Raw genomic sequence first — 72,089 nt, 5'->3', positions numbered from 1 at the left:
TATTTGTGAAAGCACTTCATTGTTTTGTTTTGGAAAAAAATCACCACAACGACCATACATAAAGAAATTCCAAAAATTTGCTACAACTTGACAATTTTTTATTCACAAGTATGTCTGAAAAAGAGCTCAATTTCACCACTCATGTCTTTCGATGTAAATTGGAGGTGGATGTAATATGAAAGTTCATTATTTAAAATTTTATATTAAATAAATAGATAACCTTGAACAGATGGGAATTTTAAAAAATACATTGGAGAAATCGAAGATTCACGAGGTAAAATTTATCGCCAAATTTCTTCCATGTATGAATTTTAATGTTTCATCTTCATCTATTGTTTGATTTTATTTTTTCATGATTTATTGCCTATTTATGTTCTATTTATTTTTTTCAGGTATTCATTGTTTTGATTTTGGAGTATTGAAACAAGCAGGAAAATATTTTAAATCTGCAACATGCTCAGGGAAGTATTATTTGTTTTCTCAGAATTTGAGGATTCATTAATTTTGCTTATATATTTCATTAAAATTCCATTTAGAATTTTAAATACATTCTTGGATTATTCATGTTGGATCATTGTAATATCATAACTCTTCTCATGAGAAATTTGTAATAACATTTTCGTCCAATGGAATAATTTTACAGTTAATCAAATTATTAAATGGAGTTTTATAGAGAGGAAAAGTTGAGTTGAGAACTTCTATTTTCGATACTTTAAAACATCCTAATCTCAAGGTATTGTTGCATATCATTATCAGAGCATCCTAATGTTGGGACATTTTATATAAAGCATCAATTGAATTATTTCGATATCCACCAAATTCCAGACTCCAATCCACATTTCATTCTAGTTCTAAAAGATATCACATTCGTTTATAAATTAGAATTTAAATTGTGACGTACGTTTAAATGATCCGATGTCCTCGACCCAATATTCCATTTAAATTCAGTTTTAAAAGATATCGCATGCGCTCATAAAATCACAAGTTAGATTGGGGCATACATTTAAAAGTGTTGATATCCCAGATCTGATAAGAAATTGAATCCATTTAATAAAATTATCGTGTCCATTCTTTATCTCACATCAACGAATCAATGATATCACATCTCGTATTCAAAATATTCTGATTGTTGATTTCTTATAAACTTCAAAGTCAGTCCCACAAGGATGCCACGTCTCATATCGCATTTCACGTATCGGAAGTTTTCATTTGAGCATATCCCCAATATCTCGAATCACCAATCGCCAATAGTTGATTTTGCCAATATTTTGATAACCATATAACATCGGACCCGATATGAAATTTATATCCAATTGTAAAATATATCGTGTCCATCACAATTTCGGTTGGGGCATAAGTTTAAAAGTTCTGATGTCCTAGATTCGATATGAAATTAAATCCAGATCATTAAATATTCAAGTCCATTCCATATCACATATCAGTATATCAATGATATTACATCCTGCATTCAAAATATTATGATCGCTGATTTCTTATAAAAATCAAAGCAAGTCCAAAAAATTAGCCACATGATCTATCACAATCCTATTATCGCAAGAATCATATCAACATTTCATTTTGTTAACAATTCTAATTGCTGATATGACTATCATTCGATATAACAATCGCTCCATCGCAATTTCACATAACAAATGCCCATATCGCAAATTTGTTATCGCAACAAATATATCGCATCACAAAACTCAAATGAACCGTTGCCTTAAGATTCATCGATGCGGTAAACGTTTATTTGTGCCTCTCTGCCTTTATATTTTAATTGTTATATTCAATCACATATAAACAAAGGTGAGTCTTGTAGTAATATTCAAGAAACTAATAAGAAATTTGAAACATGGTTAAATAATTTTTATTTCTCTTATATTTGAGTTTTAGATATATCACTTTATATTTAACATATGAATTCAGGACCTTCCCATCTACACATATGCACTTGATTATCTTGGATTTGGTCTTAATTATGAAATATATTTGAAAATCATGGAGTTGATATGAAACTTGTAATATTATGACAACATTCATCGTTAAAATTTATTAAAAAGCATCATTTCATTCTCATATCTGATGAATTCAATTCACTTCAGATTCCTAGAACATGAAACATTGTTTTCCTCTAGTTTGTTGCTTCTTTTAGTTTAGATTTAATAAGTGATGATTGTGGGTCAATAATATTTCAGTCAATTTAACTTCTCCATCCTTTCATTTCTAATTAAAAAAAGAAGTTATATTTTGTTGGAGAAAATGATACCTCTTAGGTACGATTGAACGCAATTCTCCAAATGGTAAGTTTCGTGTGCCCACTTTCATCTATCTACTTTTGGTTTCAATTTTGTTTTTAATTTTGCTGATATAAAAACTCTATTTTGCAACTCCTCGTAAAAATTCTCATGCTTCCATCAGATCATATTTGGAATTCACTCTCCTTTGTTCAGTAATGACCCTCATCGAATGAGTTACACTAGGGAGCTTCTGAACCTTTAGTTTGTTTCTTTAAAAAAATTATTTTGTTAGAAAATGGTTAAGATGATGCTTTGAAACAAAATAGTTGACACTAGATAGAAATTTTTTTCTGTTGTCGCTAAATTTTATCATCACTATTATCGGAAGCCAAAACGCTTATAACTCTTCAAGATAAAATCTATCTAAATCTCAACAAAAGAAGGAACATTCACATGATTCTTTTCTTTTACTTTGTCTCGTTGAGAAATTGGTATAAACTATCTTTTGGACTTTACCTTTTAAAAATTTGGATTTGTCTTTCTCCTTTCACCTTCTTCATTTTTAGTTTTGATTGCTGATTTCTTTTCTTACTTTTGCAAGGGAATTCTTTCTCTTTTCTTTTCAGTTTTATTTTTTTTTTGGTGACTCTGCCATGATATATGTCAAATAACCTTTTTTGTTGAACAATGGTTGACATAAAAGGGGAAATCTTAACTTCAAACTTCAAAGTAATGTAAACCAACTAAATCATACCAAGGATGAAAACACATTTCAGGATCTTGGTAATTTACTCCAATTTATTATTTTAAAGCAAATTGCCAAGACCATATTCTCAAAATTAAAAAGTGACTACAGTTCAATTTGTAAGATTATTAATTCACATAGGCCCGACTCATCTTCATTATTTTAATAGCCTCCGAGACCAAAATCATAAAAAAAACTTATAAAAGAAAACTTATCGCAAAGATCATATCAAAAAGCAATTTTTTCGCCCGAAAAAAAAAAAAAAAAAAAACTCACAAAAATCTTATCGTAAATTTTAAAACTTAACATTTTGAAAAGAAAACAAACAATGCGATATGTCCGATGCGATATCGTAACTTCATATTTGAGTTTTGTTTTCAATTCATTGAGGTAGTTAATATATATGTTAATATTGTAATATAACTAAATATATATATTAAATATTAATAACTTCATATTTTTAAATTATTTTAATATAATTAAAATTAATTAATATTTAATATATAATTAATTTAATTTAATTTAAATAATTATGTATATTTGGTTCCTAAATAATTAATTTAGTTTATAGTTAGATTAAGATTAATTATTAGATAGTTAAAATCTAATTCAAGATTATAATTTAATTAAAAAATTATGATTTTTTAGCCAAGCTACAGAAACTCCAGAATCTTCGTTGTTTTGACTCATCAAATTTGGAGGTTCATAGAATGAGTTTACTTGGCCAAATGAGACCCATAATGGCTCATTGAAATGACAAAAGTATGGAGAACATTTTCAAGGAGGTTTCATTAACAGATTTAATCATTTAGTGGGTCTAAAATTAGGTAGAATATCAAGCTCTGAATTTTTAAACAAAATCCATTTTCTGAGTTTTATTTTCTGCATTTTCATTTGCCCAAGCCCCTTCTGAATGCAAATCCATTCGCCAATGATATCTCTAGCCAATTAAATCATTACAGGAATCAATAGAAGGCTCAAATTTCCTTTTCAATTATTTATTTAATTGAATTTGATTGGATTTGTTTTAATTCTAGATTTAGCATTTTAATTTTATTTTTTGCATTTTAATTTTGTTTTGATTTGAATTTGTAGGAAAACAGTTGAAGAGACGAAGAGAAAAGAAACTCAATCAATGAGAAGGCTCCAACAATAGAAGAATGGAATTTTGAGTCAATGAAAATTGATTAAACAAATTTATTCATCAACAAATTTCCTATTCTAATATTTTCTTTAAATATTATAAATACTAGGTTCTAGAATGTAATAGGGGCTTCTCTCGTACGCAATCTTGGAATTCTAAAAGTACTTCTGTAATAGGAATTTAGAGTTGTAGGTGGGAGGAGCGAAAATCTCAGATCTGTGGATTAGTGAGGATTTTTCTTTTATATTCTAAATTATGCATGATGGGCAAAGTTTGCACTATTGCACCTCTTGTTGTAACAATAGAAGTTCAAGAAATGTAAAGGGTTGTTGGAGACTAGAGCTAGAGAAATGGATTCAATAAACTAGTATTTCTGATACTACTATTTTAAACACTAGTTTCATTTTATGATGACAGGAATGTGTCATTTTATTCTTATTTGTGCACTTTTGTTGGTATAAGTAATTTGTCTAAATCATATGTTGTTATTTATCTCTACTCTGATGGGTTGCATTATGATTTCTGAGTAACTATTTACTCAAAAGTATTTCTTTTAATGTTGGTTTAACAAACAATAATATGTTGTGAACTTTTTCGTCATATTATTGTTTAATTATTCGAATTAGTAATTAAACAATCAATATCATTTTTGTGAACTTATTCCTAAATGTTGTTTGTTTATTATTTTAGTTAAGAGGTCTCTGTATAGAATATGTGTTGGTACTCATAATGTCATTTAATTGAACTATTTCTTTAGCTTGATATTCACTATAAGCTAGACATATTTAAATCCCAATACTTTAAATATCTTTCTCTCAGTTGGATTAGATCTATATCTTCCTAATTGAGATAGGATTAGGATTTAGTTCCTTTTGATTGCATTATAGAATAAGTTTGCATTTATATTAATTTCTACATTCTTTTATGTCCTCTTCCTAAAGAGGAAAACTTTAGTTGTGGCTTGGTTAAGCCTTGGATCAACATAAGGATCACTTCCTTGCTTGATCAATAAGAGGATTGATCTGATGTATCTTCTCCATTGGTGGATGAAAGTCATATTGTAAGCCATTTTGGAGATTGAGAGTAGGCACCTAGACCTAGTTGAACCAGTTGGGAACACCATTCCAAAAGAAAAAAGGAGCTGCTTTAAGGTCCGGGCCAGATGGTCTTCCCCCATGTTGTCACAATGATATTCGAGGCTTCAACAGAACCCAACATAGTTTCTCTATCGTTTTATGTACAATTTTATTATGCATTTATTTTCCAAGAAAGTATATTATCAAAGTTGTCATACATTTATTTTCAAAAAAGTATCATATCAAAGTTCTCATGCATTTGTTGTCAAGAAAATATCAAAATCAACCTTTCTTTTGCGAATAAGAACTAAAATAATAATAATGTTAACCTTTTATGCATTATATCATGCAATTAAAATCAAACTATCCAATATACACAACACAAATTATTTATCTTTTACACACCAAAACATATAACTTCTAAAAACTCTTACAAAGGAATTAACAAAATTGACTTATCCTTCATGAACAAGAAAAACATATTCTTTCCAAAGAAGATTTCTATGACTTATATTATCTTTGTGCCTTTCATCTACTCATAGGTTATTATATTTTCTCATAATGAAGTATTCATTTTTCAAAAGAACTCTCTTATGCATGAGAAAATTTTCCATGGATTTATTAAATACTAATCTTTTCCAAAGCTATGGAAATATTGTACCATGACTAAGCCCAAAACCATTGTATTGTCTTCAAGAACACCACAAGATTTATTTATTCTAATTAACCAAAAGGCTATGTTTAGTTATTTTATTAAAACTACACATTTCAAAAAGGAAATCAAACTTTCCAAGAAAAATAATCTAATTAACTTTTTATTTTTCACCACCCATGAAAATCTTTCACAAATTACCCTCTTTAATCAATATTCACTTCCAACAAAATAACTTGGATTTGTTATCATTTCATACTTCACTACGAAATACCTTTTTAAGAAAAGAGAATTCATCCAATCTTATCTTACATAAAATGCATATGCAATGTTATATAAAAACAAGCAAAGTTACCTATCTTGTAATGCTGCAAATATATAATAATTTTTTTTTTCGATATGTAGTAATAGCAATCTTTGTCTACATGTAGTAATATATTTTCTTTACCAATAAAAATATATAATAAAAATATTCATCTACATGTAGTAATATGTTTTCTTTAGCAAGGAAAATATATAATAACAATCTTGATCTACATGTAGTAATATATTTTCTATACTAAGAGAAATATATAATAACAATCTATATCTACATGTAGTAATATATATTTTTTTACTAAGAACAATATATAGTAACAATCTCCTCAGGAACTTTATATGTCTCATTCATATTTCCTCAAGAGTATATATTGGATACTTAGCAAGAATATTGTGTGATTTATCGCAAGGAAATGACAAAGCTACTTAGCGTTTCACACACAATATCCACATGTAATCTTTCTAAGAGAAACTACATATTTACTTAACTTTTTATGTCCAGGAATTACAGTAATTTATTTCAAGAAAATGAAAAAGATACTTAGCTCTTAGTATGCATAAACTAAGCAGCCAATATTTTCAAGAAGACATATATCCCTACAATAGTTTAGTACAGAGGAACTTTACAATACTTTGCAAGGAAATTAACATAACCGAACTAAACTTTTGCGCACCAAATTAAAGAATTTACTTTAAAGAACATGAACAATATTGGCCATATCTTTCTGTGAACATAAAAAGAGAAAGTTTCAAGGAGATTAACTTATCTTTTTCACTTGTACTTCCCACGGGCCATCTGAGTTATGTTACAAGAAATCTGAGTTATTCCATAAGCATCCTTGTAACATAACTCAGTTTTCTTCACACATTTTCAATGAAGCCCCAATGCAGTCGTCACAATGAAAGCCCAAATACATTATAGTAAACCTCTTTTCCTTGAATCCTCTCGAGACAAAATGTATGATTCCCTCAGCTGCATTTTTCCTGCTTCACAAATTCTCAATAAAAACAAAAAAGCTAGAACTAAATAGCCAGGCATCCTTGAGATGAAGTAATATCTCTTTCCGAGTTTCTTTAAGGAAAATATACATTGACACACAAGATAAACACCCTATTTTCATTCACTTCATGCAATATATTCCTTTGATTCATGTCTTCCCATTGCATTTAGGTTTCGAAGTCGAAATTACTTCGGCAACCAAATCTAAAGTATCCTCCCCTCAATAATCACAATTAAGATATTATGGTTTTAAATACATGAAAACCTCTTATGCCTGTCTTCCCTTATTCTTTTTATCCTCATTAAGTTTTCACGAATATCAAGAATTAGTTTTTGTAACTAATTTGTAACTCGTATCAATAAAATAAATCGACATTTAAAAAATAATATTTTCATAAATGTTTGATTTTACATTGAGTGTTTTTTGGGATATGACATACTTCGTCCCTTCAATTAAACATCATCCTGGGTGTTTATCATTAGCTATTACTAATGATATAAAAATACAAACCACCCAGAAGGGAATTCTTCCCCTTTAAAACGAAGAATGTTATTTCCAATATAAACTCATAAGAAAAAATAATAAAGTTTTATCAATACGCATAAGTATTTATAACTACAAAGTAAGCAGTTTCTAATTTCCATCACTTAGCCATTATTCAATTTTCAAAGCTAAATCATAACATCCATACCAAATTACCATCACTTACCAATTACTCTTGTATATCAAGGTGACATTTACGCAGGTCCTCTAAGAATTGTTTTACAACACATCCACACTCCATGGAAAGCACCCTATAATATATGACTAAAAATCCAACATAATCATATTAGTCACAAAATTTTCATTCAAATAAAATACTTTTAACTATCAATCAATTATGCAATGTTAGGTGATATTTCAATCACAGTACTTCTAAAAGTACTCATAGAGCACCTAACACTCTCTGATCATCAAAATGACCAATAAATGCACCAAATGCATACTTTCCTAGCCCATGCTAAGGCATTGAAAAGATTAGCAATATAATAAAAAAACATACAATTCTAGTAATTCCTTTCCGAAAAGTAGGTTCATTTTATGTCCAAAATGTACATAAAATATTTACATAATTATATATAAAATTCGTTTTTAACATAACAAGTTGTTGATTAGTTAATCTATTTAGGTATGAGAACCACAATAGGCTAAAGAATGCTCCTCCCAACCCATGGGAATTGGTTTCCACAACCAGATTGAGTGATTTTCACATCTTAACCACACACGGTCAAACACAATATTCCTCTTGGTAATGTCCTGCCTATTCCTTTGATAATGTCCCATATATGAGGAATTTTGGGCCTCCTCCAACATGCTCCAAATCAGCAGAGTTGCCTCAAGATTTTTACCCTCTTCACCATCTTGGCTAACTTGTTTCCCTTACTGAGATCATTTATCTTTGGGGAGAGGAAATCCTGGCAGGAAAGTGCCATCAAACCCTCTGTGTAGGCAACCACCATCAACCCAAGGCCTTCTGGCCTTTCACAGATGTCCACAACTATCTGGCATGTTGAATTTATCTTCTAGCACTCTTTCCCACAATAATTTACATAATCAACGATATGGACATTATCATTAACAAAAGAAAAATTCATGTACACCATGCATTTATACTTAACCCTCAACATGAGTCCACTATATCTAGATTAACATGAAATATTATTGGCATACATTTTGTATGCATTATAATTTTTCGAGTAACACAATCATGCATATCATATAAAATTATAGTTTCTCATTTACGATTTCAATTCACATTTCAATGTTTTACCTTGAGAGGTTTTCTTGTTTCCATTAAACTACCACTACCTAAACCCATCAGCAACGTTAGTCATAAATATGCATCATTAAACAAGTATTCACTTTCCAAATAATTTTAGTTTCATGCATACAATACTGTCATGCATAAAAATATATACAAATATTCATTAATGTGTAAATGTTAATAATAGTTGAGGTAACAATCTAAACATTTCCAATTTCCCTAGTGTATTGTCATCAAGATACTGATACATGAAGTAACTACCATAATCACTTGTTTACGAATTGGAATAAGCTTAAATCAAATTCAATTCATTCATAGAAGTTTTATTAGTTAGTCATGCAACACTAACCAATCAAAACTACCAACCATTTTAATGTAGCAATGACAAGACTCAATCAACAATTAGTTATTACAATCAAGTCCAACTACTTGAATCATTGTTTATTTTCAATATCTAAAGGGTTTCTTCCAATTTCATATTAAAAAAATCTGTTGTCCTAGTCAAGGATGTTCCCCATATTTTGCATTCATGCATTCACTCATTAAAAGTAGTGCATTGTAACTTTAGTCATGTTCATTAAATGTCTCATTATTTCCATATTTGCAAAAGTTAGTAGTTTATTATCACTTTCCTTAGTGAGTGTTCAAGATTGTTCATAAGTGTGACAAAGGTTTTAATGTCTTTTATCCTCATCAGAATTCAAATGTCATGAACATAGTTTTGCAACATACTTTATTACTTACTACTCATTACAGTTATAAACATGAATCACACATATCATGTCAAAAGAAGTCTACTGCATATATCAATATGCAGGTTGTTATACTTATACCTGAGTTGATGCTCACTAGTAGCATACCTCTATTTCATTTCTACTTAAAAATTCCCAAAGGCGCGAGTGCTACAACCTGGCTTTGATACCACTTGTAACATCCCCAGTGACCTCACATTGAAATGTAGGGAGCTAGAAATTTTTTACATAAATTACCCATGGGTAATTAACCAAATCACTATTCTATATCTTCATTAAGCATTAGATAGAATGTTCATCAGTACATAGAGTAACTTTGATTAGAGGAATAGTAAGTTGTGTAACAATTAACAACGATTGTTGTAGTATATTAACATAAACTGTATGATGAACCTTGCCTCCATTTCATGACTCCCTTAATGAGATTACTTAATAACATATTGGACATTATGAACATCACATCAAGCAAGGAATCAACATCATCAAACTGACATAGTAATCAATCACATCATTGAATGCCAATATACCATGGAAACCCCATAGGGTGAAAACCAAAAAACGTTTCGTTTTATTATTAAATGCTCGTGAGGGTGTTCACTCCTCACTCAATGGCTCATATTGGAGCCCATCTCTTAGACATTGTTATAAAATATTACAATGAAATATCATTAAAATACAACATACCTAGTTGAAAGATATTACAATTGTCATGAAACCATTTACCCACAAATCACCACTCTCTATATCCTTCTGGCATGATCTTTCCTTTAGTGGACCATTCTACAACTCGTACTCATGAGCATGGACCATTAGTTATCATTTGACACAATGTTAAACATAATTTGTGTTTTGCACAAATCATTATCATTTCCTCTCATTGTTGTCGTCAACAAGATTTGGTAACATGATTAGATAAAGTATTAATCATTCAATAATCCTTTTTTAGAAGTGATCTTTTAACATATATTCATTTTCATACATGAGATGTAAATATAATATCACAACAAGGTTCTTTTAACAACATTGTGCATGTATAAAGAAATAATTATCAACAATGTCAAGATAATTACCACGTTACTATGATCATTCTCACACTAGCACATGTTCATACCTAAAGGAAACCATTGTAACCATTCATTTCATTTAAAGGATACTAGGAACTTATATTTGTTTTTTGTGCATGTAATTAGATAAAAACATATTCTAATAGAGCTAGCCCCTTAGCTTCTTCTTTGTGCATGTAACTAAGTGATCTTTCCATTACAATAGCTATTATTATAATACATAAAAATGCATGCCCCTTCTAAGGGAAAGGTAACATGATAAACATCATTATCGTGCATGCAAATGCAAGTCCCTTTTCAAAAAACATATCTCCCAAGATAGAGCTACTTAAAAAATCTATTGTATGTGCAAAGGTATGCATTACTCTAAAACAAAACTAATCTATTAGTCATTATTTCTTTCATGTGAATATATGTATTTTACAAAGTAAAGCTAATGCATTCATAGCAACTACTTGTTTTACTTTCTAAGATCTAACAAAATACCTATTCTTTTCTACACCCAAATCCATGTTTCTCTTTAAAATACCTAACACAATAGTTTTATTTTCATGCATGTAATCAACTATTTTTTCAATTCTTCTGCATATGTGTTCTTTTCACATTGTTATTTTTCAGGAACCCAACATAGTTTCTCTATCTTTTTATGTACAAAGTTCTTATGCATTTGTTTTCCAAGAAAGTATATTAACAAAGTTCTCATGCATTGGTTTCAAGAAAGTATCATAAAAAATCTCTCATACATTTTTTTTCAAGAAGGTATCAAAATCCACCTTTCTTTTGGGCATAAGAACTAAAATAATAAAAATGTAAACCTTTTATGGATTAGATCATGCAATTAAAATCAAACTATCCAATATAAAATACACAAATCATTTATCCTTTTAGCCACCAAAACATATAACTTTTGCAAACTCTTGCAAATGAATTAACACAATTGACTTATCTTTCATGTACAAGAAAAACATATTCTTTCCAAAGAAGATTCCTATGACTCATATTATCTCTGTGCCTTTGATCTATGCATAGGTTATTATATTTTCTCATAACTAAGTATTATTTTTTCAAAACAAAATCCATTTGAATTTTTTCCATGGATTTTTTAAATAACTAATCTTTTCTAAATCTATGGAAATATTGTACCATGACTAAGCACAAAACCATTGTGCTCATTTCCAGGACACTATGAAAGTTATTTATTCTAATTAACGAAAAGGTCATAGTTGCTTATTTTTTCTTCAACCAAGACTTATGTGTTATAAACACATCAAGTTGTTATCAAAACTACACATTTCAAAATGGAAATCACACTTTCCAAGAAAATTAATATAATTAAGTTTTCTGTTTTATTTTTCAACACCCATGAAAATATTTCACAAATTACTCTATTTAATCTATATTCACTTCCAAGAAAATAACTTGGATTTGTTATCATTTCATACATCACTACGAAACCACCTTTTAAGAAAATAGCATGCATCCTATATTTTCTTACATAAAAGGAATATGCAATATTATATAAAGACAAGAAAGGTTACTTATCTCTTAGCATTGCAAATATATAATAACAATATTTTTCTCTATGTAGTAATAATAATTTCTTTCTCTATGTAGTAATATATTTTCTTTACCAAGGAAAATATATAATATCAATCTCTATCTACATAGAGTAATATATTTTCTTTGCTAAGGAAAAATATATAATAACAATCTCCTCAAGAACTTTAGATGTCTCATGCATCTTTCTTCAAGAGGATATCTTGGATACTTAGCAAGAATCTTGTGTAATTTATCCCAAGGAAATGACAAAGCTACTTAGCTTTTCACATAGAAGATTCACATATAATCTTTTAAGAGAAACTACATATTTACTTAAAATTTTATGTGCAAAAATTAGTGTAATTTCTTTCAACAAAATGACAAAGCTACTTAGCCCTTACTGTGCATAAACTAAGCAGCAAGGATTTTTAAGAAGACATATATCCTTGCAATATTTTAATGCATAGCAACTTTGTAATACTTTGCAAAGAAATTAACATAACCAAAAAATATGTTTGCGCACCAAAATAAAGAATTTACTTGAAAGAACATGAGTGTTATTGGCCATATATTTTTGTGCAAATAAAGAAAGAAACTTCCAAAGAGATTAACTTATATTTTTTAGTTGTACCGCACAAAAGCCATCCAAAATGGACTCTTTTTTAATTAGGTACGGATGCATCATTGTAACATAAGTGAGATTTCTTGATACCTTTTGTAATGAAGCCCTGATGCAGTTGTCACAACAAAAGCCCCAATACATTATAGTATGCATCTTCTCTTCAACTCATATAGAGAAATAATGTTTGGTTCCCTCACTTGCATTGCGTCTGCTCTACACATTTTTAATAAAAACCAAAAAACTAGAGTTAAATAGTGAAACGTCCTTCAAGTGAAGCAATCTCTTTTAAAATTTCTTCAATGGCAATATCCATTGATAAGCAGGAGAAATGCCATATTTTCATTCATTTCATGCGATAAATTCCTTTGATTTTTGTCTTCCCATTGCATTTATGTTTTGAAGTCAAAATTACTTCGCTAACTAGATCCAAATAATCCTCCCCGCAGAAATCACAATTCATACATTAAGGTTTTAAAGGCATCCGAACCTTTTGTGGCTTCCTTCCTTTCTTATTTTCATCCTCTGATGCAGGAGCATCTAGCTTGCCATGACCAGGTGAAGTCTCGCCAGGTTGGAAGGTTGACAAGTATCTGGAATGTTTTCTTTTAATTTCGAGTTTAGGAAGTCATAAGACATATAGTCTGTTTATTTTATTTGAATTACTAAGAGACAAAGTTAAGTGTCGGTTAGGGTCATTATAAGCTTAATATAAATAAATGTCAGTTAGAAATTGATCTGTTAAATTAGGAAAGACAAAAAGAAACAAAATTGTCTACAAGCAGAACTTGTAAATAATAACTGAATAGTTACTTAACAAACTATTTTCCCATTCCATTGACCATGAGGGACAATTCGAATTAACTGTAATCCCAACATATAAAAGAAGAGATGTAATACCAAAGCGGGGTTCTGCAATTTCACAAAAATGAAATAAGAGAAATAGATCTATTATTTTTAATCGTTTTATTTGTATACAAATATTGTCTGTCTGCTGAATAACAAAACTTTATTTCCTGCATAACGAATCAAAACTAACAGTATTGACAACCAGAGGGAAGCCACGGTGAGGTTACAGTGTTTTTTTATTCTCAACAAATGAACAGACTATCAAGAAGTTAACTGACTGTATAATTGCAAACGGAATACGACGTGAAGGGACTCAAATAATAGGAGTGTCACCATCAGAGGCTCGGGAACGAACAGAACCACACACCAAATCAAAGAAGCAATCTCCAGAGAAAGGTAATGCTCTCAGGACCAAGAACTCATAATTTCTTAGTAATGAAACCATAGCACAACCAGTTCTCATTTAAGTCGACTCATATTTAATTACGATATATAATTGTTGACAAAACCGAAGTGCCATGTCCAAGAATTGGACAAACCCTGGCCTAGGGTTTGGGAATAGAAACCCCAACATCCCAATCGACAAACGACTGACGAAACAGGTGACCGAGACCAAGAAAATACAGGGGACAACAACAGCTCACGGCTACAACAACCGACCAGACAAAACTACAGAAAGTTTAGGAAATCGGCGTGTGTTGACAAGCATTGGAGAGCCAGAGCCTACCAGAGATTACGCTATCCTTTTGAGCATTAAAACCCGGAGAACCCACAAACCCAGGTCAAACCATGACCTGCAAGAGCAATAGCACAATGTCAATATCTTAGCATTACCATTAACTCATCGAAACAGTTGCAAATCAAAAGAGTTTGGGTGCTAGTTACCTACGCAAGTGGACCGAGAAGCCGAGAAGTAGAGCCTAGTCGAACAACTGAAACAGAGACCAGAGGAGCAACCCTGGTTAATACGAGTATCAATAGGGAAACTTAAATTGAAGCAAGGAGGAAGAGGATACCTGTTGGAAGTCGTTGAAACCTGGTGATTTGTTACCGAACAACCGAGCGCGATGAAAAGCAACACAACCGAGCATAAAATAGTTATTACAGGCACCCATTAACCACAGCAGAGTGACCAAACCAGAATAGAATTAACAACACGACAACGGTGATAGCACGAAAAGAGTTGAATACATGACCTGGTAAAGAACTCAAACTTCTTGACAATCTGAAGGTAAAGAACAGTCGAATGAAACCCGGAGACTTACCGTGGGCGTTAACCAGCAAGAAAGCTAGTAGAAGTGAGAAGGTATTACTCCATTAAAGTTGGGCGAACCCATAACCAGTTGCAAAGAATTTACAGACATAGAATAGGCAATACCACATTCAAACCCTCACAATAGTTGAGCACCTGAACTGAACCCTCTCGAATGAGCACAGGACTGGGATATTTTTCCTAAGAACATGCGAAGGAGCCAGCCCCGAGGCACAATGGTTGGATTTAAATGCGGCAATAATTGCCCACAGCTACAAACCAATACACATCACTAACTTAGCACGTGATCACCAGAAAAGAACCACTGTATTGTGAGTCCAGCGACCGTCGACTAAACCCAAGTCACACAGGGTTGCGGGACTATGAGGTTGGGTTACATCAGAGTGGTATCAGAGCATTAAGCTGACTGAGGATATGGAAGTACGATGACAAGGTCGTGGTCGAGGTGGCCGAGGTGCAGAGGTGTTCGCAGATTGGTAGATGAAGGGTTAAGAGAGGAGGTTAGAATTCTTGCTGCTTGTTTGGAGGCAGTAGAAGTAGGTAGACAGAGAGATCAAGAGTTAGGCGATGCTAGTGAAGAGGAAGTAGAAGAGGCAGCAAATGGATTGAAAGGTGAATTCGTAGAAGTGAGATTGTTGAGATCTGTTTTATTAGCAAGTAGTAAACCTAAACTAGTACTCCTGACGTACGATGACAGCCTGTCTATCGAGGTTTTGCTAGATTGGATTAGCGAGATGGACAAGTACTTTGAATGTGAGGAAGTCAGCAAAGACCGCAGAGTCAAATTTGCGGTGATGAAACTGAAGGGACACACAGCCCTATGGTGGGATAGTGTCCGAAACGAGAGGAGGAGATTGAATAAGGCGCCAATCAAAACCTGGTCCAGAATGGTGGCCAAGTTGAAGGGCAGATTTCTGCCAAGGGACTATCAGATTGCATTGCACAGGTAGGTGCAGAATCTGAGACAGAAAGGACTGACGGTTAAAGAGCACACATAGGAGTTCTATCGAGTGAATTTGCGGGTAGGATACACAAAGGATACAATAGAAAGAACAGTAGGGTATGTTAATGGGCTGAGGATGGACATTTTAGATGAAATAAGTATTTTATCTCCGAATAATACCAAGGAGGCATATTAGAGTGTAATAAAGGCTGAGGAGAAAATTAATAGAAGGCAGAATGCCTGGAGAGGATGAGGGGCAAGTAGAGGAAAAGGCCAGTCCTATGGCAGGGGCTGAACTACTAACAACAACGAGGAAGCTAGTAGTTCGAAAACTCCTGGAACAACAGATAGAGGAGACAGTTCGAGAGGCGGCAGAGGAAATGGCCAAGGCAGGGGGGCCGGTTATCAGTGCTATAGTGTCATAAGTGGGTGCACCGCTCGTTTGAGTGTCCAGAAGCAAAACCAACTAGACAATGGGGTGCGTATGTGGCACAACCAGATGAAGCAGCAGCACACCCTCAGGAGGCAGAGAATACTCCAGAGACGGTAGAAGCTTTGGTACTGCATAATGTGCTATTGAAACCAGTCAAGGAGAGTACCGAATAGACACAACGTAAGGCTCTGTTTAGGACGATCTATAAGTCACGAGGTAAGTGTTGTAAACTAATAATTGAAAGCGGAGGTACTGAAAATTTAGTGTCGACAGAAATGGTGGAAAAGTTGGAGCTGAAACGCTCAAAGCATCCCAGTCCATACAGAGTTTCATGGCTGAAAAAGGGCCATCAATTGCTGGTGGATGAACAGAGCGAATTTGAGTTTTAGATAGGCAAATACAAGGACAAAGTTGTCTGTGACATCATGCTAATGGATGTCTGTCACATATTGTTGGGCAGACCTTGGCAATTCGATAGGAAAGTGACCCATGATGGAGTGACGAACTGTTACAAATTCATGAAGGATGGAATCAATCATACACTTGTACCTATCAAAGAAGAAGAAGGAGCACCTAAGACAGGTGAAACTAGAGCATTGCTGGTGAGTGGGAAACAGTTTGTAAAACAGGTGGAGGACAGTAAGATAGGTTATGCGGTAGTAAGGAAAGCTAGGACAGTCTTGCTACATATAGAAATATTGGATTTGCCCATCGAGATTCAACAAATGTTGGAGGAGTTTGCAGACATAGTTGTAGATGACTTTCCAGACAAGTTACCCCCCAAGTGAAGCATTAGTCATCACATTGACTTCATACCTGAAGCCAGCTTGCCAAATAAAGCGGCATACCGAATGAGCCCCAAGGATAATGAAGAAATCAGGAAGCAGGTGTAGGGGCTGTTGGACAAGGGTTTGATAAGGGAGAGCTTAAGACCTTGTTCTGTTCCAACAGTTCTTGCCCCCAAGAAGGGAGGAGAGTGGCGGATGTGCACCGATTCAAGGGCCATCAATAAAATCACCATCTGGTACAGATTCCCACTGCCATGGATGGATGATATGATGGATTGTTTAAGTGGGGCAGCTTACTTCTCGAAGATAGATTTAAAAAGCGGGTACCATCAGATTCAGATATGAGAGGGTGATTAATGGAAGACCCTTTAAGGCAAATGAGGGGCTGTACGAATGGCTGGTTATGCCGTTTGGGCTAAGCAATGCACCCAGTACGTTCATGAGGTTAATGAATGAGATGCTGAAGGAGTATATTGGGAAGTTTGTAATCCTTTACTTGGATGACATCCTTATTTTTAGCAGGGCAAGAGAAGATCACCTACAGCATGTGCGTAAGGTACTGGAAAAACCACAACAGAAAAAACTGCTGATAAACATAAAGAAATGTACTTTTCTGCAAAAGGAATTAATCTATTTGGGGTTTGTGGTAGTAGAAAATGAACTGAAGATGGATCTGGAGAAAGTGGCAACAATAGTAAATTGGCCATCTCCGAAAAGTCTGTTTGAGGTACGTAGCTTTCACGAATTGGCAAGTTTTTATAGGAAGTTTATCAAGAATTTCAGCGAAATTTGTGCACCCATGCTAGATACCATCAAAAAGGCCAGCCAGCCTTTTCAGTGGACAGAAGTAGCAGAGCGAAGTTTCCAGCTGTTGAAGAAGAAGATTACTGAGAGGTTGATCTTGAGGATACCAGATTTCCATAAGCTGTTTCAGTTTTGCTGTGACGCTAGCGGGACAACAATCGGGGTTGTGCTCAGTCAAGAGGAAAAGCCTGTGGCATTCTTCAGTGAGAAGCTGAACGAGAGTAGACAGAAATACTCTTCATATGATAAATAGTTTTATGCTGTTGTATAGGCATTAAAGCACTGGAGGCATTATTTATTGGGAAATGAATTTGTGCTGTTCTCGGATAATTCTACACTACAGTATGTAATACAGCATCACAAACTCAACCACAAACATGCCAAATGGGTAGAGTGTTTACAGAGTTTCAATTTCATACTGAAGCACATTAGCGGGCAAGCAAATAAGGTTGCAGACGCGTTAAGTAGGAAAGCTCTACTTCTGCAGGAAAGCACTGTATAGGTTCTGGATTTTGAGCACTTACAAGATCTATAACAAACAGATACAGATTTTAAGGAGGCCTATGAGGCATGCCAGAACCCTTTAGTGAGAGACAATAGTCCTTGGTTGGACTACAATCTGCAGGAAAAATTGTTGTTTAAGGGAGGACAGCTATGCATACCTGACTGCTCGATGACAGAGAATATTATTCGCGAGAAGCATAGTGGAGGTTTGGCTGGACATTTCGGCATGAATAAGACCCTCGAGCAGCTTAGTCATTTTTATTTTTGGCTAAAGATGCGGCGAGATGTACAACGATTTATGGCCAAATGCAAGGTGTGCCAATTGGCAAAGGGGCAGAACCAGAACACGGGATTATATGCACCGTTACCTATTCCAAGCAGACCGTGGGATTCGGTCAGTTTGGATTTCGTTTTAGGTCTGCCAAAGACACAACGAGGATATGGTTCAGTAATGGTAGTGGTGGACAGGTTTTCAAAAATGGCACATTTTATACCTTGTTGAAAAACCAGTGATGCCACCCACGTGGACCACTTATTTTTCAATGTAATTGTCAGGTTACATGGATTACCTAAATCTATCCTTTCGGATGGGGACGTGAAGTTCATGGGACACTTTTGGCCTACCTTATGGAAGAAAATGGACACACAGCTAAACTACAGTTCTACATATCATCTGCAAACCGACGAGCAGACAGAAGTTGTGAACAGGGGATTGGAAAACCTGTTACGCAGTTTAGTCGGGGAGAATTCATGGATGTGGGATCGGATGCTAGCACAAGCAAAGTTTTCCTCTAATGACTCGTCTAACCGTAGCACAGGTTTCAGTCCTTTTAGATCCTGTATGACATGCATCCACGCAGAGTTCACAAACTGCAGGACCTTAGACTATAGGAAAGGTGAAGTGCAGACGGGGAAGATTTCGCTAACGCAATGAGGGATTTGCATGAACAAGTAAATATGAAGTTACAGGACAACAGCATAAAGTACAAACAGCATGCAGACTTAAAGAGAAGGGAAGCACAATTTGACTTGGGGGACGAAGTCCTCGCACATTTACGCAAAGAGCATTTCCCCAAAGGTACGTACAATAAATTAAGATATAAAAGAGAGGTCCTTGTAAGATTCTATGAAAATTTTCAGCGAATGCCTACGAGATACAACTACCGCCCGGAATAGGCATTTCACCTATCTTCAACGTAGCAGACCTGTTCCCATACACGGCTGACCCAGAGAGAAAGGAAGAAGATGGAACCACACAACCTACGCAGCGTACCCAGGAAGATGATGAAACTTGGAAGAGACAGATGCCTTACATTCAACCTCCTGAGATCGAAAGCATTCTCGACACTCAGGTGATTAAACAAACTCGGCGGAAAGAGTGTATGTAGTACGTGGTCAAGTGGAAGAACCGTCCCATCGAGGACAATTCATGGCCTAATGCTAGGCAGATTGAACAGACAGGAAATTCCATTGAGAAGCTCATGGACCGAAGCCATGATTTATTTTTGCCTCAGGAGCCTGATGCAGGAGCATCTAGCTCGCCATGACCGGGTGAAGTCTCACCAGGTTGGAAGGTTGACAAGTATCTGGAATGTTTTCTTTTAATTTCGAGTTTAGGAAGCCATAAGACAGATAGTCCATTTATTTTATTTGAATTACTAAAAGACAAAGTTAAGTGTCAGTTAGGGTCATTATAAACTTAATAGAAATAAATGTCAGTTAGAAATTGATCTATTAAATTAGGAAAGACAAAAAGAAACAAAACTGTCTACAAGCATAATTTGTAAATAATAACTTAACAGTTACTTAACAAACTATTTTCCCGTTTAACTGACCATGAGGGACAGTTCAAATTAACAGTAATCACAACATATAAAAGAAGAGATGTATTACCAAAGCAGGGTTCTGCAATTTCACAAATATGAAATAAGAGAAACTGATCTATTTTTTTTTAATTGTTTTATCTGTATACAAAAAAAAAAAATTCTTTCCTGCATAATGAATCAAAACTAACAGTATTGACAACCAGAGGGAGGTTAGGGTGAGGTTATAGTGTTTTTGTATTCTCAACAAATGAATAGACTATCAAGAAGTTATCTGACTGTATAATTGCAAGCAGAATACGATGTGAAGGGACCCAGTTAACAGGAGTGTCACCATCAGAGGCACGAGAACGAATATAACTGCACACCAAATCAAAGAAGCAATCTCCAGAGGAAGGTAATGCTCTCAAGACCAAGAACTCCTCGTAATTTCTGAGTAATGAAACCATAGCACGACCAGTTCTCATTTAAGTCGACTCGTATTTAATTACAATATATAATTGTTGACAAAACCCAAGTGCCACGTCCAAGAATTGGATAAACCCTGGCCTAGGGTTTGGGAATAGAAACCCCAACATCCCAATCGACAAACGACTGATGGAACAGGTGACCGAGACCAAGAAAATACAGGGGACAACAATAGCTCACGGCTACAACAACCGACCAGACAAAACTACATAAAGTTAAGGAAACTGGTGCGTGTTGACAAGCATTAGAGAGCCAGAGCCTACCAGAGATTATGCTATCCTTTTGAGCATTAAAACCCAGAGAATCCACGAACCCAGGTCAAACCATGACCTGCAAGAGAAACAACGCAATGTCACTATCTAAGCATTACAATTAAATCATCGAAATAGTTGCAAATCAAAAGAGTTTGGGTGCTAGTTACCTGTGCAAGTGGACCGAGAAGTCGAGAAGCAGAGCCCAGTCGAACAACTAAAACAGAGACCAGAGGAGCAACCCTGGTTAATACGAGTCTCAATAGGGAAACTTAAATTAAAGCAAGGAGGAAGAGGATACCTATTGGAAGTCGCTGAAACCTGGTTATTTGTTACCGAATAGTCGAGCGCGATGAAGAGCAACACAACCGAGCATAAAACAGTTATTACAGGCACCCATTAACCACAGTAGAGTGACCAAACCAGAACAGAAGTAACAGCACGACAATGGTGATAGCACGACAAGAGTTGAATACAGGACCTAGTAAAGAACTCAAACTTCTTGACAATCTCAAGGTAAAGAACAGTCGAATGAAACACGGAGACTTACCGTGGTCGTTAACCAGCAAGCAATCTAGCAGAAGCGAGAAGGTATTACTCCATTAAAGTTGGGCGAACCCATAACCAGTTGTAGAGAATTTAGAGACGTAGAATAGTCAAGACCACATTCCAACCCTCACAGCAGTTGAGCACCAGAACCGAACCCTCTCGAATCAACACAGGACCGAGATATTTTGCCTAAGAACACGTGGAGGAGCTAGCCCTGAGGCACATTGGGTGGAGCTAAATGCGGCAATAATTGCCCGCAGCTACAAACCAATACACATCACCAACTTAGCAGGTGATCACCGGAAAAGAACCACCATATTGTGAGTCCGGCGACCGCCGACTAAACCCAAGTCACACAGGGTTGTGGGACGGTGAGGTTGGGTTACATCATCCTCATTCATTTTTCACGAATATCAAGAATTAGTTTTTGTAAGTAATTCGTATCTCTTATCAATAAAATAACTGGACATTTAAACATAATATTTTCATATATGTTTGACTTTACATTGAGTTTTTTCAGGGATATTACACACACTTTTTACCAGTACCTTAATTTTTCACCATGGCTTCAAGTTAGGCTATCCTTGACGTTGATCATTACCCAATTCTTATAATTTCTTATGCTTTGCTAAGACCTTGTCATTCTAGAACACATGGGAACAAATTAACTATCAAAGATCTAGAAATGGAGGCATTAGGAGCATAGATTGTTCCCTCATAAACCACCAACCGATAATTATAGGTGTCATGGTTTTCCTTGAATAACAAGGATGAGCCAACCTACATTACGACGAATTGCTATTTTGACAACTAAGTTATGATAAGCTTCCTAGTGTGAAAAATAAATCATAGATGTGAATAATTTTAATTAATCTATTTTTTGTATTTGAATTAACTTTTGTTGTTGTGGCAAGAGAAAAATAAATCATAGATATGAACAATTTTAGTTCATCTATTCTTTGTATTTCAATGAATTTGACTGGAAATTTTAATAAATTAACTTTTATTGTTGCATCAAGAGGTGGATTCTATGGCTAGTATGAGGGAGATGTGAAATTCTTCTTTTTCAAACTAGAGGTGACACATATCCCTTTTAAAATAAAATCAAAATATTTTCCAAATAAGAAATTAAAGTGTACTATAATAAAAACATGAAAATCAATATGCAAGTATAGATAGTTTTAATTAAATGTGTTATAATTTAGTATGAAGTAGAAGTCATAAAAATAGTTGACTCTCCATATTTTATTGCAACCGAATATGAGGAAGATATGATAAAAGTATTTCACTCTTGGTATATACTATAAATAAAATAATTCAATATCTATATGTAGTAACTTAATTTTATATTAGCTTTAAAGAAATATAAAATAATAATAATAATAGAAACTTATATTTTAACTTTTCTGAAATGAGGACGATGCATAGTTTTTATGTGTCTTAAAAAAATATACAAAGAGTTGAATATACATGTTAACTAATTTATTTCTACATCAAAATCAAATATAAAGTGGAGATGTATATTTGATTGGGTTCTTATTATAAAATTAATATATTTCATTCAATAATAATAATAATAATAATAACAATAATAATAATAAAATTCAATATCAATTATAAATAAAGTATTTCAATATGTCAAATTAAATAATATCGAAGTGTACTTAAAAATATATCAATAACAAAAAAATAATTAATATAGAAATAATTTATAAATGAATTTTTTAATTCTCATATTAAAAAAAATGTTTCAATATTATCCATGTATATATTATATAAAGGCTATAAAAAAAATGAAAAAAAAAAAAAAAACTTAGAGTTAAAATATTTGTAGTCATATTATTCTACATTTTCACTCTTTTTTAGGTATATTATTCAGTTAATTTTATTTGAATTCTAAGAGAGATTTATTAGACTTGTAAACATAAGCCATGTAATTTGTACAAACCAAATTCACAATAGAATTTTAGAGGCATTGAATCCATTTATACATTCAATATATATATATATATATATATATATATATATATTTGATTTTATCAATGCATAGGCCATTGAATCCATTTATACATTCAATATATTTATATATTAATATATATATATATATATATATAGACTTTTATCAATGGATAACAGATTGTGGTTAAGATAACAACTACCCCTGGAATTTTTTAGGATGATAAAATTGGGTGGGAAGGTTTTTTTGTGGATAATAGAACTAGAGTGGAAAGATTTTCCAATAATAAAACTCAACTAATTCAACTAGGTAAGTTATTGCATTTTGAAATTTTTTATATGGAAATTTATAAGTACTATTGTTATTCATTTTCTAAATAAATACTTAGGAGTATTAAAGTTTTAATGTTTTTCTAACTATTTTGGTGTAATTAATAACACAAATTAATAAATTTAAAGTGCTTAATTTTAAAATTTGTAATAAAATTTGAAATTGATATTTATCATGTAATAATGTTATATATATATATATATATATATATATATATATATATATATATATATATATATATATATAGTTTGGCTGAAAATATGTGGAATTATCTTTTCGTTCTAACAGTTCAAAATCCTTGGGAGAAGCACTTAGCCTTGGCCAAATTAGCATAAAATTATGGGTGGATTTTGTCCCAAGCATTTTTGAATTGGTTACATCAAGAGGTACAATTTTCGTTGGATGAACTTCTTGCAACAAGAGATCCATTTTATAGCATAGTGATACAAGTGCATATTTGGAGCACAAAGTTCAAGGAAGACGGGATCAAGGCTTCCCAATGTGATGGGATGGTTACATGGTGATGTGGGGTGAAATTTTGAATGTTTTGTAGAGATTTACATTTGGATATGAGTTTTGTTATTTAGAGGAAATCTTTATTAATGTAAGTGTAATTAATGTATCTTCAGTTTCCCATATTTGTGAGAAGGGGAAATGAACCATCACTTGTGACTCTTGGTTACCCATGTTAGATTTCCTTTTAAAGAAATGAGTGTTTGAGAAGAGTGCGTGTTTGTGAAGAAGAGGAAAAAGTGTAGTAGTAGATAGGAAAAGCTCCAACACTAGGAGAGGAAGACGATGAGTGGTTCGGGTTGCACATGCCTACATTATAAAATCTCGGTAGCATAATGTATGCAGATATAAATTAACGATAAAATTTATTTATGTGCCTCTTTATTTCTATTTTCCTCTATCTATCTATTATTATTGGATTTGGTTATCTAAACTTGTTGAGAATTGAAATGAGTCTGAAATGTATCAGGTGGTATGCCTGTATGTCGAATCTAGAGGTGTTGAGAAATAACATGGATGTATTCTTTCATGTCAAATTGATGCTTAGAGTTAAGTGCAATTCACGGCTGAATACGTACTTACCCATGTGTACAAAGTTGTAGCTTCGTAGAGTTGTTGTAGTGGTTGCTAAAGTAATTAGAATATGTGATTGCAAGTCCATGGAGGTGTAGAATCATTGTGGCATATGGTAATGCATATGAGAGCGAGTGAGTAGGCTGTGATGTTAGTTTCCTGTACGGAAATAGTCCCTGCGTTGTTCTTGGTTATTTATGTGTCGGATACATTTAGGATTTTCAAGCCTGGGAAGTTGTGTTGAGTGTGCTTGTTTGTGTAGCATATGAGTGGATATGTGGTCTATGTATGTTTCTTGGTCGATAATGCTATGTGTGTGAGGTTGTAACTTTAGATTGTGGTCGTATGTTTTGCTGACATATTTTGGATATGCTCCTGGTCTATATAACAATGTGCATAATTGTTGTTGATACATGGTAATGCCACATATGCATTGTAGAATTCAAGTGTTGGTTGTGTACAGTTGTGAGACCCTTTAATCGGTTGAATCAATTAATATTAGGTCATGTAGCTTTAATTGTTGTGTGCATTAGTCATGCAACATTGGTGTTGTGTTGGAAATACCTCTAAACCCATGATGGGGTAGTCATTATGGTTTTCTAGGTGACTGTGTGTATGGTGAGGTTGCCCATGTACCTATGTGGGATTCTTGTAGTAAAGTCCATAGAACAAATGTCTAATAGTTGTTGTGTGTTTTAAGTTGGTGTTTGATGTGTTGTTACAACAAAAAATGGAAGGACTTGTTTCGTATGTTGTCCAAAACCTTGCATATTTGATATTTGTGAGTTAGAGATAAATTGACATGAAGAAGGGCATATAAGTCCATCTGTGGTGTTAGGAGTGGCTCAGGGCCATGTAGATTTGGTTGGAGAAAGTCCAAGTCATTTCAGCTCCTGGAAGATGAAAATACATTTTTTTGGGAGCACTACAAAAATATTTTGTAGCATTTACAACAAGATAGTTTTTGTTTTGCATATGAGGTTTTGAGAGAAATTTTCGACCAGTTGTTCATTCTATTGAAGAGATGAATCTCATGTGAGTTAGGTGAGGCGTGAAATGGGATTGGAAGGAATTAGATAGAGGTCTCATTGTATTTTAGAAGGAAATCTCCAATCTAATTTTGAATCCGCATTTTAAATAAAATTTTAAATTTCCAAAATGTGGATGAAAGCAGATCTGTGGAATTTTATGTGGAGTATCCTAGTGTATTGGTAGATATCTGGGGCAACCCAACATGTCCCCAACAAGTGGTATCAGAGATGGAAAAATATATTTTCGTTTGAAAACTCCTAGTGAAATATATTTTGGTATTTTGAGGCAAGATTATGCAGTCAGAAATTATGAAGTGATGGATACATCTTTAGGAAGATTTACAATTCTTTCTTGAGAAAGAGTGTGTAGGTGTAATTGATTTTTGAATGTGCAAGGAGAAAGAACTTACTTGAAGAGGCTTCAATGGAAGGAGCATAAGGGACTTTGGAAGAGGTAATGCAAAATTATAGGATAGCTTGACAGTGCAAAAAAAGGTTGAATTGAAAAGGAGCCTTACAGTAGTAAGTGACATGATTGTGGGGGAGTGAACAATTGATGTGCTCTTGAGAAAGAACAAGTGCATTGGTCAGATATGAATTGGTTCATCAATATTGTGGAGGATGAGATCATGTGATATATCTTATAAACATTGAATGTGATGTTTATGCTAATCTGGTCATTAAAAGAATCATGTTTACAAGACTAAATTGGTAGCAGCTGTCATAATAGGTAAGCTATGTCAAACACGAGGAGTGGGAAAAACTTGGATGAAGAAGTGGTGACATAACCAAACAAAAGAACTATGAAGAGTGAGCGTTTGAAGATGTAAAAACTGACAAATTTGAAGCAGAGGAGTAAGCATGCTCAAGAAGAGGTTCTTCTGCAGAGAACCTAGAAAAGATAAGATACAAAGAATATGACTTGGTATGGGTGACAAGTAGTAGAGTTATTACAGAGAAAAGAAGGGCTTGTTGCAGCTCACTAGTAGAAAAGGATAATTCGACAAGAGGAAGAGATGAAATGATAGTAGGTGTTAAGAGGAAGTTTAGAAGAAGAAGAAGAAAAGTGCCAAAGTAGTTAGTGATGAAGAACTTAAGAGGAAGATGGTTGAGTTGGGGAAGAAATCAATCATATGGAATAGTTGCTATAAGAAAGTGAAGATGACTAGAGTTATGAGCATGAAGAATGGTGTTGAGTAGGGAGGCATTTTTTAGTTAATTGTGGATTGATGGTTAATTACAATGAGTAGTGATGGATGTTGTAGTTGAGGATGATGAAAAGGAAACTTGTTGTAGAAAGTGAAGGAATAACAATAAAGTTTTCAGAGGACGAAGGTGGGTAATTGCATCGATAAGCCAAAAGAGCAGAGAGTGTTAAGATGAAGATTATAGACAAAGGAGTCAGTAGAAACACCAGAAAAATACTAGGGCTAGAAAAGCTTAATTTTCTATTTACAAACACAATGATGGAGTCAGCTTGTTGCATTTGCTTGTGTGTAGCTCACAGTGAGTAGAGATAGAAACTCATAGATAAAGGATATTTTTATTAGTGGAAGTCAGGGTAAAGGATCAGAGAGAAGCTATATCAGATCAAGTCAGGACAAACTTGATATAGATGAAGTTGCAATGAAATTAGAGCTAGAGATGATGAGAGGACTGTTATATAAATATAAGGAAGATCAGGGTTACATATGAAGTTTTTAGAAGACAATGAAATTAAATTTTTGTAGATGAAGCTAAGACAAAGTTACATGGTCAATTGGAGGAAAATTTCAAGGGAGTTGAGTTGCAACCATGGAAGAATATCCTAAGGGAAATGAACGCATGTGATGAAGTAGATGAATATTTGGTGAACATCATGATGACAACAAATTTCATCCAAGGACTGAGTTAGAAGATGAAATTGATGAATGGAAAACAGGAAGAATAGTCGGTTGCATAAAGAGACAGACTATGATGTATTGTCAAGCTTGAATAGTTCGAAAGAAAGTAAAGGTTAGAGTTTGCATCGGAAGTAGTAGAAGAAGGTACAAGTTGAGCTAAGGATGAGGTAGCACATGCAAGGCAAAGAAGCCAAATATGTTATGATGGTCTAGAGCCACTTGGATCATCATACATGACATATTATAACAATATTGAGGGAGTTGATGGGAATTATCCATATCTAGAAATACTTCGTGGGTCCATAGAGGACTATGCAATACAAAGCAAGATCATAAGTAGATAATTAGTGATATGACACATTGACAATAAACAAGGCTTCATTTCTTCACTGGATCAAAAGATGGATCCACTTTGCAAGAGCATGTAAGTACTTGAAATTTAATGGCACATGGTATGTGTTTTCTTGGCAAGGTATCCCATTAGGTTAAGCTATAAAATGGTCCTAGAAGACATCTTCTTCTTAGGAGTAGTTATTTTGGGAAAAGGGACATGGTTTGAAATTTTTTTCTTAGGTTTCTTTTCACCACATTGCAAAGAACCCAAATCTTCAACTAACATGTAAATGACCCTTTTTTGTACAAAATACATCCGATCAATAAACTTTAGATATGAAAATATATTTTGTGGTTTAAGAAAGAGGTTTCATATGGAGGAAATATAACAATGTCTTATGTGAGTATTTAGTTTCCATACTTTATTCAAACAAACCTTAAGTATGCACTTGAAGTAAAGTCACTTGGCTCCCTGGCTTGGCTTGGCTCCCTGGCCTTGATTGAACTTATGAAATTTAGTGTTAGTGTCCAATGTCCAAATTTAACACAAGGAAGAAGGTATTTAAAGGCCAATTTTTGGTATATAAATAGTCAAAGATGATCCCCACCATGTGGTCCGTAATAGTATTATCAAAATTTAGTAGTTATTATATCCATTTGATATCATCCCATGGAATCCACTTCCATACAATTTATAGGAGCATTGTCTTAGTGAATGCATTGCTAAAATAATTTTGAATTCAAGAGCCTGTAGTACATTGTATATAGTTTTCTTGTAAAGAGAGTAAAACGAAATCACCATAAGGAAAGACTATTTAAATAGAGAGTAATTCTAAGGGGTAGTTCAACCCTAGTAAGAAAGCTTTTTAGTGTTTCTGAAGCCCTACAAATAAATTGTGCAAGAAATTCTTTAGCATTTTGACTTTGAAGGGCATTACAAAGATTATACGGGAAGAAACATGTTTCCAAAGGCTTAAAACAATGTCCCAAATGCCCTACGTTTTTAAAAAAAAATTCTAAAAATGCATTATTAAACATTCATAAATGCCCTACGTTTTTAAAATTTTTTCAAAAAAGGCATTATTAAACATTCATAAATTACCTTTAATTAGATCCAAAAAAAAATTAATTATAAACATTTATAGAATATATTACTTTAGTGAAGATTTGAAATTGGGCTATTAAAGGATTTAGTAATCATTTATTTATCATTTTAGGCATACTACACCACCATTTCCCATAGTTCCTTATACTATGATTAGCAAAACAGAGGATGCCGAAAAACTCAAAAAGCCATAGCTTTATAAAAAAAATAAAAACATTCAAGAACTTAAAAATTGGTTCAACTAAATTTATTTATCCTTTTTCGATGAAATCTATTTAGGCATTAGTCATACCATCTCCTCTTAACATTAACTAATAATATACTTACCAAGAAAAGGGTATACCAAAAGAAGTTAAAAACTTGGTTTTACAAGAGATAAACACACTCAAGAACATAAACATTGGTCCAGCTAGATCCATATAGCTACTGTTTGGATGAAATCCATTTAGGCACTAGTCATCGACTTTACCTGTAACATTGTCGATTATGGCAGTAAATTATTCACCTTCAGGCCATACGAAAAAATAGTGGTGTGGAAGTCCACGGTATGATTCCAAGTGTTCATTGGAGATGGTTAGTAATGTGTCCTTGAAATCTAGGGCATGGGTGGATTTGTTTGGTGAGTACATGCTGAAAACAATCTGAAGAGGGAGAAAAAAAAACACAAATATAGCGATTCAATGATGTTACTAGGATAGCAACGATGAGGCTAGTACTTGTTCACCCTCAAGGACTACGCTACGTTCCCGATGAATTTGTAGACAACTTCCGGATCTAAAAAGCCTTTTCGCATTTCATCCATTGATTTTGCATTCAATTCCTTTTCGAAGGGAATAATATAAGGCAAAGAAACAACTATACTTTATGTTATGTGCATTCCAATTTCAGTTTTATTTTTCGTTATTGCCTTCTTGAAAGTCTCTTTTTTGGGTTCCCCATAGATGAATTCCACGTACATTCATGTCAATATTCAAATAGATGATTTGCTCGGCATTCTATTCGTTTTAGATGTGATGCCTATTGATTTCATTGTTTAACTGTTAATGCCTAAGTAGTCTAGGAGTTTCTGTTGCAAAATTGTTTAGAAAGAAAAAGATCTATATTTTCATAATTTATATATTAATTTACAATTATAATTAATATGATTGATTAATATAATATTATGCAAAATAATATATATATATATATATATATATATATATATATATGATTGAAATTAAAATAGAAAAAATAAATAAATTTTGAAATTATATTCTATATTATATCGTAAATTTTAAAATCAAAGTAATGGTTTATGTTTAAGAATTTTGTTCATCTTATTTTTCTGTTTAATTTTTTTTTCTCCAATTTTATGGGAAAAGACTAATTGTCATAGGTAAAATATAACAACTATTGTCTAATTAGATATTGTATAACAACAAAACATGTATATAGGTAGGCCAATTTTATTATATTCTTTAGTATCTCATTTTCCTAGTAAGTCTCTAGCAAGGAACTATTGCCAGTTGCATTGTAATGGGCGGAGAAGAAGTATAACAGAAAGACCACAAAACACTTTCGTATTTCTAGCCAAATTTGAAATACTCATCAAATTTCTAACTACTAGCTATCTTTATTACTCATTTGCTTGGATCCTAGAAAAGGCATATGGATGCCACAAGAGTGCTCTTTATTTTTATTTTTTTGGAATAGCCTAATTAAAGTAAAATATTTTGTTACGCCATTTGGGAGTTGTGTTGTATGAGATGTTAATTCGGGATGCTTGTCAAATTTCGGATGTTTTTTATCACTATATCTCAAGTTCAAGGCCATGCACTTTGCACTAAGTGGGTAATTCAAATTATGTAAGTGTTGGGAATAAGGCTTAATTTTGTTATGTAAATTGCTGACAAATTAGTCAGCAGATTTTGTGTTCTCCGTGAAAAATTAGGAAAACAAATTATTAGATTTGTTTCAGTTTGATTGATAATCATATTTCTAATAATTTTACTATATAGCAATGTAGTTAATGGGTTGATTTGATATGAGATTTACAGTAGGTTTGAGCTCACACTGTGACTCTATTTTATTTGTTAATTATTTGTTTTATGTGTTTTTCTTCATAATTATGTTGGATTATCAGTTGCTTAAAATGCTATTTCATATTCTACAAGTGGTATTAGAGCAGGTAAACTTGTTTTGGGTTCAAGTTTTATTGTTGGAATTTTGCCAAAGTTAATCATATCGAATTCTAACCAAATGCCCGTTCGAGAGTTTGATGGGAAAGATTATGATTATTGGTCAATTAAGATTTGACCTTTTTCATTGGAAACTATTTGTGGGATATTGTTGAATCAGGTTATGAGGAGTCAACTGATTGGAATGCCCTTATAGCCAATGAAAGAAGAATGAGAAAGGAAGCAAGGAAGAATAAAGCTCAAGCTTTTTTTCACATTCAAATGGCTCTTAATAAGAGCTTATTTCCAAAAATATCAGGAGAAAAAAATGTCAAATATGTCTGGGAGACTCTACAAGAAACTTACCAAGGTAGTGATCAAGTTAAGGTGGTCAAGCTTCAGACATTGAAGTTAGAGTTCGAGAATTTGAAGATGCAAGAAGCTCAAAGTGTTAGTGACTATTATGTGAGAGTCAAAGATGGGGTCAATAAAATGGCTACACTTGGAGAAACTGTAAGTAATGAAGTTTTAATTAAAAAGGTATTGATATCTTTAACACATAGATGAAATCATGTTGCCATAATCATGGAAGAAAGTAAGGATTTGACAAAACTATAGTTTGATCAATTGGTTGGATCCTTGATGACTAATGAAGAATGATTGAAGGACAGTTTTAAAGGTGTAGAGAAAGGTTTTTCCTCTAAATTACAAATTACAAAAAATGAATAATCAAGAAGCAATAGTGCCAAAAGCAATCAAGGTCAAGGTAAATGGAAAAGCCAAAATTCTTCAAGAGATAGAGGAAGAAGTTTCTCAAGAGGAAGATGTAGTTTCAGAGGAAGAGGTAGAGGTAGATTTGATAAGAGAAATGTTCAGTGTTACTATTGTAACAGGTATGGCCACTTTGAAAGAGAATGCAGATTGAAAGAAGGTAAAAATGTTAACTACGCTAAAGAAAGTGGCAAGTATCCTCCAGATTACTTATTTTTATCTTATGACAAAGTTGAAAATACTAGTAAAGATGTTTCGTACGTAGATTATGGATTCTCTAACCATATGACAGGCAATGAAAAGTTTCTTTCAACAAAGGATGGAAGTTCCAAACCCAAGATCTAGCTTGGTGATGATAAACCATTGGAGGTTGCTGCCAAAGGAGCTATGGAGGTCCAAACAAAAGAAGCTATAAAGAGTATTCATAATATATATTATACTCCACAATTGAAGAATAATTTGATGAGCATTGGGAAGCTATGTGAGAAAAATTATAAAAAAGTCTTTGAAAATAAGACATGTACTATGTATGATAACAATGAGGGAAATGGGGTAATCATAGTTGTGCCTATGACAAGAAATAGGATGTTTCCCTTGAGGTTTGATGAACATAACAACAATCTTGAAAATATGGCTTATGAGGATTCAAGTTGGTTATGGGTTCTCAGGTATGGGCATTTAAATTTTCATAGTTTGAAGTTTCTAACCTCACATACATTAATTTCTGGTTTGCCCAAGGTAAAAGAGCATAAGGAGGTTTATGAAGGATGTGCTAAAGGAAAGCATGCAAGGGAATGGTTTACAAAGGGCATTGCATGGAGGGCTCAACACCCACTTCAGCTTGTTCATTTAGACAAATGTGTTCCTATGCAGGCTAAGAGTTTGGGCAAGTCATCATATTTCATCACTTTTATTGATGATTACTCGCAAAATTTTTGGGTATATTTTTTGAAGGCCAAAAGTGAGGCCCTGGATACATTCAAGAAGTCCAAATCCCTTCTATAAAATAAGAAACGGTGCAATATCAAATGTTTGTGGACTGATCATGGTGGAGAATTATTCTCAAAAGATTTCCATAGTTATTGTGATATGAATGGCATTAGGAGGAAGCATACTACAACATACACACCCCAACAAAATGGCATAGCTGAAAGGAAGAATCATACTGTGGTTGAAATGACAAGATGCATATTACAAACTAAGGTATTGAGCAATTCTTATTGGGGAGATGCAGTTGCTACAACAGTGTAAATCCTCAGCCATAGCCCCACTAGTGCACTCGAAAATATGACTCCTTATGAATCTTTGTATGGAAAAAGGCCTAATGTTAATCATTTCAAAGATTTTGGTTGTTTGGCTTATGTGCGTGTACCTGATCAGAATACAAAAAAGTTAGATGCAAAGAGTGAGTTATGTATTTTTATTGGGTATAATGAGACAAGCAAGGCTTATAAATTGTATAATCCTCTAACTAACAAGCTTATTGTCTCAATAGATGTAAATTTTTATGAAGGGGTAGTCTATGGTCATCAAAAAGGCCATGTTGAGAAGACAAAATCTATTTTGGATGATGATATAATTGTTGGTATTGATCATGAGCAGCCAACTAATGTTTTTGTAACTAATGTGTTAACTCCACCAAGCAGCCCTTGATCAATTTCTTCGATATGAAGTTCAAGTCCAACTTATTCTCCAAGTTCTACAAGGAAGGTAAGAATATTGAGTGGTATTTATCAAAGGAGTGCAAATCAAGCACATGAAGAAAGCCCAATAGGTGACGTAGTCAATTTTGCTTTATTAGCCAAGGCTGATCTTGAACCATCATGTTTTGAATATGCATGTAATAATGAGGTTTGGATGCAAGACATGCAAGAAGAGATGGATTCCATTCAGAGGAATGACACTTGGAAGTTGAGAAAGCTTCCACGTGACAAGAAAAAGGTTGGCACTAAATGGGTCTATAAGACTAAATTTAACAGTGATGGGAGTGTTGAAAGACACAAAGCAAGATTATTTGCTAAAGGATTCACACAGAAGTATGGAATTGATTATGAAGAGACATTTGCACCAGTAGCAAGACAAGAGACCATTAGAATGTTTATTTCGTTAGTAGCTCAGATAAAGTGGAGCATACATCATATGGATGTGAAAAGTGCCTTCTTGAATGGGTACTTAGAAGAGGAAGTATATGTGGAGAAGCCCCAAGGTTTTGAAGTGGAAGGAAAGGACAATAATGTCTGCAAGTTGAAGAAGAATTCGTATGGTTTCAAGTAAGCACCAAGAGTGTGGTATTCTAGGATTGATGGATAATTTTAGGAAAATGGCTTCTAGAGAAGTAAGAGTGATCCCACCCTTTACTACAAACAAGAAGGTATTTATATTCTAATCATAAGTTTGTATATTGATTCTCTATTGTATATGGGTAGTAGCTCTAAGATGAATGATAAATTCAAAGTTTCTATGATGAATGAGTTTGAGATGAAATATCTAGGCATCATGAAATATTTTCTAGAAATGGCGGTTGATCAAAGTAAGGATGAGATTTTCATTTGTCAGACAAAGTATGCACACGATATGTTAAATAAAATTGATATGCTTGATTGTAATCCACCCCCTAGTCCATGCTATCATGCAAATGTTTTATGTAGAGACGATGGTGCTAATTTAGTTGATGAGAAAACTTGCAGAAGTATTGTCGGGAACTTGATATTTCTAACCCACACAAGGCATGATATTACATATACAGTTTCACTTGTTTCATGGTATATGACAAATCCATCCGAAATACACATGAAGGCAACCAAGAGGATTTTAAGCTATGTTAAAGGCACTCTAAATTTTGGTATTCATTACTACTCTTGCGAAAAGTTCAATCTTGTTGGATTTAGTGATTCAGATTGGGGAGGTAGTATTCATGACTGTAAGTCCACATCTCGAAATTTTTTCTCTTTTGGTTCTGGTTTGATTCCATGGAGCTAAAAAAAACAAAGCATTGCTTCTCTCTCATCCACAAAAGCGTAATATGTTGCAATTACCTCAGCAGGTACACAATCTATTTGGCTAAGAAAAAGTTTTGGAAGAAATTAGAGAAAAACAAATTGAGCCTACATGATTTATTGTGATAATGTAAGTGCCATTATGTTAGCAAAGAATCCAGTTCATCACAGCAGGACAAAGCATTTTTACATGAAATATCACTTCATTGGAGATTTGGTGCAGAAGAAGGATATTGAATTGAAGCATATAAATACTCAGGATCAGCTAGCAGATATCTTCACCAAAGCAATTGAAAAATCTCAGTTTTTGGCACTATGACATAAGATAGTAAATCCTCATTAATCATTAAGGGGGAGTGTTGGGAATAATTCCTAATTTTGTTATGTAAATTGTTGGCAAATTAGTCAACGGAGTTTGTGTTCTCTGTGCAAAATTAGGGAAACAAATTATTAGGGAGGCTAGTGCTCAAAATTAGCTTTAAGAATATTGGTAGTGTGAGTAGATTTGTTTCAGATTTGCTTGGTAATCATATTATTAATAATTGTACTATACAACAATGTAGTCAATAGTTTAATTTAATATGAGATTTACGGCAGGTTTGAGCTCACATAGTGACTATGTTTTATTTGTTAATTGTTTTTTATGTGTTTTTCTTCATAATAATGTTGGATTAACAGTTGGCTTAAAAATCCATTTCATATTCTAAAATAAGTGGGTAATTCAAATTATATAAGGAAATAACGCTATAAAAAATTCATACGCACATAATTAAGAGGGGGTGTTATTGGGAAAAACATATGGGATGACATTTCTTGTATCTCTCTTCATATTTCTTTAAATTCAAAATACCTACTCCTTTGCCTATATAACTAACATATATCTATCTTAACTCTGAATCTAACAAGCATAGAGAATGATGGAATCACTTAGGATGTAAACCTTTTTCGCCTTTTCCAAAAATTTTCACCCAAAAAATGGTTTGAATCTTCAAAGATTTGACCTCTTCTGCACTTGGTGGATACAAATTTAAGATGAATATATATCTATGTGTGTGTGTGTGTGTGTGTGTGTGTGTGTGTGTGTGTCTGTGTGTGTGCGTGCATGAAATTCATGTGTACACTTCTTATGATCATAAAAAGAATTCAACGTATCCTTGATTTTGACCAACTCACCAATAAAAAGTTGCAATAGTAAAAAAAATTCTTTCAATTTCCTTATCTATTATAAACATAGTTGACATTGAAATATTTTTTTTGTTCTTAATATGACCTTTTCAAATAACATATCTTAACTAATATGCATAGAAGGAATTTTACCTCCTCTTCATGGTGGGCTATAATATCAATATTATTTTACATCATTTTACATAGTATGTGTAAACTATATGCTAAGTAGTGAAGTAATTATGCATGCTCCTCATAGTAAAATGTAGATAATATTTATCCATAAAATTTGAAATCTTTCTAATATCAATTACTTTAGCTCTATATATAAAGTTGATGTAAATTAATGTTATTTACATGAATTATTTTATTTATAGATGATATTCAACGATTGTTTTTGTTATTAATTTACTATTGATATTCAATTTGTCTTTTTTATTACTAAAATTAAAAAAAATGTACTATTGTATTTCTTGAAATGTAAAGTTAGTGAATTACGAACAACTAGTTTTGTTTCTTATGTTGGTTAATCAACGGGTAAACATCTTCTTCAAGAGGTGCTTAAACCTAGGCCCCTGTCTTTGTTACCTCTGCTTTACTCCTACCGTGGTTCTTGCTACTCCTTCCTCTGCACCTTGATATGGATTTGCAGTTTGGAACTATGTCTTCAATGGTGCTGCAATCACTCGATCAATAGATTATAATTCAAGATCATCTACAAGGTCTCTATCGCACTTATTACACTAATAGACACACATGTCACTGCATCTATGTGCACCTATCAATGAAATAGTTATCACTAAGTTATGGGACCCTCCGAACATGGAATGAACTACCTCTCAAAACTAATCTCTCTTTTAATGGTCATTTGTTATGGTGATCTACTTTGTTATTTTTTCAAGTGGGTAGAACAGATCCTTTGCATTATTTTCCTAGATATTATTTTGGAGGTACATCAAGTTAGCTAATGATCCCTTCAATTTCTTGAATTCCATCAGACAATCCAAAAATATGTTTCCACTACTCAATTTTGATAATGTTAGTATAAACCAAAGTTAGTGAATCATCCTCAACTACTTAAAGTTATAAATTTTCCTACTAGTATCTAATTATTTGTGTTGAGATGAAGACTGTCTTTCAGATGTTGAAACTTACTAGGAGATTCAACAAAATTTTCTTTGAGCCTATATTTGAACATTGTTTGAACAAAGTAGACTTGTTTCTTTAAACCTCATATAGACACCCTTTATTGAAGCCAGAAAAAAAAATTAGTTGTAATTAAAATTATTCTATTGGTAGGATGTCTCATGTATCAAAAATATCACCTTCCTGGTAAAAACATTTTGTATACAATGTGGTGTTAAAAAATTTAAAAGCGCCTTTTCCAATTATGTGCCCCTCAGAGTATTTGACCTTTAAGTAGAGTATGTTTTCTAATAACAATTTCTAGCCTTGTTAACATAACCAAATGCCTTTCTAAAAAACCACTTAGAATGGTCCATTTAATTTTATTTGCTTGGATGCTCTTGTAAACTGAATTCCTTATTTGGGTTTAAGAAAAAAATGATGCCTTGTTTATTGCTCTTGTATCATCTCAGCAATTCCCTTTATAACATACAATTAATGTGTGCTATATTGTTATTACATATTACTATATACATCAACAAAACATCCATAGATGTAAATAATGTCCTGTGAAAGCTACTTTTTTATTGCCACAATACCCATGTACTATGATCCAAGTGGCTTTATATCATCTTAGGCCGTTCGGCTTATGTAAGTTCCATGGGCCACCTTATCAAACTAGGCCTAGGCCTATTGGTTGAAGAAATACATGCACCACCATAACATATAGGTCTAAGAATAATTAGAACACTCATACGATTTAATTAATGGACCCTTGCATATTTATGCTTCACTCTATATCTCACTATCTTAGAGGTGATTATGCCACTTATTCAAGGGTTGAGCTCAATGCCTCTTACTAATATTGATTCATAAGCAATATGATAAGGAAAAACCGTAAGATGACTTTAACATTTTCTTATAGTTCATTGGTTTGTAAATTAACTATCTATATGTTAAATTAACACTTAATACTTGTACCAACTGCTATATTGCTAATCTTTGATCACACAAAATCAACATTAAACTTTAAATGATTAATCTCTTCAACATTAAATATTAAATGATTAATCTCTTCTAAAATATAATAATATTCTCACATTTATCACCATATCCATATTTAGAGTTTTTAGCGATTTGGTTTTCTTAACTAATATAATCACCTAAGGAGTTACAAGATAATTATGAAAAATAGATGTCATGTTATTTTATTTTCTTATAATTAATTAATTTAGTTTTTCATATATTTTATTATATCATAATCAGCATAATCCTAAGTAATTTGTATGTGTTTTATGTTTCAAATTTTTTTATTGAAATTTGGCTCACTCTGAATAGGTGCACTGTGAAAGCACTGTTTTGTATTGATGGTGAATAGATGCACTGTGAAAACACTCCTTGCGATGGCTTGCTGGTTCAAATTCCCGTGAATATTTATATAACGAAAAAAATTAAACTTTTCCATTAAAATTTAATTAAATAATATTTTTCTATTTTAATTGTTCTCAATAAATAAATAAATTTAACATCAAAATTCACCAATCAAACCTCTAATTCCAACTCATTCCCATTGAATTTCAAATAAATTAACTTTAAATATATAAAACGGTTGAACCATAGCTTTTAAATAATGACATTTATATCTCTACCTAGAATAATAACGGATGTGATGGACGACCCGCCGAATAATCATTAATTTTGGGCAATATGATTATTATATTCCACGTTTGTCATTGTCAACTCTGCAGGAAAGGAGCCCATGCCACCTCTACTGCATTTCGTCTTTTGGAGTGAAAAATGAAGCACATTATAGAAGAAATCACGTTTTGTTTCCATCTGGTGATTTTTCATGATTTGAAAGCATGCAGAAAATTATATCCACAATCAAACGAATTGAGGACCCCAAACCGCCATGGCAGTAACACTTGTGTCTTTTCTGCTTCAAGATTTCTGTAGCTGGTGGATATCTTTATTAATCGATTACTGTCTCAACAAAATTCTTCAAAGATTACATAATTCTGTCCACTCCACCTCAATTATTGACACCAAGAAACAAATGTCACATCCTCCAAGTTCTGGACATTCTATCTGAAACTTGTGGAGGGAATTTGGCATTGAATCTAATGGGACATCCTTGCCTACTATTTTGTTATACTCATCCGCTCACATCCTAGTTGCGTTTATATTCAAAATTAAACAATACAGAGAAATCTTTATCCTTAGTGGTTCCAGTGACAGCAGGTTCAACATCTGAAAACTTTATAGACATCTACCGAAAATACACTCCCAAGAATTTAAAAATAATCCAATCATCGTCTGAGCCACGACAACATTTGACACAACCAGTCGTTCTTATAATTAATGGAAAGGACATTACAAAAAACTATGGCGGTGATTGGGAAGTTACGTCATTGTAAAATGGCAATTCGGAACTCCTACGTTAAAATCAATACAGAGATCTTGGGTACTTACAATTTAAACACATTAGGCCGTTACAATTTGAGTGGATCGAATGTTTAAGAATAAATAATTAGAAAGAAGAACTTTAATCAAAGTGTATATATTTTTACCCCGTAGGGCGTTTCCTTTTGAAATCAACTTTCCTCTTGGGTTACGTGTACATTTATGAGCCTTTGATTAAAGTGTTAGACGATGAAAATAATCTTAGCCATCCAATTGATTAGAGCGGTATACGATGCGACCCCGCAGATAGATAGACGGTTGCCCTCGCTAGACGCTACTCGCTCGGCGATACTATATTCCAGGACCCTGGATCTGTGGAAATCGACTTCAGGAGGTAGAAGGAAAAGAATCAAGATGCCGAGGGGAACTCTGGAGGTGCTGCTCGTCAACGCCGAGGGGCTGCAAAACACTGCCGAGGGGCTGCAAAACACTGATTTCCTCTGTAATATATTATCATCCGAGCCGATCTCTTGCGTTTTAGGCGATCTGATAAATCTTTGGATTCGAATATTGCTAAAGAGACAGCTGAATTATGTGTGCTGGTGTATGTTCAGTTGGATCTTTGATTTAATTTTTCTCTAATGTGGCTGTGGTTGCAGGTAACATGGATCCCTATGTCATTATCCAGTGCCGAACTCAGCAACAGAAGAGCAGCGTTGCGTCCGGTGAGTATGCATATTCCTATGGTTTTAGCCGTGTATTGAGAACATGGCTGACTAGTCCCTGATAAATAGATCCCCAATATCTGATGAAATTCTTCCGTTCGCATAATTTTTAAGTTTGTTTGCAGGTATCCAGGGTTTAAATGCTTTTCAAACAATGGGGAAAATCGTTACATCATTTTAAGAAAGAGTTCGTGGTGAGGTCTTAGTTATGACTGAGTGCCCCTCGATTATCAGTGGGAAGAAGAAATTACACAAATCTTTTCTATATGCAGGGGAAGTAGGGAGATTTCACAAATTTTTCCCCCAAAAATATATAGAGTTAAAAATTAATAGATCGGATCTCTGAAATTGCAGGTAAAGGTAGCAATCCCGAGTGGAATGAGCAATTTGTTTTCACTGTAGCCGACGGGGTTACTGAACTCACCTTAAAAATAATGGACAGCGATAGTGGAAACGCGGATGACTTCGTTGGGGAAGCAAGGTGCAGATGAGTCTCCAGCATTATGATCTCAGTCATTTTTTCAGATCCTGCAGTCTTTCATCGTTTTTCAATATTTCTGTTTTCTGATCATATATCTTTATATTTCTAATTTTGGTGCACAGCATTCCCCTGGAGGGAGTATTCATGGAAGGAAGCCTACCCCCGACTTCCTACAATGTTGTCCTTCCAGACCAGACCTACTGTGGGGAGATAAAAGTTGGCCTCACATTCACTATTAAGGTAGATTCTATATATGCAGAGGCTCTTTATATTAGAAACGTTTTTTTGAATGGTAATAGGATGGATTCATATTAGCTCTGGATATTGATTTGACATTTCAATTCATGGCTGATCGTCCGTCAACAGCATGTCTCTCAAATCAGCCTCCACGGACAGCAATCTGGGCACAACCAAGGAGCTTAGGGATTTAACACTTGAAACATAATTCGGGTTAAAATTGGGGATTTAGTTTCAATAGTAAACAATACTGCAACCAGATCAGACCCAATTAGAACTGAATAATACAGCTAAACTGAATTATTCACAAATTTTCAAATTTTTTGGCCTGTATTGCAACCAGATCAGATCCAATTAGAACTGAATAATACAACACTGAATTATTCACAAATTTTCAAATTTTTTGGCCTGTCTCAGCCAAAAATGTTAGCTATGCTTTAAAGTTTAACCCAAGCAGGATAACTATACCAGCAAACCTTGTTAAGCAATTACCCTTTTGATAAGCCTTCTCCATGGATACCTTTGACCACCCAGGCTTGTAGGGCACCTACCTTACCCGGGAAGAAACAATTAGGATGAGTAGGTTAATGATAACAGAAACCCTCGTTAAGTGATCACCCTTTCAACTAGTTGATACAAATCTAATCGGGCCAAGCCTTATAGAAAGAGCAACATAACCGTTTATCTTCTGTGCTATTACACATGATCAGTTAATGATGTGGAAGTAAGTCATTGTAAAACATTTGGTTAACTGCAACTCCCATTCTGTACAGACTGTGTTTTTGATGGTTGATATAATAATATTTCTCTAGATTGTGTTGGTTGTTGATTTCAGACAGGAGTTGTTTATTTCCAGGGATGCAGTCTAGTCTTCCTTTCTTACTTCGTCATTAGGTTCTGTGAGTTGCATCTTTTATAGTTGGGGACTTTAATTAGTACAGGAAGGATAATGCTGCTCAGATGACAAGAAAATAAGCAAACAGCAAAATATGCTTACCAGGATGACCTGTGTAAAATGGCCACAATACAGATTCCATTTTGTATAAGCAGCTTACTTTGAACATGATTCCTGCATGTTTTTGGTAATAATCAAGATGATAAAGAAATTACAAATGGTAATATTCCAGACATATGAAACAGTGGCAAGGCAACTCTCATTTTGCGTGAGGTTCACCGTTCAGGAAATCCATCATCCCCACTGAAACCAGAAAGCCAAGCCCCGAATGCAACCATCACTATCGACCAGGAAGCACAAGAGAATCAAAAGACCTCCTTATTGAAAGAATGGTTTGCAGTCTTCATCAACTCTGCCCATAGCCTCTGATATTGAAGAATATGTAATCAAATTATACGAAAATCCTTTAGAAGTCATTTCCTTCATTAATTTGACTGCTTCATCAAACATGCCCGCATTGCTAAGTGCACCAAGAACTGTGTTGTAAGATACGGCATCTGGCTGAATCCCCGAATTTTTCATTTTCTCGAACATCTTAAAGGCCTCTGTTGGCCCACCTGCCTTAGACAAACCATTCAAAACTATATTATGGCTACTAATATCAGGTTTACATCCTCGATCTTGCATTTTTTTAAGCCACGAATGAGCTTCATCAACCATGTCTGCTCTTACCAGGCCAGACATTAATGCATTGTAGGAATACACATGAGGAATACATTTGGTTAACTGCAACTCCCATTCTGTACAGACTGTGTTTTTGATGGTTGATATAATAACATTTCTCTAGATTGTGTTGGTTGTTGATTTCAGACAGGAGTTGTTTATTTCCAGGGATGCAGTCTAGTCTTCCTTTCTTACTTCGTCATTAGGTTCTGTGAGTTGCATCTTTTATAGTTGGGGACTTTAATTAGTACAGGAAGGATAATGCTGCTTAGATGACAAGAAAATAAGAAAACAACAAAATAAGCATACCAGGATGACCTGTGTAAAATGGCCACAATACAGATTCCATTTTGTATAAGCAGCTTACTTTGAACATGATTCCTGCATGTTTTTGGTAATAATCAAGATGATAAAGAAATTACAAATGGTAATATTCCAGACATATGAAACAGTGGCAAGGAAACTCTCATTTTGCGTGAGGTTCACCATTCAGGAAATCCATCATCCCCACTGAAACCAGAAAGACAAGCCACGAATGCAAACATCACTATCGACGAGGAAGCACAGGAGAATAAAAAAACCTCATTGAATGAATGGTTTGCAGTCTTCATCAACTCTGCCCATAGCCTCTAATATTGAAGAATATGTAATCAAATTATACGAAAATCCTTTAGAAGTCATTTCCTTCATTAATTTTACTGCATCATCAAACATGCCCGCATTGCTAAGTGCACCAAGAACTGTGTTGTAAGATACGGCATCTTGCTGAATCCCTGAATTTTTCATTTTCTCGAACATCTTAAAGGCCTCTGTTGGCCCACCTGCCTTAGACAAACCATTCAAAACTATATTATGGCTACTAATATCAAGTTTACATCCTCGATCTTGCATTTTTTTAATCCATGAATGAGCTTCATCAACCATGCCTGCTCTTACCATGCCAGACATTAATGCATTGTAGGAATACACATGAGGAATACATCCTTGACTTTGCATTTCTTCAAACAGTTTAATGGCTGCATCAATATGCCCTGCTTTACCAAGGTGTTTAATCATCACTGCATAGAGCCTTGAGTTGGAAGGAGTGTCATTTTCTTTCATTTCCTTAAATAATTCTACTGCCGCATCATAACGGCGTGCCTTACCAAGTGCATCAATCAAACTACAATAGGCAGCAGGGCAAAGCGGAAAGTCCTTCTCGTCCATCTCTTCAAGAAGCATCAATGCTTTTTCCAATCTCTTCGCCATGCATAAACCAACAATTAGAATGGAATATGTAAACGAACTTTGAGCAATGCCTTTTCCATTCATTCTCTCAAACCAATGCAACGCCTCCGATGGATTGTTATATTTGAAAAGAGCTTCCATGACACTGTTATATGTTACCACAGTAGGATTGCATCCTACAGTTTCCATCTGTCCAAATAGCTTCAGAGCATCATCAAGTAGGCTTGCATCACCCATGATATCGATCAGTTTGTTGAACATGACCACATCAAGAGAGCAACCATCTTTCTGCATATCTTGAAATATTCTGTATGCTTCTTGGACTTTCCCTGCTTTGCCTAACCCATTTATTACTTCAGTGTATGTAAACACATTTGGTGTACAGCGTGTATCCTTCATTTCCTGGAACAACTTCAAGGCCTCTATGCATCTGTTTGATTTAAACAAACTTCCAACCAGGATCGTATAGATCTTTGCACTAGGTTGCAGACCATTCTCCTTCATTTCTTCAAAAAGCTTAATCGCAGAGTCCACATCTCCAAGTTTCCCAAAGTTGGAGATGAGCATAGTATAAGTTACCGTATCGGGAAAACATTTCCCTTCATTGCACATTTCCCTGTAAAGCTCTTGCACCTTATCATGACAATTTGCCTTCATCAGCACACTAAACATGCAATTATAAGCATAAACACTGGGTTTGCACTTCTCTGTCTTGATGAGATAAAATATGGAAAGGGCCTTTTCCACCATCTTTATCTTGCCTAGTATCCTAATAATTTCAGACAATATGCTAGGATTCATGCCACAGTCACTTTTCACCATCTTTTGCACTGTCTGCCACATTTCCCCCACTAGTCCCGCCTGCGCTAAGCAACGGATGAGGGGCATATATGTGGTGGAATCATGCTTGAAATTCTTTTTCTTGGCAGCCCACTTGAAAAACTGTAACTTTACACCAATTTCTACATCAAGCTTCAAAACCTCCCTAACCAATCTTGACTAGGGGCATCACTGCTTTTCAAAATCTTCAGGATTTTCAAAAACCTCTCATCTAGGTCCCTGGCTGAAGGGTTTTTTCTGTTCATTCTGGCCATTGCTGATTGGCGATCCCCAGACCTAGTTTTAAGAGATGGATCTCTAAACATCTCCACTATCCCATCTTGGCTAGGGGCATCATTGCTATTGTTGGATGCCGAGGTAATGAATCCACAAGTACCTGAGAAATTGTAAATGCCTGAATTTAGTAAATTTATTTACATGGGTTTTTCTCTACTACTCATCAGAATCGATTCTAAATATCCGCGAAGAAAGAAAAGAGGAAACGGGAAGATCCCCAATCTCTGATAAAATTCTTTCGTTCGCATAATTTTTAAGTTTGTTTATAGGTATCCAGGGTTTAAATGCTTTTCAAACAATGGAGAAAATGGTTACATCGTTTTAAGAAAGAGTTCGCGGTGAGGTCTTAGTTATGACTGAGTGTCCCTGGATTATCAGCGGGAAGAATAAATTACACAAATCTTTTCTATATGCAGGGAAAGTAGGGAGATTTCACAAAATTTTCCCCCAAAAATATATAGAGTTAAAAATTAATAGATCGGATCTCTGAAATTGGAGGTAAAGGTAGCAATCCCGAGTGGAATGAGCAATTTGTTTTCACTGTAGCCAAGGGGGTTACTGAACTCACCTTAAAAATAATGGACAGCGATAGTGGAAAGATGGATGACTTCGTTGGGCAAGCAAGGTGCAGATGAGTCTCCAGCATTATGATCTCGGTCATTTTTTCAGATCCTGCAGTCTTTCATCATTCTTCAATATTTCTGTTTTCTAATCATATATCTTTATATTTCTGATTGTGGTGCACAACATTCCCCTGGAGGCAGTATTCATGGAAGGAATCCTACCCCTGACTTCCTACAATGTTGTCCTTCCAGACCAGACCTACTGTGGGGAGATAAAAGTTGGCCTCACATTCACTATTAAGGTAGATTCTATATATGCAGAGGCTCTTTATATCAGAAACATTTTTTTGAATGGTAATAGGATGGATTCATATTAGCTCTAGATATTGACCAATCACTGTAAAAATCATTCTGAAATAATGTTTATTGGGAATATATCTGCATCTTTCCTCCACTATGACTCTCTTTTAGTGTGGCATCTAACAATTCTGAAATATGTTTATTTGGAGTGTATCCACATCGTTCGTGGACTATGACTCTTTTTGTGTGGTTTGATGTTTATCTTTTCTACCAATCATTAAAACTCTTAATGGAAACGTTGTGATTTCTCTAAAGACTATACAGAATGGATTTCCGCACTTTATGCTTACGGCGTTTTCTTTGCAACATCTGGTACAAATGCTAGTTAAATAGTTTTTAAATATCTATATTTAGGCTGTTAGGTCTACTTTTTGAATCAGTTGACCTTGGATTTTCGTCTACTTTTCTTATTTAACTATGACATCTGTTCTATTCAATAACTGTTTCATATATTTCGCACTCCATCTGTTAGGCCTTGTGTTACGCTGGCAGGAGGTCGATTCCACGATCCCAACACTGTTGCAGATTTTGCACTCCATGCACGTGGAAGTCGGATTTGCTGCGCTGAATCGACGACCATTGATACCTTCTCAAAAATGTTGTCACGTGCTTAACTCTAGGAAGGAACCGACAATTCTGGAAGGCTTCATGTGCATGTCTAGCTCTTTCTGCTCTCATATCTACACAAAATTTTTGATATACCGGATGCCAGGTCTCAAACCGCAAACGTTTAGGTGTGGTTGACGAGTGATCTTCTTAATGGTGGCCTTTTTAAGTGGTTAGAGGGGCGAAAAAGGCATAGTGATGTAGATGTGGCATATAAAACCAGTGGAAAGATGGCTTCTCTGTAGAACTTTTCCCTGATCTCTTTCGCATCAAAGATAACGGCGACTACTGTTTTTCTTTTTCCAATAGAGTTCTGAGTTACTATGCCCGACTCATTGTTTTAGCGAAGGTTTAGAGGTACTGTGCGGGCAAAAACCATGGAGCATGTTGTGATCAGAGCATCCGCGGTGGCCAATGCCACGAGTTGTGTAGTATTGAGGAAGACGACGTCTAATGGAGCATGGCAGGGCGATAATCCCTCCAGTTTGTGTAGTATTGATGAAGACAACATCCAATGGAGCATGATAGGGCGATAATCCTATTAATTTTGCTGCTCTATATTGTGTTGCTCGTAACCAGGATGCTGGCTTTTCTGCTCGGACCATTAAGGCAACCTCGTGTCATTGCAGAAATAATTTTAAGTCCTAAGCGATTATTTACTTTTTCGATTTGTATAGTTTTGGATTCTCTCTGATATACGATTTTCTGCAACCTTTGCAGCTCGGAAGGACTCAATTGATTTTTCGTTTAATTGTGCTTTCAAAACTTTTGTGAAATATTGTTGCGTGTAATTTATGAAAATATCTCTTCGTTGGTGAGATTCAAAGAGTGAAGATCACGTTTTGGCAATGATCCATTATCTCTTTCAGTTTTATTTTTGCGAAGTTGCAGTGATGTGATTCATGATTTTATTTAAATGAAATATTTGTTGCTATGCAAGTTCACAAATGCATCCTCTCTATGGCTCAGAAGCTTAGTTTTTCTTTTCAGGCAACCTTTAAATTTACGGCAAGAATTCTGTGTCAGTCTCTCCGATGTGATTTTCGGTGCCTCAAATCCAGATAAATCTGTTCTCTGTTGTCTAAGTCCATTTTGAAAACTAGAATGTCAAGAATTATGTAGTACGTGTCACTGAAGGCTTCCGCCTTGCTTTTGGCAGTTATGTTTGCTGCTCCACATATGAAACGTCCGTTTCCATCTGCCATCATTTTAAGCAATTTCTAGCTTTGTTGTGTTATCGTGAACCTTTTGTGAGTGTTTTCGAGTCTTTGGGTGCACTGTTGCGAGACAGCGACAGACGTTAACACAAATAAGTCCTCCGTGAACTTTCTATCAATTATCCCGCCAATTTGGTAAGCCTCTTGGCAAACTGTTTGCAGTTAAGCTGATTCACTTTATCTGGACATGCCTTTTCATTGCTTGTAATAATTTCACAGAAAACATTCATTCAATATATGTTCGTGTTTCCAAGTATTTTCATTCATTCAATATATGTTGGTTTTTCCAAGTATTTTCCCTAATCATTCATATTTTACCTCTTGATGCATTCATATTTGACTTCTAGTTACCAAATTCGGTCGAGTTGGAAGAAAAAATTCGAAAATACAGTGGGTCGATTAAATTCATGAATTAATTCACCCCTGAGAAGTTTGGTACGACTTATTTATTTTTGGCAGCAGTTTTCCGCATGCCCATTCATTGTTCATAAACCCTTTGGCATCCATGAAATTGGATACGGTTAAATGTTAAAATTGTATACAACTTTCCATTAAAGGACTTTGGATTTAGCATATTCTATTTAGAAGCACAGCAGAGCCAGTTTCCAATTAGAACTACAGATTTATCGTACCATCAGCCGCTCTTCAAAGTTCCTTTTGGATCGATGAGATGGCATCTTGCCTCTTAATGTATGGTAAAGCTCGTTGTATAAGGCTGATTGAACTTTTATATAATGGATCTGATTGACTTTTTATATAATGGTTTTTTTGCATGGTAGGAACGCTGTTAACAAAATACATAAAAAAAAATTAAGGTTTAGGATTTGCAAATTGAATTTTGTTAATAAAATCGGATGGTTGGTAAAAGTGATAGAATAGATTATTAGTTAAAAAAATTAAAAAAAAATTAATTAAAATATAAAATAAATATATTCATTAAATTTAATGGTGATATATTTATAAAATTTAAATAAAAATATAAAATTATTTGAAAAAGAATTTTGATAAAAATAAAAAAATAAATTTATTGAAAATTTGAATAATATTTAAATTTTAAAGTTTTCTAAAATGTAGAATAATAGGTAATAAATGTTGTTAATTGTTACCATTTAAATTTGATTCGATTGGATAAATAAATAATCGATAATAAATGTTTTTGAGATTTTCAATATTATATTGCAAATTTTATCATTTTAAATATGAGTAAAACAATATATTCAAGTAGTATTTGTAAAAAAAAAAAAAATGTTTAGAGTATTTTAAGCATTCTAATTTTTTTTTGAATAGGAATCCAAATCCGAACTCAAACTTTATAACTATGATTTCAACTCAACTTTATTACTCCATTGGATTCGGTGTTAAAAAAACATGCTCAACTCTATTACTCCATTGGATTCGGTGTTAAAAAAACATGCTTAAGTGTGTTTTTTTTAAGTTCCATATTTCTTGTTCATGAAGCTTAGTGCATGGTATACTACATTCGAAAAAACGAGTGCTAACTGTTATTCATTGAAACTAAATTTTTAATATGAATTTTTGTTGCGGAACTTTTCATGTGAACGTATACCAGTTTTTTTTATCTTCAAGCTCGGATGGGAACGATCTTTCGTTCAAATTAAAAATTGATGCTCAGTTGGAAACAATCTTTTCTTTCAAATTAATAGTTAATGTTGAGTTAATAACAATAATTTCTTTCAAATTGAAAATTGACCGTTGTAAACCCAGTGTTTCAATTACTTCGAAACTTTTTTGAAAATAACAAAAGATTCAGTGTCCAGACAACCAGAAGGGGGATTATAACATTTTCTATTTCTTGACTTTTTGGCAAACTGCAAATCTATCCGAAATCATTCATTGGATCCATTTCTAGGGTATAGGTGCTGCCCTTAACTACTGCCCTAGATTTGAAAGAAGAAAAATGTCATTGAAAAGCCTTTTAATATTTATTTTCTTCTTGCTATTTGCATTGTGGGGCGGTACTTTCATCTGCTATCTTTCTTGTCTCGAAGGATTTTACAGAACAAAATATTTTAATTCTTAAATGCACGGAGACAGAAAAGCGCCAGGTTCAAAGGGCCTCACAATAAAAAGATACCTTCTTCGGGAATTTTGACAATGATTATGTTGTTTCATATTGCCATGACAATGAAAGAATAAGAAAATACAATGGTATTGCTTATTTTGTTAATTCACATTAAAAATCTTATATACAGATTCTGAAAGGGTATGATGTTTATTTGAAATGTACGAGCCTTTAAATTATATACATTTTGAAAGGGTATGATGTCTATTTGAAATTTAGGATTCTTTAAATTATTTTCAGGGTGAGGGAAGATGGAAACCTTTGATTCAGTGAGGACTTTGACCCTTTGATTCGGTAAGGACTTTGAATCTTAATGCCTTCAATCATCGAAAATATCTCTCTAAAAAACTGGCGAATAGCTCTAAGGATTCTACTTATTGTATTGTAGCCTGTGTGGATAGTGGTAAATAGAATTTTTGAAAATTCAATATTAGTTGTCCTCTAATGAAAGGACCCTCAATATGTTATTCCTTGTTCTTAATGACTTTTTATAATATTTTTCACTATCAATGAACATTGACAATAAAAAAGAATTGAATCCTTATCTCGTGGCATTGTACAAGGAACTTCAAATCTAGAGCTCAAACCCTTCTGGAGAAATTCAAGATAAAGGTAAATGTTAAAAATCAGAATGTGAGATTTTTTGTGAGTTGAAGTACACTGAGATATCCATATTTTTTTAATTATAAAAATTTGCTTCAATTAGTTATCTTTCTACCCAAGCTCTCACTTGTGCTGCATCTCTTTATACAAATATCTCATGGACCTTCAATACTTTGGGAGTCCTGATGTTTGTTTCTACCATAGCTCTCACTACATCTCTTTATACAAATATCTTATGGAGCTGCAATATTTTGTGAGTCATAAAGTTTGTTTGAGATGATATGTCATAATGTTTCACAATTCTTCTACTTGTGTGGTTATTTACAGCACACCCAACATTCATAGTGTGATTATTTACAACACACTCAACATTCATGCACAAAACTAGAAGGAGATTATTTATGTGTAACAAAGTCACAACACAGGGACATGTGTTGCCTATGGTTTTGTACCAACCATGATTCTAGAATCTTATGTGGAGTTTAAAATCCCTGAGGAGTAGAGCAATCCAAATATGCTTTACAAAATTGAAGAGGATCAGGTGAGCAATTAATTTTTCCTTCTTTCTTTGTACAATTTGAGTGGCCTTGAACACTCATTTTATGAGTGGTCTTGAACACAATTGATCCCTTTTGTTTATGTACAATTTGAGTGGCCTTGAACACTCATTTTAAGGAAGCTTTCTACATTTAGAATACATAATTTTATTGACCACTAAATAAAAGGATTGATTTTATTGATATTGAACGTCAGAGATCTAGTTCCACATAAAGGGAAGCTCTACTTTTTTTTTTTCATTTTTTAATGAAAGGGCTAGATACCTTCCTTTAATCATGTATTTCAATAAATCTGGAACAATACCCTTGTTCGTTTTCTTCATTTCTTAATGAAAGGGCTAAATACCCTGCTTTAACCATGTATTTCAATAAATCTAGAACAATACCCCTGTCTTCTTATTAGTTATTTCTTTTTAAAATTACTTATCGTTGTTAAATTGTTACATTTTGACTAAATTTGAATTTTTCAATTTCATTGAACTAAGATAGGCATCTTATATTATATTTCTATTTATATAAATTTATTTAATAATTCTATTTAGATAAAATTATTCAAATAATTTTATATGATAATTATATACTGTAAATTAAATAATAATATGAGCATAATTTACATTATATATAGACATTCCAACATTTTGTGATTATATTACCTTAATCTCAAACAAAATAAATAATTAACTTCATCAAAACTTAAAAAACTAAATAAATAATGTGTAACTTCATAAAAAAAATTAAAAAACTTTAATATATGAGTGTCAACAGAATTATTTTTTAAAATAAATTGAAAAGAGTTTAACTTTAGAGTTTAATTAATTTTAATAATTAAAATTGAGCGAGTGGGATTGTTTATGTTAAGGGAGAAATAACCTTATACTCAAGTAGGATCTTTTATGTTGAGGGATAAAGAACTTTATACTCAAATCTTTCTACCACTATAGTTGGCTTGTGAGTCTCATTTTTAAGGACTCTAGGGAAGAGCAGGTTAAGCAACTCCTCGAAATAATCAAGGGTGATTACATTGTCAGTTATAGTGAGATTGTGAGTCGCCTTGTTCACAAGGACTCTAGAGAAGTGCAGGTTGAGCAACTCCTCAGTTGAGAAACTCCTCGAAATAATCCAGGGTGATTACAACGTTTGTTGTTGGTTACAATGTCGGTTGTCTAGCTACTAATTCATATATGAATGCCGGAAGTTGTTAACGTAGCGATCTACTTTGTTTTAATGTAATGATTTAGTAAAATCTATATAAATGTAGACAATTCTCTTTTAAATTTGCATACACACACAGATATATATATATATATATATATATATATATATATATAAAAGAAACTTTTACTTTTTTATAATTATAATTTTTAGTAATCTTTAAAAAAGTGTTGAACTTGTAATCATGATTTACATATTTTTTACCTTTTGAGCACATTAAGGTAGTTAGGTAGTTAACTTTATGCATTCAAATTTTTTAATTGTAAGCAATAAAGTATTTATTTGGCCAGATAAATACTTTATTTTATTGCTCCAAAGGATTAACATGTCATACATGTTCTCTTAAAATTATGATAGCGAATTTCAATTAATCAATCTATTACAACAAGCATGAAGTAATATGGGATGGAGGAGAGTTGTGTGTGTTAATCAAATTTAATTAAAAAAAAATTAGTTACTTTATAGTCCAAATTTTATTCATATGGATTCATTTAAATGATAACCAAAACTTATTTAAAAATATTATTGATATACAACTTAAATAATAACTATAAATTATGTTAATTAGCTAATTATTATAATAATAATAAAATTGGTAAAGGTTCGGTAAATTTTTTAGAAGAATAATATTTAAATGATTTTTTAAAAATATATTTTATATTTATTATAATATATATTTTATATTTATTATAATATATTTTATATTTTTTAAAAATGATTTTATATGAAAATTAGAAGCTGAGAAGAAAAAAAGTGCCCATGAACAGGGTACAATATTTTACATAAAATTAAATAATTTATAACACCACAAAATAATAGTTTTATTTCAAATTAAAATGTATATATATAAATTTAATTTTATAGTTTTCAATTAGGGTGTGGGTAATAATTAGTGATGTATGATCTAATCTATACCTTTTCATCTTCAAAGATTGACTTTGATACTTTCCAAAATGTGTCTCTCTCATACAACTTTTCCAAATTGACAAACCTATTGGCTACTTTTACACCTTTTGGGACAATTGCTAGTAATAATATTTATTAATTTATATATTTTTAATAATTTTAAATAATAGTTAATCATATTATTATTACTAATTGATTTTGAAATTTGGTTTTTCTAAAATATTTTAAATTATAATAATAATAATATTATTATTATTAAGAAATTTTAATCAATTTTATTGGAAAAAAATTACCAAGGTTTTTATATAATCTTTTATTCTAATTTATTTTAAATACTCTAAAATATTCCAGAGTAATGGAGGAAAATACCATCATTCAACTAAAAGAAAATTCTAACCGACCTAAATAATTTTTTTTTAAATTTTTTTTAGCTATAATATAATATAATAACATAACTCTATGTGTATGGGAGTAACAAACCTAAATATCATATTTAGGAATATATTTTTAAAATCAATAAACAAAAAATTTAAAATTTCTTTGGTTATAATATAGTATAACCTAACTCTATGTGTGGCAATAAATTTCTCACTAAATTACAAGAGCTTTTTCTAAAATATAGGTAAGTCTTTTACTAAAAGATAAAAAAATTACACAATTTTTAATCCTATTTTATAAGTTTATTAGAAAGCTCTATGAGAAAGAGAAAAAAAAAAAAAAAATTGGTTTGCGAACGGTTTTTCCTATGTTTTCTCGTATATCTCTATTGTTTTCATTAAAAAAAAAAAAAACTAAACTAAAATCTTTTTGTTTGCTAACTATTTTAGTGGCATATCTTTGTTACTTTTGTTTTTGTCAATGTCAAGAGATATAGATATTTTATTTATTACTTGCATTTCGATCATATTATTATTAATATAATATTTCTTAAATTTTTTGAATTATTCATAATTATATATGTAAATGATAATATTTTCATTTATAAAATATTTATAATTTTTTTATTATTAATAATGGAAATATATGATTGAAAATTATGTCAGAGGTAATTTTCTCTCATTTGGTTATATATATATATATATATATATATATATATATATCTAATTTATAAAAGAAATATATTTTTTTCCTGTAATTTTATAAAACAATTTTAAGAAAGAACATTATTTTTTCATGTTTAAAATGCATTTTTGAATCCATACAATTCTACCTATGAAAAATTCATATGACACTCAAATTCTATAAATTAAGCAATATAAACTCAACCTTTTAAAATATCTACGGAATTTTAATTAAAATTAACCAAAAAATATATCATCAAAACTGACATTTCAATTATAAATTAGAATATATATATATATATATATATATATATATATATATATAATCCATTTTAGTATGAAATGAATTATAATTTTTTTATCATTTCCTCTAAAATTATTTTCACTTTAATATGAAACCAATTATAATTTTTTAATCATTTGATATTGAAAAATTATTTTGTGGATTAATAATATTTTAACAAAACCCATGATAAAACCAAAATAGATTTACAAACTCTTATTACATATTTTTTTAATATATATATTTCTACTCACATTTTAATTTAATTTAAAATGTAAAATATCTCTACCTTTTGAAGTATTACATATCAAAATGGTTTGATCGCTGAATAACGTAATTTGGCTATCCCTAATATTTAAATTTCATTAATATTTTGTTTTTTGTTTTTTTTACCTATTTAATATATTAAAATCAGCATTATCCCTAAAACAAATAAATAAAATATCCTGATATATTCTCTTTAATACCATTTAATTATTTTGCCTAGACTCTTCGTAATTTATTAATTTTACCTCCTCTTTTAATGTTTCTAATAATTTCAAATTTTTATTATTACAATTATTTTTAATCATTCGTGTATTAAGTTTCTCTCCTTCTAAAATAATAAATTAATTTAATTACCTCTTTCCTCAATAAAATATTAATTTAATTTCTGATTTTTTTTAAATGACTATTAAACTCCTCCTTTCAATAAGTACTATATAGCCTTTGTAATTCTATCTCTTGTAGTCTCTTCTAACAATATTATTCAACTTCTTATGTCACCATAATAACCTTCTCTTATACTCTCTTCTAACAATATTATTCAACTTCTTAGGTCACCCATAATAATAATAATAACCATTGAGGAAAAGTGACAATCTTCTTATTCACGTATGTTTTTTTAAATTCTTTATGATTTACCCTCTTCATAATTATATTTTGTAGGCAATTTTATCTAATTTTTATAATAAATTAAAATAATTTAATTTATATAATTTAATATTTTTTTTTAATTTAAGGTTTATTTATTCATTAGAAAAGAAGTACATTTGTGAAAATACAAATAGTTTTACTCTAGCCAAGTTCGTTGACTACCATTAACAACATATGGCATATAAACAGAAGTACAACTAGAGGCATAGTCCATAACTTATGAGGCCAAAAGCACCAAAATACAAATAAGACAAGTAGAACACTTGTAACCATTCTCAGTCATTAGAGATAATAGAGGCAGGATTATCTAGACCACTCCCTAGAGGAGAGAGGGGGTGGTAAGGGCACCCGATGTGTTGCTAAAGATGAGTCATCCATGACTCCAAATTTTCCACTTTCTCAGATAGCATATTTTGACCATACCAAACTACTGCGGTCCTCTCCCAGACATGACATTGAAAATAATGTAGTTGGTTGAGTGTAGCGATGACTGCATTCTATTCTTCCTTCCTAGTCTTATTAGAATTTTCCAAGTGGTCCAAGACATATTGGACTAGGTCCCAACAACCCTCAGAACACCATTGTCTAACAGCAGTGCCTCCACACCTAAGTCAACAGTTCTTACCCTGTCCGCCAAAAGTGCCCCTACCCGTCACACTAGCTAGTTTCACAATCCCCATTGTTCTCCCTCCACGAGCTACCTTTGAGTTTCCCTGAGCACCACAAGCCCCCGATATAGCCCGACCCATGTTGCCATGGGTTCTACCTCCTCCCGTAGAGCACGCAAGCACCTTATCTAGCAATTCCACCTTCAAACTCTTACATCACCCCTCCTGGCTAGCTGAAATTCCTTTCAAATGGGGAAAAGAGTGAGAATTGTGTGACATAGGTCACATTACAACAAAGCTAAGAGCACTAGCTAACAACGTTGCCACCCAACTCATCACAATGTGTACCAAAGAAACTATCAACCAAAATTTTTCTAGAAGATTATGATGATAAGGTACTACCAACCCACTGTCTTGAGCTCGAGGAGTAGTAAATGAAACTATGACAAAGAAAATCCACAAGAATACTAAAGAATTACCAATGACTCTAACAGAACAAGCTACAAGGAATAGAGACACTGACAAATCGACAAGACACTTAACCATTGACCCAATAGTCACGAAATCCCGTCAGATAACTAGTTGCCTTGAAACCCTTAAGACAAAAATCCCCCCACCATGCCAAATAGTTGATTACCCATGGGTTGAGGGCGGCCTCTCAAAAGCTTCAAAAATAAAAAAACCCCAGAAGAAAATGAGTTGATAGGATAAACAAGCTCCCTTGTAAACACAAAAGGAATCTAAGAATAAAATTGACTAACCACCAACCAGAAGGCTTGAGGGTCAACCTAATAACTAGATACAAAGCAATGAGATTGCTGAAAAAAGTAGGAAAACACACACTAGAAAGAATGTTTATCGATTCTATGACCCAAAGGCTCAGGAGGAGGCACCGACTACGAAAACAACACGATTATTAGACAGGGCACCAACTAGAGAGAACGATAATACCACCATAATTCATCCTACTAACAACAGACCACCAAAATACCACAAAAACATACCAAGCTTGGAGATCAACAAAATCCATATACCAACGGCCCTGACCTATTACCAATGTCAACATAACTGATGGAAATTTCGCACGTTGCATCTTAACTCCCCCCATACTATTAACACATTAAGAGGATGAGGTGACCAACCTCCGCACAAAAATTCCATGTGTTTGTCATCATAAACCACATGTTTAGATTTCCTCGATGCTTGTCGTCCCCATCGGGGATGCCACTTCTGAGGCCAATGTCCTAGTGAACTCATTAAGGTGGGAATTTTTTGAGTTGAAAGGCTGAGACGTGAGAAATTCCTAACCTTGGTGATCACTGCCTCAATTGGCTAACCTATCAACTGCCTTATTTCCTTCACGACCCATGTGTTCCATGACTACATAGTCAAATGAGGGAAGTGTTTATGAGGTTTTATCACTCCTAAGTTAACTAAACCACAATCATTAATTGTCAAGAAGGGTAGGTATTTTTATTTCAAATGTGTCTGCACTATTTGTGCCATACATGTAACACCTAGGTAAAAGAGAAACGATGTCGTTGAAGACATTTGCAGAAATTAAAGCGCTCATGCAGAATGGAAATACATGCTTGCAGGAATTAAAAGGCACACTGTAGGAATAAAACACACTCAGAAAGGAAATAATTCACACTTCATAAGAACTTCCACAAAAATACAAGCATGCCATACACAATAAGCTAAAGATATAACAAAATTGAATAACATAGAATTGACTAACCTATGTAACAACACATAATAAATCTGAAAGAAGAAGTATACCTATCCCACAATGAAACATGGGAAACAATAACAAGAAATCCATACTTACACATAAAAAACAAATATCCTATTAACACTGGGATCCCTGCTAAAGAGGAGGCCCCATCCTCCCTAGCAGGGAGTAGGAGTAAAATGAAAAATATTTAAGAATTCAACATAGAATTTAGAGTAGCATCACTAGATATATGCTTGTATTAAAATAGTTGAAAGGTACAAAGTCGAAATGTCGGTACTACCTTTGCTTTCCATCGTCATCCCATTATCATGAGAGTAAGATATTTTATAAAGTCTTTAAAAATCCCAAAAATTAGGGAAATGAATCAGTCATGAGAATCTTGCAATTCTCATGCTGATTAAGCTAACAGAAATAATAGAAAGATAGAAATTATTAAAAACTCCTTTTAATAAATATTTCCTATGGTTACACCACTCTTGTTTAGATGCAATTGTAACTTCTCAGGTCTTCTTAACTGTTTGCATGGAACCACTTTATGCATCCCTTAACAACTTCCTTTGAAAATGGTGGCTACAGTCTTGACAATTCGCAGTGTAACAACAACTTCGTGGTGTAAAAACAGGAGATGGCAAACCTAGGGTGTAATAGCTAGTAACAACAACTCACACTTTGTAACAACAAATAACAACAACATTTGTTCACTCTTGGCTTTCAATAGTTATGGAAACACCTGAAAGAAAAACATTCAAAATAACTCTTCCAAAGACATCCTCATTAGTCATCCCAAAGAAAGCACTGTTTTCTTCAATACATAGTACAAAATAGCATAATAATATGTCAAAGAAAAAAACTGCTTCTTATTAATCAGATGGAGTGTCATTGTACTGGAGAAATTATGGGTTCAATGGGGGAAAATGGCCGAAATTGGGGAAAATAATACCTGAAATGTCCTCAAATGTTTCACCCAACATCTCCCCCCAACTGAAGCCACTACATGCCCTGAGGCAGATTGTTCATAATGTTCAGTGTCCTCAACTATTATGACACTAGCATGTTGTTGAGGTAGTTCTGTAAAATCATAGGTGTCAGTAGTGTCTTCATCCTCTTTCCTATACCCATGGGTAGACATGAGCCGATGTGTCAAGGAACGTACATCATGCTTCCTCAGGTGGAAGCGAGACTCGTTTTTCACAACCAGGAGCCAATCAAAGGAAACTTGAATTTTAGCCCTATCTAGAAAGCTCCCATCATTTTGAAAATTAGTGCATATTCAAGGACTCGAGTAACAACTATCACAAAATTGGGGTACGCAAAGGGATCCACTGCTCTTACTATTTCACTACAATCTTCCCTTCATTTCAGGGTTCCAAATAATGCTTTAATTTTCAATTTTTCCCAACAATCCTTCTCCTATAAAGGAATAGTTGTTCTACAATGTTGGGTTTTTTGAGAAAATTTTTGAATCAATGCCTCATAGGAGTGGTCATACCAAGTTCTGGCCTTATCTTTAGGGTTTCCTTTTCTTCATTCATAGCAAATGATTTGATGGTGAGGCTGCAATCAATTTGATTTATCATGAAAGGTGTAAAAGCCCAAAGCTGAAAATTTCCAACACAGGGGAAAAGGTCTGCAACCATCTTCAAACTAGAATTCTTAACAAATATATCATGCAAGAAGAGTTCACAAGACATACTCTTCTCATCGAAATCACATGAGCAAAATTCATCTAGAAAATTTTTAGTTGAAATTCTTCTGTAGGGTCTGTTCTCATGGATGGCTCTCAACTGGAAAAGATAAAATTTCCCCCACAAGAAAATTCGGTAGGATGGAGATGGCGTCCTGCAACCTAAAATATTTAGGGTTAAATTGTACACTTTACCTTTCTCTTTAATCGACTTCTTGACCCCTTGTTGTAGTTTTTGTCTTTATTATTCCTTTTCCATATCATCTTTCCTTGTTTCCCACTTTATTAGCTCATCCATTAGCAATTCTTTGGCCCACTGATCCTTAAGGTTATGAATTTCCTTCTGATGTTCTTCCAAATAAATCACTCCCTTTTTCAGGGAAGGTGCCATTTTCTTCCAATTCTCCAATTCCGATATCAAATGAAGTCTTTCTAAATGATGCCCTTCTTCACGGTCCCATACTGTTTCATGTGCAACAGCAATAGAGGGTACAACAACATCTCGTGTTTTGAGCTCCTCTACCTCAACTACTTGTTCTTATGTATCAACAACTTCGTTGATAGGTTCTTTGGGAACAAATCTCAATTCCTCTTCCTTAAAAACCTTTATCTCAATTGTTGGTTCTTGTGTATCAACAACATCATTGACAGGTTCTTGTTTAATAGTTTCTAGGTTAAAATCCATGGGGTTCTCCATTTCAACTATTGGTTTTTGTGTATCAGCAACATCGTCAACAAAGTCTTATGTGTAAGCCTCCCATGGTCTTGTTTTGGTTTCTTCTAAGGCAGTGTCTACAATGCAAATCTTGTATCTTGTTGTTTCCAAACCCTCAACACATGTTATACATAAAGGCCCCGATGTGATTTTTGATCCCAACTGATCAACAGACTAGGCCAATGTATCAAGACCTAGAACCTTTGTATTCATTTTCTACCTCCTAGCAACTGCTTTAATTCCTTATTTTCTGCTTCTAGCTTCTTAATTCTAAGAAGCAAATTTCAAGTTTCATTCTTACCTGATGAAGGATTCTCTTCCTTATTGGTATGTTTCTTCTTCTTTTGCTTCTTTGTTTCTTCTTTCTTCCCCCTTTATTCTTTTTACTTGCATGGTTTTTTCTTGGACGATCATGAGGGTTTTTGTTGAGTACCAAACTTAACCCCTTTCATCAGTATTCTTCCACCCACATGTTTCTCAAGCGACCTCTTCTTAAATCTGATTCCCAAAGACTCACCCTACTCCTTAGATGTATCAGCTTCCCCCGAAGCATCTGTAGGAGTTTCATCTTGTCTCTGTTATGTGGTTTTTGTTCCTTTACTGATAAAATCTTCCCATTTCTTCCTTTTTGCTACAAGGCTTCCAATATGATCCATCTTATGAGGCCCTAATTGCTAACGTAGATCTCTGTGTCCAAGGATAGCTTTACCGAGGCAGCCATGTGTTTCAAATTTTCCAACAGAAAATAGGGAAGATTAACTAGTTGCCCATGCCGAATATGGATTAGCAATAGAAAATGATAGTTGAAAACTATTGTTGAGCACTCCTCCCATGTAATGTACTTGATAATGAACAAGGTAATGTCATTCCATGACTAAGGAAGGGAAAGGCAATCAATTCCTCTTCCCTTCTTGACCAACTATTCTTCTTCCTGCAAGAATTCAACTTTAAGGGATTGGTCACTAATTTTTCGGTTGAACCACCTCTTCCCTTTAGGTCGAAGTGTTCTTCCTCTAGAAATCACTTCCTCCATAATCTCCAGTCTTAGGCCTTTTTCCTGTGTTCAATTCCTATTCAGATTTCGATAAACTTTGAAAGAAACACTCTTATCCAAAACCCTTATTCGCTCAAAAAACTCGATCCATTGTGCTTCTCTAAATATTGGATATGCATCCCGATATTTTTCCAAAGCCTCGATGGAATCTAGTTCATGCCTTTCTGTTGCTCGCCCCATCCTTTGATGTTACAAACCCTTCACTAATTCCTGCAACAATCACTTTGAACTTTCACCTACTTTCTGTTACAATTCTTGAAAAATATGTGCAATGAGGGTGCAAAGCTATGTCAGGGTAGATGTTAGGGTGATAGGAAAGGATATCAGGTGAGAAAATTGTGTGATATGGGTTATCTTTTCATAATTAATTCAATGGTGTAAATATATTACTTGGCTACAGTTTGAATTAATGAGATGATCAACCATGAAATGTGTTAATGATTAACAAGTATTGTCACCTCAAATCAGGTTATGTCAAGAATCACAAAATGATTCATCTCCCCCTCCCCCCCCAACAACTTAAATGTAAAGGCCATCCTTGGTGGTCAAAACGAAATGACGTATTAACTTCCATTATTTCTAAATAAACAAAAAAAAACTATATTTTTTTTTGAATGACTTATCCTAGGGTGATTTGATTGATACCGATAGTAGAGTGCTGCTAATGGTGATTATTGAAGCTGGACAGCTGTAACTAGTTCCATGTTATAGTCATGTCCATCAGATCAGTTGCTACACATGTAACAAAAAAAGAATTTCTCAATGATGGTTGAAAAAATTTATAGTAGTACTTTATTATAACAATGCATTCCTTTGAGGGCATTAGAATCTATGCCTACAAAAAAATTCTTAGAATAATATAATGAAATGAATAAAATGGGATTGTAACAACATGGCATATATGACATATTTGGAATAACATGTTTTTTACAGAATTTATTACAAGGAAAACGAATATCATCTGCCACAAAGTGGTTTTCGGCTAGTACAACTATCTACCCACACCCCACAAGAGGTTTTGACAAGAAGAATTTTTTTATTATTATATATTTTTTATTCTTTTTATTATTAAATTTTTTTGTGTATCAACTGCCAATATAAGTTGGTTTTCAGTTGCTACACTTACTGGAATTTAATAATTTGACTGCATAGGAGAATTTTCCTCGGCCCTCATAAATTGAAGATCATATCCTAAGACAAAGTTGATAAATAAATCCTTTGAGGCTGGTTTATGATATAACCGAAGATGATGCCCATTGGCAAGAAATGGAACTTTGGCACTGTCTATGGTAATTAATGTCACAGCCATATTTTCAAACATTGTATCTACCTCATAAGGACCTAACCATCTAGTGCAGAGCTTCCCCTTGAAGTCTTTGAATCGTGAATAGTATAATAGAGCCCAATCACCTTTATGGAACACCTTATTTTTGATAAACTTGTCATGCCACTTAACCCTCAGCCATAGGATGATGTTTGTTTATTGGATAGCAACCAATCTCTTGTCAGCTAGTTCATTTAATTGGTTCAACCAATGTTTATGAGCTATAGTCAAATCTAGGTTCACCTGTAATGCTGTTCTGAGCATTTTTTTGTCAAACTCAATGGGAAATAATGGGTTTTTACCATACACCAACTTGTATGGTGAAAATACGGTAGTACTTATCTGCGTTTATCAACCTAGTTCCTTTGGTGGGTGGCTACAACCTTAGTGAGAATTCCTTCAATAACCTTATTAGTGATCTCCACTTGACCATTTTCTTGTGGATGATATGGTAAGGTAATTATGTGATAGATCTTGAATTTCTTAACTAACGTTTAGATCAAAAGAGATGTGAAATGTGGTCCTCCATTTGTCTCTATTTCATGAGGCACTCCAAAATGAACAAAAATGTCATCAAATAAGAAATCTGAAACAACATGTTCAGTTGTCCTAGTTAGTGCCTTTTCTTCAACCCCTTTTGTGACATAATCTGTATAGACTAGAATGTAGGACTTCTATTTAGATGAAGGACTAATTGTTCCTACAATGTCTAAGTCCCACTTTGCAACTGGTTCCAAGATTATTTGAGGTTCTAAAGACATTTCACCTCACAAGATTGGTTGACCCATTCTCTAATAATTGTCACATCCCTTAAAAAAATTCTTTGCATCCTAGAATATGGCAAGCCAATAATATCCTGTTGAAAGCACTTTATGCCCTTTCCTCTTGTCAAAAAGGTGTCATCTGCAAGGTTCCTCATGATAGGCTCCGAGGATGTCAAAAATATCATCCTCTCTCACACAATGCCCAATCTAATGATCTAGCCCTATGTAGTAAAGGTGTCATTCTACCCAAGAGTATCTTGCACTCTAATGAACAATCTTCATCTTTTATTTTCAGGACAGATATTGTGGAAATCTCGCTGCAGCAAGGTAGTTAGTCACGTATTCATACTATGGTGAGTGAGTTGAAACATAAAAAATATCTTGGTGTGGAAAAGAGTCATCAACGAGAATGAAATCACTATTAACAATTAGCCTAGAAAGAAAATCAACCACTACATTATCTTTTGTAGGTTTATATAATATTGTTATATAAAATTATTGTAGCAACAACAACCAACATGTAGCCCTACCATTAGTATCACGTTTATTCCTTAAGAAATGAATGGCGGAGTGGTCAGTGTGCACAAAGATTTGATAACTTGTAATGTAGTTACTAAATTTATTAATGACATGCACTAATATACAAAAATAATTTTCTATAATTTCATAATTTAACTTTGTTGGAGTAATATTCTTTGTGATGTAGTAGATGGCATATGGATTTGTGTCTTCTAGTTGACCTAACACAACTCCCATAGAAATATCATATGCATCTATTGCTATATGAAATGGTATATCCCAGTTTGGTCCTCACAAAAGACAGGTTTTTTATACACACTACTTTAACATTGTAAAGGAACATTCACATTTCCCTATCCAAACAAATTCCACATAATTAGTAAATAGAGAAAATAATATAGATTCATTTTCTGAAAAAAATATATAAACCTCCTTTAATTCCCTACATGTCCTAAAAGAATACATACCTCCTTCCGTGTTTTGGGAGCTAGAATTTTCAGAATTAATTCTATCTTAGAAGGGTCTAATTTAATTCCTGTAGCAAAAATATAATGCCAAGCACAATTACTTCATTCATCATCATGTGACATTTTTTGTTGCTTAAAGCGAGATTAGTTTGTTCACGTCACTCTAGAAACTTTTTGATATTGGCTAATATTGTTTCAAAACCATCACCATAAGGTGTAAATTCATCCACAAATACTTCTAAATAGTCATTTAGAAAATTCACAAATATCCACAATATTACCCTCTGGAATATTGTTGGCGCATTGCAGAGTCCAAAAGGAAGAATTATGTATGCAAGAATCCCCCATGGGCAAGTGAAGGTGGGTTTATCCTGATCCTTTGGGGCAATATGTATCTGATTATAACCACTAAATCTATCTAGAAATGAAATAATTTTTTCTAGATAAGGCATCAAGGACCTGATCTATAAATGATAAAGGAAAATGGTCATTTTGAGTGGCTTCATTAAGTTCTCTGTAATCTACAAAGACCCTCCACTTTCCATTACATTTAGGAACAATTAGAGGTGATACCCATTGGATGTCATAGATGGGATAAATGAATTTGGCATCTCGAAGCTTTTGCAATTCTTCTTTTAGTACTTTTGTAAGTGTTTGGTTCGTGCATCGTTGTTGCTGCCTAACTAGATTGTAGCCTCCTTTCAGACAGATGTGGTGGGTAGAGAGGCTGGGGTGAATGCCTTTCATGTCCATGTAATCTGACACAAATTCATTTTTATGTCTATGTAACAGTTGTAACAACATCTTTTTCTGTTCGAGAGTGAAATTAGGATTAATATTTATATTTTGGTTTGTCTCTATTTCAGCTGAGCTTCTCTTGAGATTAGTGGTTGTTTTCATATGTTTTAGACTCAAGTATCTTCTACCCCTAAATCATCTATAGAAGTAAAAACAGGGGAATTACTGATAAAGAAATCGATAATGTCATCATTTGTTTCATTCTTAAAAAACTAGGCTTTTCCAAGAGTGAGGAGTGGCTAGGAATGATCTAATTCATATTCAAATTCATCCCATAAGGGATTTTCTAAATCCTTACCTAGTTTTACAGTAGGATAGAGGTTAAGCTTCTTTATGGCTTGCCCATATTAAATCGTCGTGAAGCCCGAACTACAACCTACGAATGCATTCGTAGTGTCCAACGAAGGCGTTCCTAATATCAGGGGATGTCCCTCCATATTTGTTTTCGTTTGGAAAATAAGAAATTATTGTATGTACCTCCAGGAATATACTATGATCACTACGTCCTCTACCTCTCCTCCAGGTTTAGCACGTGACCTATGTACTATTTATGGCACTGTAGGTGTTTGTCTCAACCCATGCAGTCCTAAAGTGGTAAAAAATTCCTTAGTTATTACATTGATTATTGCCCCTAAATTAGTTAATGTGTTTGAAATGGGATTCTTATAAATATAAATAGTGACTGTAGGATTCCATCGATCATTTTATTTAGCCAGAAGAGGTTTATCGTTCATTAGTTCTGACAATTTTCCCATCACATGGATGGTAACAAGATGTTTGGGCTTCATTCTAGATTTTTTAACACATAGGTCTCTTAATTTTTCACATAGATTGGGACATCATTAATGGATTGAAGCAAGGGAATCCTTATGTGAATATTCTTTAACTCCCTAAGAAAATCATATTTGGGTTGTGGAATCATCATAGATTAAGCTAATATTTGCAGATATGGAGGGTCCTTTTTCACTATAGTAGTTGGATTTGATGTTACAATTGTGTCAGCATTATTTGAATAAAGTGTTAGAGATGTAGAAGTTCCATCAAAATCCACAGGATCATCCCTAGGTGATTCACATTCCTCTTCGACAATGATAGGCAAGGTTTTTGAGTTTACCACTTTTCCTTATCAAAGGTGGATCTCAGTTCATTCAATACGGGTAATGTAGTAAGTCTAGAAATAAGTAAGGTATTATATATTATGAGCTACCTTATTATTTGGGTTAGGGCTAGACTGTACAGGTAATTGGGGACATATGGTAGGAGTGGTAGAAGATGATGATAGAGGTGGAAGTTGCAATTTCTATTGCATTGGTAACGAAGGAAGTATTGGGCCTAAAGATTTTCCCCTCCAGTTTTGAGGCGAAGAGTATGGCTGAGATGGAGGATACTAAAAATATGGAGAAGGATACCATTGGTTCCATGGCGAAGGAAATTGAGCCATAGGGGAGGTGGGATACTACCATGTAAATTAATGACTATTATATACATTTTCATGGATTGAAAGAAAATTTTTTAGACATACCAGATGGTCATGGTTTCCAAGGCTTCCTAGAGAAAATGAAGTAAGAAGACTCAGCCTCCTTGGTTGATTACTTGAGTGTTATTACCTTCAGTCTTTGGAGCTCTTGACAATATCCTGAAGAATGCTCCAGATTACAAATATTGCACAAGTTAACGTTGTTGACTTTGCATTCATTTAAGGAATGTTTCTCTTTATATTTTGGGAAAAACATGATCAAGGCCTTACCAACTTCATCCTGTGTATTTTTCACTTCTGTTGTTGTCAATTAGGTAGACAAGGTACTGAGAATATCGGCCTTGATATTTTCAAACAGGTTTCCAATCTCAACTCTGGTCACACCTCCATTTGTGTATTTTTTTGTTTTAACAGAGGCCTACCCTGACATGCTTCTCCCTCATGATGATCCTCGTGAACACCTTAAGAAAAGTTTTATTATATCATCATTTGGCTCCTAAGATATATCTCCTCTTCTTAATAGGTTCAACATGTCAAGGCAGTCATCTCTCATCCCTCAAATCAATATTATTTTCAAAATATCTAGATCCTCATTGCTATCTTTATACCTTTGTAGATTATAATGGAATCGTTCCATGTAGTTCTTGAATTTCTCTTCTTCCTTTGGTGTCATTCTGAATATATCATCTCTTAAATATTTAGTTTGGAAATAGTCTTGGAAGTTTTCCAGAAATGTAGTCTTCATATCTCCCCTTGCTCAGATTGTGGCAGGACCTAGTCCCATAAACCATCTCATTGATGTTCCTTTTAGAGAGGTAGGAAATAGTTTTAACTTCTAAGCATACAAAGTGTAGTCATAAACCCTACACAGAACATCAAACTCAAATAGAAAAGTATCAGGATCTTCTACAGTCAATCCTTGGAAAGATGGAAGGGTTGATAGAGGGATATTTTTCATGGGAGCTTATCCCCTTATATACTTATTGGAAATTCAAATGTGGTAATAGTGACATTTGTCCCATTATTGTTGTTGTTATCCCCTATTGAAATTCTCCTAATTCCTGTTCTGGTAAGTATCTTTCTAAATATTGTTCGGATGAATGTTCTGTAGATAGGGATTGTTGTGACAATTGCTCATATTATTTTGGGGTTGGATTTTTTATTGTAATACCTGAGTCTAGGTATAGGAAAGTGAAAGAATTTTCTTCTAATTCTAGTCCTTCATATTTCCCACTGGTTTCCCCTCGTCCTGCTAATCTAAAATCCTAGCCACTAGTTTCTCCTTCTTGTTCCTGAGATGAGTTTACAGATTTGGGAGTTTCTAGGCTATTTTGAGGAAAATGGGTTCCTAAAATAGAGGAACTAGATACTCCTGATTTTATTGTAGAAGTAGCAACTTTAGGTGGGCCTGTTTTCCTCACGTCCCTATGTGGTGTTGACTACTCCTTTCTCCTTTTGAGATCAATTCTTGGATAAATTTTACTCTCCCTTTATTAGTATTATTCGTGTTCTTTTTTTGACCCATTTTTCCTATAGGTTTATTAGGGTTCCTACTTTTTTCTTATTATTCATTGATACATTCTACATGTAGGTTTTAACCATGTACAAATATTACCTGCATACGAATTCTAAAACATAGAAAATAAACAAACTGAGAGCATAACACATAAAACACATATACATAGATATTTTCCCCTGGATCCCAAAACAGGGATCATTATGTTCCTTTAAACGTTTCAATACATATGTATACATGTTGAAGCATCCAATACCATGGATCGAAAACCATCACGTCCAAAACCATGGATTGAAAACTATCGCATCCAAAACCATGGACCAAAAACCATTGCATCCAAAAGCATGTTCAAACAACATGCAAAAACCATAGGTAGGTATGCCCAACCTAATATAGGGTCCAAAAAAAATTTCCTCGAGGTGTTTCCGCAAACCTCGTAGAGGGCGGCTACCCGCCCCCCTCAAACCCCCTGGACAAGGGGGGCCACCGCCCCCCCACTATGTAATTAGCACAACGAAGGGGGAGCTCCACCCTACCTCTAACACCATGGTTAACTATGTAGGCTAGTCATGGAAAGAATATAACACAACCCAACATTCTCCTACTTCTTGTTTTCTTTCCACAGGGGGCCACAAGAGAGCTTACTCATTTATCCAGCCCTGCAATGCCCATTTTTTCTTTACAACAAGAGAACTTCTCAGAGCTCACAAATTTTTTCAATGCATCTGCAGTATTCTTTAAAGTGTCCACCTTTACCAGCAACACCTCTTTGTCTTCTATCATATCCCTCGCAAAGTGATATTGAGCATCAATGTGCTTTGTATTTGAATGGTAATTAGGGTTCTTTGGCAAGAAAATTTCACTTTGCCTATCACAGTCTATCCCTATATCTCCCTGTACTAACCCCATACTTGAACACAATCTCTCCAACCAAATTGCTTCCTTTCTTGCATGAGTGGCTACCATGTATTCTACCTCTGTAGTTGATAGTGCCACTACATATTGTTTCTTACTCATCCAACTAACTATACCTCCAAATAGGTTAAAAACGTACCCACTTATAGGTCTTCTATGATCCAGATCTCCAGCCCAGTCTGCATAAACAAAGCCACAAATATCCAAAACTGTCCAATCCTAGGTTTCCTTGGTAGCACAAATCATAATCACTAGTGCCACATAAATACCTGAAGAATCACTTCACTACTGTCCAATGCTCCTTCCCTAGTTTTGACATAAACATGCTCAATACTCTGACTGCATGTGCAATGTCTGGTCTAGTACAAACTAGCGCATACACCAAGCTATCGACTGCACTTGCATATCAAACACGGGACATGTCCTCTTCCTCTTCTTGCATCTTGGGACACTATTTAGCAGATAACTTTACACATACAAGAATAGGAACCATCACTGGTTTCATATCCTAAATATTAAGCCTTTGTAGTATTGTCTTGACATACTTCCTCTCGTTTAGCTAGAGCTTCCTCTTTGCCTGATCTCTTTTAATTTCCATGCCCAAAATATAGTTTGCAGCACCAAGATCTTTCATGTCGAATTTGGAGGACAATTGGGTCTTCAAATCCTAGATAATTTCTTCCTCATTTCCAACCAGCAACATATCATCCACATACAAGACCAGATAGATAACACGGTCACAAATTAATTTAAAATACACACAGTGATATGCTTTTCTTCTAGTGAAGCCAAGTCCCCATATAAATGTATCGAAATTCTGATACCACATCCTTGGTTACTATTTTAACAGATACAAGGACCTCTTTAACTTGCATAACAGTCCAAGAGTTTAAACTCTACATAGAACGAAGATTGGAAAATGTTCCATTAGACAAATTGCGTGTAGAACCAATGAGAGAACCCACTCCCAGCATTAGCATTAGTGAAAGCTCAGGGCAAGACAAGTCTAAATCTAGGTTTGAAAGAGAATCGCCAGAAAGGTCTAGACGGTTAGGGAGCGATCACAACAATAGTGAAGTTAGGGATACTACCCAATCCAAGGAGAATCCTGAGTAGCAAGTGTTGTTGCCAAAACAGGTAGAAATTACTGCTCCCCTCATCCAGCCAACAAAGCCATTAAGAACAGAGCTGGAGAAAGAATGGGAAAACTTTAATGAATTGATCAGCACAGAGGAGAAAAACGTAGAGACACCAAAGAATCCAGCACAAACAACCACATAAATGGTGATTGAAATAGATATCAATGCTCCAGAAACTGAGCACATTCCCATAGCTCTGTCATCTGAAATTATACTAAATATAGAGGAAATCCCTCCTCTAGATGTGTTTTACAGTCTGCAACACAAAATTGTGGTCAAGAGACAGAGAAAAAAGTGAAAACTAGACAGCATGCTCTCACCTAAAGTAGAGCCGCTAGATGTCCTTTGGAAAGACCCTACCATTGATGTGACAGAGAACCTAACTATATTATCCCAAACCACATGAGCTTATGCTTATGCTACTATTGACAAAGCATCCGAAGTTCAACTATTTCTTAAAGATAAAGAGGATAAAATCCTATTTTTGCAGCAACAGTTACAGCAGGCCAGCATTAGCCGGGAAGTAGAAGAAAAATTGGTAAAGTTACAATAGGACTTCCAACAAATGCAACTGGGTTATCAAAGCAGTCTGGCCAAAAAAGAACAACATTTACAGGCCATGTTAGAAATTCACAAAGATGACCCTAAAGTCACTAAATTTGTCACAGAAGCCCTTGCCCTAAATGATCAACTCTTTCAACAGTTGGAAATGCTTTGCCAAAGAATATCACAATGGAACTCTGACTGCGAAATGAGTGACAATATCACAAGTCAAGTCGTAGATTTGCGACTTGATTATGATTTAATTTATAAGAAATTTTCCAACTATTTGAATTGGTAGGAATCATAGGAAGGCAAGAAACCAGGGTTGCCCAAGATCAATGAATCCCACAAAGAAATGTTGTTTAATAAATGGGATGCCAGGATAAAAAAGCAGAAGAGGCAGCGGATGAAGCAGCGACAGCAGTAAGCAATATCATTGACTGTGTCAATGGAAATCTGCACAGAGCCAACCTAATATTAGAAATCGCTCTAGGATTTCTCCCAAAAATGCAGCAACTGCAAACAAGTTGGAGATAGAAAGCTGAAGAAAAGGCAGAGTCAATCAAAAAGTTAACTAAGTTAAAATGGGACACTTACTAGCAATATTTGGTGAAACCACACAGTCAGTGTATGACTCTGAAGTGCCTTACAAATTCCACCGAGATGATAGCACCAACACTTACTAATTCCGTTTTCGTAGGACAATTAAAATTGGAGGTCGGCAAACTGGCACTCTTGAAGCTGACGCTGGATACTTGCGACTTAATAGAACAGATGCATAGTTGATCTTTAGATACAGTTTCAGTTTAATTTCAATTTATTTTTGCTTTAGATGAGGATGGTCATTTAAACCTCCTCCTATATTTTTGTACTAATTATTTTCAGTCTTTAGTTAGCAGTATTTAAATGCCTCTCATGTATTTAGAGAAGGGTCCAGAAATTTATCAAAAACAGTTCTTCAGAACATGCACTTTTGCCCTGCTAAGGAGGTTTTGATAAATGAATGGAACGAGATTTATTTATATATGTGTTTAATGTCTGCTACTGAAATGCACTTCTGTACTCTTAGTAGATATTGAATT

The 72,089-nt window shown here is 33.8% G+C and overlaps 1 protein-coding gene and 1 pseudogene across 1 annotated transcript; one reads left to right on the top strand and one right to left on the bottom strand.

Moving 5' to 3' along the window:
• The first annotated feature begins 40,368 nt into the window (after nucleotides 1-40,368).
• LOC149182102 (elicitor-responsive protein 3-like) lies at nucleotides 40,369-41,497 on the top strand. Its single transcript, XM_089414454.1, has 4 exons — nucleotides 40,369-40,478; nucleotides 40,636-40,701; nucleotides 41,056-41,182; nucleotides 41,305-41,497. Exons 1-4 carry the CDS (start codon nucleotides 40,391-40,393, stop codon nucleotides 41,495-41,497), a joined length of 474 nt encoding a protein of 157 aa, XP_089270580.1. The 5' UTR covers nucleotides 40,369-40,390.
• A 1,195-nt stretch (nucleotides 41,498-42,692) lies between these two features.
• LOC149182101 (uncharacterized) lies at nucleotides 42,693-45,358 on the bottom strand (annotated as a pseudogene).
• Nucleotides 45,359-72,089: the final 26,731 nt, after the last annotated feature.

The sequence above is a fragment of the Pinus tabuliformis genome, chromosome 3_2 (assembly GCF_031772625.1).
Source record: "Pinus tabuliformis cultivar Carrire ecotype Pingquan chromosome 3_2, CPIR1, whole genome shotgun sequence".
NCBI classification, from domain to species: Eukaryota; Viridiplantae; Streptophyta; class Pinopsida; order Pinales; family Pinaceae; genus Pinus; species Pinus tabuliformis.
Note: the sequence above shows the minus strand (reverse complement) of the source record. Positions and strands in the feature narration are given on the sequence as shown.

Excerpts from the sequence above, each read along its gene's own strand:
- LOC149182102 (XM_089414454.1), top strand. The coding sequence starts at position 40,391 with ATGCCGAGGGGAACTCTGGAGGTGCTGCTCGTCAACGCCGAGGGGCTG. Across the intron at positions 40,479-40,635 it reads GCAAAACACTGATTTCCTCT|GTAACATGGATCCCTATGTC; the intron begins GTAATATATTAT and ends CTGTGGTTGCAG. Across the intron at positions 40,702-41,055 it reads GAAGAGCAGCGTTGCGTCCG|GTAAAGGTAGCAATCCCGAG; the intron begins GTGAGTATGCAT and ends CTGAAATTGCAG.